At 36.2% G+C, this 72089-nt stretch overlaps 2 protein-coding genes across 2 annotated transcripts in view; both read right to left on the reverse strand.

The window, feature by feature from the left end:
- Nucleotides 1–14192, reverse strand: part of LOC309605860 (caspase-12-like) — a gene marked incomplete at its 5' end in the record, with an annotated part of 24431 nt that extends 10239 nt beyond the window's left edge. The window contains 5 exon segments of the mRNA XM_082342185.1: nucleotides 358–531; nucleotides 925–1016; nucleotides 12539–12616; nucleotides 12786–12853; nucleotides 13954–14192. Of these exon segments, the coding sequence (XP_082198311.1) occupies nucleotides 358–531; nucleotides 925–1016; nucleotides 12539–12616; nucleotides 12786–12853; nucleotides 13954–14192 (651 nt within the window).
- Nucleotides 14193–21085: 6893 nt separating this feature from the next.
- Nucleotides 21086–56632, reverse strand: LOC309605861 (uncharacterized protein). Its single transcript, XM_082342186.1, is given in 20 exon segments — nucleotides 21086–21685; nucleotides 23463–23566; nucleotides 25113–25222; nucleotides 26364–26507; nucleotides 27350–27584; nucleotides 28797–28970; nucleotides 29767–29876; nucleotides 34166–34420; nucleotides 38189–38236; nucleotides 38239–38269; nucleotides 38507–38560; nucleotides 45838–46046; nucleotides 48635–48778; nucleotides 49248–49482; nucleotides 49968–50180; nucleotides 50518–50540; nucleotides 50671–50898; nucleotides 53912–53974; nucleotides 55721–55987; nucleotides 56611–56632. Coding segments are annotated over 19 exon segments (2649 nt in total). The 5' UTR covers nucleotides 56618–56632; the 3' UTR covers nucleotides 21086–21685; nucleotides 23463–23467.
- Between the last annotated feature and the right edge of the window lie 15457 nt (nucleotides 56633–72089).

The raw sequence follows: 72089 nt of genomic DNA on the forward strand, positions 1-72089 counted from the left end.
CTGGTTTTACATTTACACACATGATATTGAAACTGTAAAAGTCTCATAAGCTCTTTCTGTAGATATCAGTAACTTTCAGGGCCCAGAGCTTATGTCTCACCCAGGCTATCAAGTAATAGATTCCTCCCAGGTTGAGAACTTTAGTAAGATCCAACATTTGGGGGAAATACTGCTACATAGAGCTGCTCTAAATATTTTCTATGAGACTGTGCATGGGAGGATGCTGAAATTAAGGGAATCCTATTCTGGAGCAAATATAATTTCTATAACATGAATTTTATTCTTACAGATGCTAAGGAAGAGGTTCAAAACTGTTTAGGAGGGAAGGAAGCTTGTCCCACTCTCCTGGTCCATTACCAGAACTGTGAGATCCTCTTTTACAACCACTGAGTATCCAAGGTTTTCAAGCAAATCTTGCATTCCCAAAAGGTCAACCTCAGAACCATATTGATTAGAAAGATAGTCAAATTCTTTGTTGCAGATGATGAGGGCCAGGCGTGTCCAGCCTTCATTCTCCATCACTGGATATATCTGCAATTAACAGACACAAAATGAGTTGCTCCAGACCTCCTAATTTTGCCTCCAAAGTTCATACAAAACAGGCCCTTACAATTAAACAGTGGATGGCTGGAGAGCTTGGGAATGGAAATATGTTCTCTTGAGGAAAGAGACAATACCTGAAATTGAAAACATATACTAGGTCTGAGTATACACTCTAGGAACTTGGCTTCGGTTGGGTGGTGGATAGGAGTTCAGAATGTGATGGAAGAGACAGGAAATCAGATGTAAGAACCAGATAATTAGATAACATGATTAAATAACATCCTGTGCTTTTGGTCTGATCTTAGGACGTTTGTAACAAGAACTAAAATTGAGTGAGTCCCAGTATCTTGTTTAAATGGAAAATCTTCCAAAACATATCATCTCATCTTCCTTCGTTGTCTTCAGTGTATGGAAATGATCAGGAGGACAAAGTTTTAACTTCCCAGGTTGGGAAGCCTGTGTTTCCTGAGGAGCTAAAAGAGAAAAAATGGCTCATTAAACAGTAACATCCACTGCCATTAAGTCATGCAGATCTTTTGACTGGGCTTTCATTCTCCAGAAATGCTTACTGCCAGCCCACCACAAAGTTTAATATAATAAGAAAATCATTTCATATTTAAAATGACTAAAACACAAATCTTGAATACTCCCCATTTTGCTTTCTGCTTCTTACTGAACTCACCATAAATTTCTGTTTTTGTTAGTGGTCACAACTTTGATTGCTTTCTCAGACCCAACACACTAGACTCACGTAAACATGATATCTAAGATTGGGAAGGAAGCCTAATGTTCATCTTGCCTAATAAGGTCATTATTCAGATATTTGAACTCTGCTGACTATATGCCTACTTTATTATTACCACTCTCTGAAATATCTCCACTAACAGGGTACTTACAACATTCTAAGGCATTTTTAAACAGTTCTGAGCATCATAAAGTGTGAACTTTCCAAACACTGGTATATATTTTCCACATTGGGAACATAGAGAAAAAAAATCTAATTCCTCTTCCTGTAAAGCCCATGAATTCTTCCATGACTTCAATATACCTTTCCCTATGTTTCTATTATTTTATGTAAATGCCCCATATAAATAATTATTTTTATCTTAATTGTGTTTACTGTACTGTAAGCATAATTAAGACAGGGAAGATGACTTTAATCTCTAATCTCTGTATTCCCAGTATCTAGAATGATACCTAGCACAGATTAAAAGTTTATGACTGCTTGTTAATGAATAGTTATCTTCTCATACTTGAAAATAGCTACCAAGTATCCCCTGGTTCACATTTTCCCTTAGGCAACAAACCTTTTATTCCTTCTAATATTTTTGCATAAGAATATCATTGATGGAGATCAAGATGGCTGAGAAGTAGGAGGATGTGGAGCTCATCTCTCCCCACAAATACATCAAGAATACATCTACAAATGGAAAAATTCTCACAGATCACTGGCTGAACACTAGCAGAGGACCTCAGGCACCTAAAAGGACAAGAAAGATCCCTGCATAACTGGGTAGGATGAAGGAAAGGAGAAGGGAAAAAGAAGAGGAGAGGAAGCAGGATGGGAACGGCACCTCTGGGTGGGGTAGCTGAAGGAGAGGAGAGGTTCCTGCATCCAAGGAAGCACACTCACCTGTGGGAAGATCAGTTGCGACAAAAGGGGAGCTTCTGAGGCTGTTGGAAGAGAGTGCAGCAACTGGTCTGTGGCGGGCAGTACAGAGTGAGACCTACACAGACAGTCTGTGCCACAGCCCTGCATGCCCCTGCCTGAGATGCGTGTCCACTGGTGCACACAGGGCCTGGGTGTTGGAACATGGGGTTTGGAGAGCAAACCCGGGGAAAGGACTGCTGTTGGCTGCAAGGAGACAGCTTGAGGGGACAGGAGTGAGGAAATCCACAACCAGGAATGCTTGTGGAGGAAACCTGGACTACCGTAGAAGCAAAGCGCCAAGATTAAGTGACACTTAAAGGGTGGAGAAGCCATTGCAGCCTTTCTCCCCACATGTTGGCTGCTGCCTCCCCAGGCCAGCTCCCTCATGCCCAGGACCACTGGCTTACTGCATGCCCATCACCACCAGGTCTCTTGTGACCCTGGCCTCAGTGCTGCATCCAAGCTCCCTCCCCACCGGGGCAGACTCGTGTGCTCCAGGGAAGACTCAGGAGCAGACCTCTGTGGGTGGCCCACATGCAGAGGTGGGGCTGAAACCACAGCTGAGCCCCAGGGAACATGCAACTAAGGAAGAAAAACTCAAATCTCTCCTCACAGCTGTGTGAAGATTCAATTGACACCCCCGTGACCAGCCTTGTAATCTCAGCACCTACAGAATGTCTGAATGGGCAACAAGTGCTCCCACAGTCAATACGGACCTAGCTTTAGCATCTATAGACTTTGTGGGCACATATACATAGGGGTTGGGCCAGGCTAGAGTCAGAGCTGCCTCCATAGCACCCACAGTAGGTCCAGATCCATGACTACTTGCAATCCTGGGACCTGAATTCAGTGGATCTATGCTGGAGGTCTGGTGAAAAAATCTTCTGAGAGATACCAAGGCCAGTTGCTGGCACACCCACAGTTAAGGTGGGGCTGAAAGCAGTGCCATCGAAAGTGTAACCTGAGAGCTCTCACAATAGGTGAAAGGTGACACAACAGAGCACACCCATAGGTGAACAGCTCCAGAGGAGGAATACTCAGTGGCTTCCTTCCCAGTAGGAGTACTGCAGTCCTGCCTACCTCAAACCACAGATCAGAAACACAGCTAAGAAACAGATCTGGGGCCCTCTCTTCCAACAACTAGGGAGCAGACCCCACCTCTGGCAAGGAAGTAACAATCACAGGGCAAAGGGGAGACCCTGCTCAATATCCATTGCAGGCTCTGGACACTACAACATAAGTCACACCTCCTATAAAGGGAATAACAGCCATTATACAGTGAGGAAAGAGATGGCAGACATCTATACTAAAAACAGCCCTTGCACCAAAAAATATTAAACCCATGCAGGTTACACAGAGAGGTTCCACATAAAATAGCCCTCCAATACAGTCTGAGGGTCTGGCATTGGGTGGAAGAAGCCCCAGAACATTTTAGTCTTGAAAGCCAGCAGGCTTGAGTGCAAGAGCTCCACAGCACTGGGGGAAAAAGAGACTCCACTCTTGGAGAGACACAGAAAGCAGTACCTCCATAGGAATGCAGGCTACAACTACCTAGGGGTCTTAGAGGGTCTCCTGGGAAGGCAGATGTCAACTATCCTTCACTGTGAGGGCAAGGAAACTGGTAGCAGAAGCCCCAGGGAATATTGAATGGAGTGCGATCTCCCAGAGGTCCACATTTCAGCAGCAAGACCTGGTCCCATCCAACAAACTTTAGGCCCAGAGCTGGAAAGTCTCATGCCAAACAACAACCAAGGTAGGAACACAGCCCCACCCATCAGAAGACACGCTGCCTAAAGTTGTACTGAGCTCACAACTGCCTCAAAACACACCCTTAGACATGGCCCTGCCCATCAGAGGGACAAGACACAGGTCCATCTGTGAGAGGGCAGGCACCAGTCCCTTCCACAAGGAGGCCTACACAAGCCCCTGGACCAACCTCACCCACTAGGGAGCAGACTCCAGAAACAAGAGGAACTAAGATCCTGCAGCTTGTAGAAAGGAGACTGTAAACACAGAAAGTTAGACTAAATGAGATGACAGAGAAGTATGTCCCAGATAAAGAAACAAGATAAAACCCCACAAGAACAACTAAATGAAAAGAAGATAGGCAATCTACCTGAAAAAGAATTCAGAGTAATGATAGTAAAGATGATCCAAAATCTCAGAAAAAGAGTTGAGGCATAGATTGAAAAGATACAAGAAATATTTAACAAAGAACTAGTAGATTTAAAGAACAGAGATGAACAATACAATACATGAAATGAAAAATATGTTAGAAGGAATAAAGAGCGGAATAACTTAGGCAGAAGAATGAATAAGTGAGCTGGAAGACAGAGTGGTGGAAATCACTGCCAAGAACAGAATAAAGAAAACAGAATGAAAAGAAATGAGGACAGTCTCAGAGACCTCTGGGACAATATTAAATTCACCAACATTTGCATTATAGGGGTCTCAAAGGAGAAGAAAAAGAGAAAGGGTCTGAGAAAATATTTGAAGAGATTATAGACGAAAACTTCCCTAACATGAGAAAGGAAACACTCACCGAAGTCCAGGAAGTGCAGAGAATCCCATACTGGATAAACCCAAGGAGGAACACAGCAAGACATATATTAATCAAACTGATAAAAATTAAAGACAAACAAAAAATATTAAAAGCAACAAATAATATACAAGGGAATCTCCATAAGGTTATCAGCTGATTTTTCAGCAGAAACTCTGCAGGCCAGAAAGGAGTGACATGATATATTTCAATCAATGAAAGGGAAAAACCTACAACCAAGAATATTCTAACCAGTGGGTCCCTCATTCAGATTCATTGGAGAAATCAAAAGCTTTACAGACAAGCAAAAGCTAAAAGAATTCAGCACTATGAAGGGAGCTTTAAAACAGATGCTAAAGGAACTTCTCTGGGCAAGAAAGAGACCAGCAACTTAGAACAATCTTGTACATATATAGACTACTAAATCAAAACCTCAAGGGAACAACAAACTCCAAAACTACAATAGATATACACATAAAAAAGAAAAATCAACACAAACACAACACTAAAGATGGTCATCAAACCACAAGAGAAGAGAACATAAGAGGAAGGAAAAAAAAAAGACCTACAAAAACAAACCCAAAACAATTAAGAAAATGGCAATAGGAACATATATATCAATAATTACCTTAAATGTAAATGGATTAAATGTTCCATCTGAAAGACATAGACTGGCTGAATGAATATAAAAACAAGACCCATATAAGAGACCCATATAACAAGACCCAGTGTATATATATATACACACTGTCTACAAGACACTCCACTTCACACCTAGTGACACGTAGAGATTGAAAGTAAGGGTATGGAAAAAGGCATTCCACGCAAATGGAAATTAAAAAAAAAGTTGGGGTAGCAATATGTATATCAGACAAAATAGACTTTAAAATAAAGACTCTTACAAAATACAAAGAGGACACTACATAATGATCAAGGGATCAATCCATGAAGAAATTATAACAATTGCAAATATATATGCACCCAACAGAGGAGCACTTCAGTATGTAAGGTAAATGCTAACAGCCATGAAAGGGGAAAATGACAGTAATACAATAATAGTGGGTGACTTTAATACCCCAGTTACACCAAAGGACAGATCTTCCAGACAGAAAATTAGTAAGGAAACACAGACTTAAATGACACATTAGACCAGATAAACTTAACTGATATCTATAGGTAATTCCATCTGAAAGCAGCAGAATACACTTTTGTCTCAAGTGCACATGGAGCATTCCCCACGACAGATCACATCTTGGCCCACAAATCAAGCCTCAGTAAATTTAAGAAAATTGAAATCATATCAAGCATCTTTTCCGAACACAACAGAAATCAATTACATTAAAAAAAAAAACTGTAAAAAACCCAAACACATAGAGCCTAAACAGTATGTTACTAAACAACCAATGAATCACTGAAGAAATCAAAGAGGAAATTAAAAAATAACTAGAGGCAAATGACAACAACAAAAAAAATGATGATCCAAAACCTATTGGACACAGAAAAGCAGTTTTAAGAGAGAAAATTATAGCAATACAATCTTACCTGTGGAAACAAGAAAAATCTTAAGTAAACAACTCAACCCTACACCGAAAGCAACTAGAGAAAGAAGAACAAACGAAACCTAAAGTTAGTAGGAAATAAATCATAAATATCAGAGCAGAAATAAATGAAATAGAGATGAAGACTACAATAGCAAAGATCAATGAAACTAAAATCTGTTTCAATTTTTAACAAAACTGATAGACTTTTAGCCTGACTCATCAAGAAAAAAATGGAGAGAACTCAAATCAATAAAAGTAGAAATGAAAAAGAAGTTACAATGGACACCAGAGAAATACAAAGGATCATATGAGACTACTCAAAGCAACCTTATACCAATAAACGGATAGCCTCGAAGAAATGGGCAAATTCTTAGAAAGATACAAGACTGAACCAGAAAAAAATAGAAAATATGAACAGACCAATCACAAGTATTGAAATTGAAACTGTGATTAAAGAACTTCCAACAAACAAATGTCCAGGACTAGATGGCTTCACAGGTGAATTGTATCAAACATTTAGAGAAGAGTTAATACCTATCCTCTTTAAACTATTCCAAAAAAAATCACAGAGGAAGGAACATTCTCAAGCTCATTCTCCAAGGCCACCATCATCGTGATTCCAAAACCAGCCAAACATATCACAAAAAAAGAAAATTATAGGCCAATATCACTCATGAACATAGATGCAAAAATCCCCAAAGAAACATTAGCAAACTGAATCCAAGAACACATTAAAAGAATCATACACCATGTTCGAGTGGAATTTATCGCAGGGATGCAAGGATTCTTCAACATATGTAAATCAATCAATGTGATACACCACATTAACAAACTGAAGAATAAAAACCATAAGATCATCTCAATAGATGCAGGAAAAGCTTTTGACAATATTCAACACCCACTTATGATAAAAACTCTCCAGAAAGTGGGCATAGAGGGAACCTAACTCAACATAATAAAGGCCGTATACCAGAAACCCACAGCAAACATCATTCCCAATGGTAAAAAACCAAAAGCATTTCCTTTAAGATCAAGAACAAGACAAGGATGTCCACTCTTGCCATTACTATTCAACATATTTTTGGAAGTCCTAGCCACAGCAATCAGAAAAGAAAAAGGAATAAAAGGAATCCAAATTGGAAAAGAGGAAGTAAAACTGTCACTGTTTGCAAATGACATGATTCTATACATAGAAAATCCTAAAGATACTACCAGAAAACTACTAGAGCTCATCAATGAATTTGGTAAAGTTTCAGGATACAAAATTAATACACAGAAATCACTTGCATTCCTATACACTAACAATGAAAGATCAGAAAAAGAAATTAAGGAAACTATCCCATTTACCATTGAATCAAAAATAATAAAATACCTAAGAATAAACATACTTAAGGAAACAAGAGAACTGTACTCAGAAAACTATAAGATACTGATGAAAGAAATCAAAGATGACACAAACAGATGGAGAGATATACCATGTTCTTAGATTGAAAGAATCACTGTTGTGAAAATGACTGTACTACCCAAAGTAATCCACTGATTCGATGTAATCCCTATCAAATTACCAATAGCATTTTTCACAGAATTAGAACAAAAAAATTTACAGTTGGTAGGGAAACATGAAAGATTCCGAATAGCCAAGGCAATCTTGAGAAAAAAAAAAACCGAGCAGGAGGAATCAGGTGCCTGACTTCAGATAATACTACAAAGCTACAGTCAACAAAACAGTATGTTACTGGCACAAAAACAGAAATATAGATCAATGGATGAGTATAGAAAGTCCAGAGGTAAACCCAGGCATCTATGGTCACCTAATCTATGACAAAGGAGGCAAGAATATACAATGGAGAAAAGACAGTCTCTTCAATAAGTGGTGCTTCAAAAACTGGACAGCTACATGTAAAAGAAAGAAATTAGAACATTCTCTAACACCATACACAAAAATACACTCAAAATGGATTAAAGACCTAAATGTAACACCAGACACTATAAAACTCTTAGAGGAAAACATAGGCAGAACACTTTCTGACATAAATTGCAGCAAGATATTTTTTGATCCACCTCCTAGAGTAATGAAGATAAAAACAAAAATAAACAAATGGGATCTAATAAAATTTAAAATCTTTTGTATATCAAAGGAATCCATCAACAGAAGGAAAAGAAAACCCACAGAATGGGAGAAAATATTTGCAAATGAAGCAACTGACAAGGGATTATCTCCAAAATATACAAACAGATCATGCAGCTCAATATCAAAAAACAAAAAAACACAATAAAAAAATGGGCAGAAAATCTAAATAGATATTTCTCCCAAGAAGACATACAGATGGCCAAGAGATACATGAAAAGATGGTCAACATCACTAATTATTAGAGAAATGAAAATCAAAACTATAATGAGGTATCACCTCACACCAGTTAGAATGGCCATCATTAAAGAATCTACAAACAATAAATGCTAGAGAGATTGTGGAGAAAAAGGAACCCTCCTACACGCTTGGCGGGAATGTAAATTGGTACAGCCACTATGGAGAACAGTCTGGAGATTCCTTAAAAAACTGAAAAGAGAGCTACCATATGATCCAGCAATCCCACTCCTGGGCATATATCTGGAGAAAACCATAACTGGAAAGGATACATGCACCCCAGTGTTCATTGTTGCACTGTTTTACTCACACATAAAAAATAATGAATTAATGCCATTTTGAGCAACATGGATGGACCTAGAGATTGTTATACTGAGTGAAATAAGTCAGACAGAGAAAGACAAATATCATATGATATTGCTTATATGTGGAATCTAAAGAAATGGTACAAATGAACCTATTTACAAAGCAGAACTTGAGTCACAGATGTAGAAAACAAACTTGTGGTTACCAGGGTAGAAAGGAGTGGGGAGTGATAAATTGAGAGTTTGGGATTGACATGTACACACTACTATATATAGACTAGATAACTAATAAGAACCTACTGTATAGCACAGGGAACTGTACTCAATAGTCTGTAATGACTTATATAGGAATAGAAACTAAAAAAGAGTGGTTATATGTGTATGTATAACTGACTCACTTTGTTAGTTTCTGACAGTAAAACTAACACAACATTTTAAATCAACTATACTCCAATAAGAAAAGTAAGAATAAATAAATAAATAAATAAATAAATAATAGAAAAATATTTTGGTTACTGGGGGAAGGGTGTGGGAGAGGGATAGTTAGGAGTTTGGGACTGACATGTACACACTGCTATATTTAAAATGGATAACCAACAAGGACCTACTGTATAGCACAGGGAACTCTGCTCAGTATTATTTAACAACATAAATAAGAAAAGAATTTGAAAAATAATAGATATATATTTTAAAATAAATAAATAACATTATTGCATCAAAAAAAGGAACAATTACATCCTTTTAATCAACAAGTTCATCAAATTACCTATATCTCTACCCACCTTCTGTTCTTTCCCTCCTACTAAAAAGAAAGATATGTTCTTCCTCTGATCTAAGCGTGATACCACTCCTTATGAGTCCCTTTCCCTCTCACACACAGGAAGTTTACTCAAGCATTTATTCAGCCATATCTTCTATAGCATCAATTTCTACCTCTCTCCCTTCTGTGCTATCCCCGTTGGCATATTAGAATCTTAATTTATCTTTTAAAAACACATTTCCTTGATTCTGTTTCCCCTCCATCTATTGTCCCATTTCTCTGCTCCACTTCTCAGCACAGTCGTTAAAGGCATTGTCTATTTTCACTATTTTCATGTTTTCAACTCTGATTTTTTTTTCTTGTATGCATAAAATGGCTATTATCCTCACAACTTAAGCAAAATACCTGTTATCAAGGTTACCACTGACTATTTGTTGCTTGCTTAGCATTTAGCATGGTTGAACACATCTTTCTTGAAAAATGCTCTCTAGGCTTCTGTGATCCTGCATTTTCCAGCTACTCTTTCGAAATCTGTCTGTGTTCATTGCTAAATTTTCCTCATCTGCCAAACTCCAAAAGTGGGATTATTCTATATTAGAGTCTCTGTTATTCTCTATCAACATCTCTCCCTAGGTGGCCTCTTCTAGGTGGTACCAACATCTCTGTGAATTCCTCAGTTGTACATCACCTGTTTATTCAACATTTTCTCTTGGATGTAACATGTTTTAAACTAAACTTACAAAGAAGAACTTCTGATACCATCTTCTTCTACAGATAGGTTTCTCCCAAGTTTTCTCTCAACCACAAGTTTTCTCTCTCTCAGGAATTGATATCTTTCACCCAGTTGCTGAGCCCAAAACTTAGAATCATTTGTTTTTTCTATTGTTTTAATTGGGGTATAGTTGCTTTACAATGTTGTGCTGGTTTCTGCTGTACAGTGAAGTGAATCAGCTATATGTATATATATATATCTCCTCTTTTTTGGATTTCCTTCCCATTTAGGTCACCACAGAGCATTGAGTAGAGTTCCCTATGCTATACAGCAGGTTTTCATTAGTTATCTACTTTATACATATTAGTATAAAATACATACAGATTAGTGTATATATGTCAATCCCAATTTCCCAATTCATCCCACCTCCCTCTTTCCCCACCTGGTGTCCATACATTTTTTCTCTACATCTGTGTCTTATTTCTGCTTTGCAAACAGGTTCATCTGTACCATTTTTCTAGATTCCACATATATGCGTTAATATACCATATTTGCTTTTCTCTTTCTGACTTACTTCACTCTGTATGACAGCCTCTAGTTCTATTCATGTCTCTACAAATCCTTTGTCTCTTTCATTAGCCCATATCCAATCCATCTGTAGTTTCTGTTGACTCTATCTCCAAAACAGATCCCAAATATAACCACTTGTTATCATCTCTATTACTGTAACCCAGGCCTAAAAGCTATTATCTCTTAACTGAAACACTTAAATAGCTTACAAGTAGATTTTCTATTCTATGTTTATCACTCCTCTGCTCAAAAACTTCCAAAGGCTTTGTATTGCAAATAAAATCCGAATTGTTTTGCATTCTCTCAGAGGCCCCACATGCTATGGCTGTCCCAGTCTGTCTGACAGCTCCTGCACCCATATCCCCCTCATTTCCTACTCCCCAGCCAGACCAGCCTTCTCTATTACCCTTTTACATGACAAGACCATTCCTGACTCACAGCTCTTGTTCTTGTTTCCTCTTTCCATGGAATGTTTTTGCCTTAAATTTTGGCACAATTCCCTCCCTATTGTTCAGTTATATACTGAAATATAATCTCAAAAGAGTTCTCATAACTGTTCACCCTGACTCATGTGTACCCCTCCCCTCAACAACAATATCGCTTTCTATGGCCTAATCCTCTTTCTTGTGTACATCCCCTGAAATTATACTGTTTATTTTTTGAGAGTTTACTATATATCTGCCCTCACTACACTGTATGAAAGCAGTAACTTTATCTTGCTCACTGCTATAAACACAGTAATTAAAATAGCATACTGTAGATTTTCAATTAGTATATGAATATATAATGTATGAATGGATATAACAATGAATAAAGATGACAAAGTTTTTATTCCTTTTGTAAGTTTTTCTGTACTTTTGAAAATATAGTACTCAGAAGACAATACTATCATTACCCTTTTTCTGGATGCTATGGTTCTTTAATGTGGCCCAATAATTCATCAGATTCTTTGGTGACCACATAGTATGTGTGACTCATGCTGTTTTTTTTAATGTGTTTTTCTTAATCACATCCTTATTCTGTTTTGTGCAGTAGGTAGTTGCCTATATCTTTGATGTCTTATGAATCCTTTCAGAGATGTTATCAACTCCGTTTAAAAATGTGAGTCTCAGAAATGTTGGTTATACCAGCAAATATGGTTAATCAGAGACAGTGATGGGCTCAGTCTTACAGATTTCTTGGGTTTTACTTCAGTTCTCTTTCCACTACACCATAAGGAGTTTCTTTATCTGTCTTTGCTTTAATAATGTCATTATGTGTCCATGATATTACCTATCATAGTTAGAACAGATACCTGGGACAATCTAGCATTCTTCTCAGTTTCATAATCTTCACTTTCAACTTCTACATTCTTAGGAGAATTGAATATCAGGGATGTAAATGCTAACCTTACCTTTAAGGGACTTTGTTAGGTGCAGAGGAGAGAAATAAGCCAGATTTTCTGAGCCTCAGTTCAGTGGTCTTTCCACTATAATGTAGGGACGTTGTACAGCTGCCTTACCCCAAGTAATGAATGAGGGTTCCCATGAGCCACTGGGTTTGGGGCAGTTACCTGTTGGAGGGAGAGCCAATGCCTGGGCTGATTCAACTCTTTCCTCATCTCTACTTTTTTCACTTTCATCTTCAGATTCTGAGGTGGAATGAAAAAATTTAAGGATCAATGTTCTATTCTGAAGGTTATTTCCAAAGATGAGAACTGACTGAGAACATAGAATTTCTAGGTTTTTAAGGAAATACCTTCTAACAGCACTAGGGGTCTAAGAGTATTCACTTGGGATGTGTGATTTGGAGGTAGTTACCTGTCAAAGAAGAAGATGACTCAGTGCTCTCAGATTCATCATTCTCATTTTCCAGATGAGATCCTGAACTAATAGTAAAATAAAATTTGTTAGCAGAACTAAGTTTATAGAACCTATACACTTCAAACTCTTTCCCTTGCACTGACTAGGAAATGACTATGCTCAGCATGGGACTGACTACTCTATGAAGCATGGAGATTTGCCCCATTCTCTAAGTTCCAGGTTTGTTTTAGAAAACTGTAACTTTGTGCCAAGTGAAAGAGGAGGCAGATTTTCTCTGAAACAAAGAAGAACTCATTATTTTCCTCTTCTGTAATTCAAGGAATATTCAAATTCATTAATCAAGGTTTTCTGAAATAGCACTTTTCATTATGAGGAAGAAAAATACATTGTTGTACAAAAGTTAGTCTTTCAACAATAACAAAATAGTCCCAGAGGGTGTTCCAAGAATTGGGGATATACTCATGTATAATTTTACTCTGAACTAGGGGTCAGCAAACTATGGCCCACTGTCCAAATTCAGCCTGACACTTGTTTTTGTAAATAAAGTTTTATTGGAACACATCCACACTTATTTTGTACTTACTTTCTATCGCTGATTCTATACTACAACAGCAGATGTGAGTAATTATTATAGAAACCATATGGTCCGAAAAGCTTGAAATATTTACTCTCTGGCTCATTAAAGAAAAAGTGTGCCAACACATGCTCTAGAGAGAAGGACACATCTATGTTCCTCAAACTTTCAATTTCCCTATGTCTTCCTTTAGCAAGGAGAAATACAGGTTCTCAGAGATTTGTTACTTGGGTAATCCACAGCTAAGAAGAAGATGGTGGATTTTGTTCTACTGATCATTCTATATCTGGGAATGACTCTAAAGGCCACAGTGTATGGCCAGAGTAGCACAGATTAGTTAAAGACTATCATTTAATTTAATACAGCACCAACACCATTTATTCCTTTAACAAATATTTACTCAACACCTAATCTGTGTCAGACTGGGGATGATGGAACAGGGACTGGGTAGATCAGGGCATTTTGTGGCATTAAATAAGATAGACAGGCAAAGAAGGTGCTAGAAATATGAATAGTATATTATTCACTTGCAAAAAGAAATAAGAAGACAAAAACTGCATAAGGATAGTAGATAAAGAACAAGTTACTAGCCCTTTACTGAGATACTCACTTAAACTCAGTTGTTTCTTGGGGTTGAAGAAACGGTCCTTAAATATTTTGCCTGCCATTTGCGTTTTCTCAGTGAGATCATCAACCAGGTCTCCAGTCCTGTTCACAATGTGGTCCACTTCTTCCCCTAATCTTTGTAACTCACCCCTAGTTAACACTTTATTTTCCATCAAATCATCAAAAATGCCATCAAGCACGTTCCTGGCCATTAACTTCACCATGTTGACCGGATCTTCTTTTGGTGGTCTTTTCTCTGTGAGAATGATAGTATTTTAGACACGGAGAGGAGCTTAGATATCTGATTCTAGGCCAGTGGTTCTCGATTTTAAATAATCTCCTGAAAAAGCTTGATAAGCAGAGCTTTTTGTATTCCATTCCCAGAAATTCTTTTTTGATAGATCAGGGTGGAGCCCATGAATTTACATTTCTAACAATTTCTGAGGTGGTGCCAAAGCTGCTAGCCTGAGGACCACACTTAGACTAATACTTATGGATGTTCAATTCTCTAATTTTTTTTTTTTTGGATGGGGAAACTGAGGTCCAGAGAAGTGAAGCAACTTCAGTGTAAGTCAGTGAGAGTTGACTGACTCAGTTTAGTCTTTGTATCACCCATGATGCCTTCACTTCCTGTCATTTTTATCAATACCTAATTTAAAAACACATTATATTCAATATGTATAGCAGTAAAACATATTACACCTGTAAAAGAATGCATTTTTGTTTCCATGGGCAGGGCTGACAGGGTGACTCTCTGTGCAGAGATTGAGAGCACAAACTGTATCTGGTTTGCTCACTGTTATAAACTAAAATTCACACAGAGGGCAGAAATATGTAGGAAACTCAAGTTACTCTGCATTTTTACTGCATGGCCTTTCACTGTGACAAGGTAACACTTGGGTGAGAACTCTGGGTCAAGTCCAGAAGTCCAAAGAAAAGCCTAAAATCAACAAGAAAGTTTTAAGAACATAGGTCCAGATTTTCTAAATTTTCCGTTTTTCCAAGAAGTTGTAATATATTGTCTAAAACACTTTGTTAGCATACTCATTACTGTGCCCCAAGCTTCCATCCCTTACAGTCTCAGAGTAAAATAGTTGTGTCTCGTGTGTGCCCCCTTCATTGCTCCTTCTCCTCTCACCCGTTCCTTCCTCCTGAGCTGTTTCTCCCCACAAAACATAACCATAAACAACAGAAAACCTGGAGCGACTCACCAGCCATTGCTGCTCCAGCTCCCTGGGCAGGAAAAGCGGTGAAAATGAAAGCAGCTTTCTTTCTTTGCTCTCAGTGGACCAGCATTACCTAAAAGGGAAACTGCAGCTTCTCAAATTCTCTCATTCTTTGACAGGATAGAATTTGACTCCTCCTCTGATATGTAGCTTCTCTCTTTTAGAACACAGGAAGTGAATACTGACTTTTCTCCTTACTGTAACAAAGTCACCAGAATGAAATACATACACACACACACACACACACACACACACACACACACACAGGGTCACAAACGTAAGTTTCTATGTTGTTTTCCGGACTATTTTTAACACAGTTAATAAGTCAAATTGACCCTTATTTGTCTCTGTGCCACCCCTTAGCCACTAAATAGTAGGGGTGCCTCACTTGACTGATGTCTCCTCAACCCCGGAAATGAAGTGTGAACTTAGAAGCCTTGGGGGAAGGGGAGCGAGAAATTGACTGAGAACTGCCAAACAGTTTTAAAACCCCAGATAAATGATCTCTTTATTTCTCTCCTCATCTGCTACTTTGTCAATTCTGGGTATTGTTTATCCATGAGATTCATGTGTATATTTTTATCTGTTAAATGCACAAGGAACTCTTAAAGATTTCTTAAAATAATACATAGATGTTTTCCATGAAAATGAAACAATAGAAAATTTTGTGAAACAGAGTAAGATCATCCAGCTTCTTTAATTTCACATTACAAACATACAACACATATATAATGCAATTATATATTTAGCTTGCATCTTTGTGAATCTTTTTCTATGCTTATAAAAAATGCATAATACAATACTGATTTTATTGATGGCCACAATCATTGGCCTACTTGTATCCATTCCCTTTGCTCTGACTACAGACTGACCTTGTAACTTGGTTTTGGCCAACATGATACAGTAGAGGGACATTGTGTAGTTCTGAGCACAGATCTTCAGAAGCATTGTGCACTTCACCCTCTTGGACACCTGAAACTCCATGTGAATAAGCCTGGCCTAGTTTACTAGAGAATAAGAGACATCGCGTAGAGGAAAGCCCAGTTGTCTCAGCCAAGGTCATGCTAGACCAGCTTTTTTTTTTTTTTTTAATAGGGGTATAGTTGTTTTACAATGTTGCATTTGTTTTTACTGTACAGTGAAGTAGAGCTCCCTGTGCTATACAGCAGGTTCTTATTAGTTATCTATTTTATACATATTAGTGTATATATGTCAATCCCAATCTCCCAATTCATCCCCCCTAACTTTCCCCCCTTGGTGTCCATACGTTTGTTCTCTACATCTGTGTCTCTATTTCTGCCTTGCAAACTGGTTCGTCTGTAACATTTTTCTAGATTCCACATATATGCATTAATATATGATATTTGTTTTTCTCTTTCTGACTTACTTCACTCTGTATTTACACTTTCCAAAGCCAGATGCTTTCCAAAAATATAGGCGGTCCCAACAATGTCAGTATAGATGCTTACCCTACATGCAGGTGATCTCAGACACATGAATAATTCCAAATACAAGAGCCACTCAGTGAACTGGTCAACTTGTGAACAATAGTAAATGTTTATTGCTTTAAGCCACTGCAGTTTGGGGTAGTTTGTTACTCAGCAATAGATAACTGACAAACACATATTTACCTATAACTTCTTTCCCATATTATCAATAATTTGCTTTTTAAAAATTTGACAATGTATGACAAACCTCTAAAAAAGTCAACACATTAAGAACTATCTCATTTTTGATGACTATACAGTATTAAAGTGTTGATAGATTATAATTTTAAGATATTTTGTCAAATTATGCCCATTTAAGGCAACTAATCCAGTAGTACAGCAAAGTGTTTAATAAAAACCATATTCTCCAGTATCTCTCCCCATCTTCGATCCCGTATCCTACATGTCACTTCCCTAAATTATTTCTATTTTTATTTTCTGGTGGTAATCTTCAGAATTCTCAATAACTTGCCTATTTTATACCTCTATTTTCTTATATATCAAATACAAGCAATGCCATTGTTCACCTTGAAAAATGAGATGCAGTTCATTTACACCGCCTCATTTACATCCTATTCTACCTAATATTTGATATCACAATTTTTAAATATTAGATAATATATTTAACCCTCATTTCCTCTTCCATCAGTATTGCTCAGTAGCTTACTTTTCTTCTACGTAAATTGAAGATTTTTGCCCTCATACAATCCCCTCCGTCTTTTCTCACCTCCAATTATACCAATATTTTTAACCTATATTTTTATTTTACATTGTCAGCTTATTAAGATTTTCATTCACTTGTGTATCCACAACCAAGCCTTCTGTGCTTGGTCTGTTATAATAACAAAATGTTAAAGAACCAATGAAGAACATTTATATTATTTTTGGCTATGTACATATTGCAATCTCTCTGGAAAAATGATATGTTGGGAATATATTTCCTTCTCTTTGGGCCCAATTTCCCAAACAATTTTATCCCAAAGAATATTTCTAGTCTCAAGATCTACTAACTCACAATTACCTGGTCTCCTATACCTGGCCTTCACTCCTATAATTCTATCTAAGGCCAAGCCATCACTTTCTTCATTCTATTCATTCACTCTCACCTACTCAAGGACATTGTTTAACAATAGTCACATTACTCTCTTACATCATTGATTTTCCCACTTACTCATATCAACACTATAACCACAAAAATACATTATAATACCCCATATTAAAAAACCCTCTCTTGGCGCCACTTCCCCATAACTCCTCAAAATCATTGTCTATCCTTGCTGTCTCCAAATGTTTTTTATTCTGTCTTGAACGAGCTCCAATCACCCTTTTGTCTCTAGCCCCCTACCAAAATGACTCTTGTTAATGTAACCAGTGACTTCCACATTGTCAGACTAAGTATTTAATCCCCAATAGCCTTTTTGACCTATAGAAGCATTTCACAGTGATATTTTCACCTCTTCCTGAAACCCTTCATTCATTTGCCTTCCAAATAACAACCCTGTGTTGATTCTCCTGCTACTTCAGCTGACTGCTTCTTCTAGTAACGCTTGCCAGTTAATTCATATCTTTGGTCTCTGCTCTGTTTTTCCTCACTTATTTAGCAGCCTCATCCAGTATCTTGGTTTTCAATACTGTTTATATATAGGAAGGCACCCAACATTTTAACATTCAGCCTATGCCTGTTCCCTGAATACCATATTCATATAGCCAATGTCAACAGGCATCTATTTGAATGTCTGGTAGATATCTCAATCTTGACATTTCAACCCCCATCTCCCATCTACCTCCTCTGAGAGTGTTTTCCATTTTATTCTTACAGTTATTCAAGCCAATTTCATTGTTCCAGTTATTCAGAGTGGAACACGTAATTCTTTTTTTCTTTCTCAAAACTTTATCCAATCTGTTGGCTTTACTTTCAAAACATGAATTTTGCTCATGACCGCCACTTCTACTCTTATCTATTCTTGCTATCTCACCTTCCAAACAAACAGTATAAACAATCTGTCAAGTTCAAGAAAATACTCTGTTAGATTTTCTATGGGATTCTGTTAGGTTTATAGATTAATTTGGGTAGAAAATTGAAAATTTTACATTTATTTGTCTTATCAACGATGGTGATCTATCCCTCATTCTAGTCAATCTTCTTTTATATCACTCAATGTTTTTAAAAAATATTTTTCCACATATATTTTGCAACTATTTGCTTAGAATTTTCTATAAGTATGTTATATTTGTTACTTTTGCAAAGAGAGGCTTTAAAAAAGCAAGAAGTACTTCCTAATTGATTGTCTTTTGAATATAAGAATGCTATTAAATGTTGTATATTGACTCAATTCTTGCAAATGTGGGGACTATATTATTAATTCTAAGAAATTTTTAATAAATAATGCCATATTTTTCAGGAATAGTGATGGTTTTGCTTCTTGGCTTCCAAATATTTTTACTTTTGTTTTTATTGTCTTGGAAGTCTAGTGTAAAATTGAATTTTTTAAAAATATTATTTTATCTAAAGATAATATTTTAATATTTCTGTATAAGAAAGCTATAGATTTTCTCATGTTAAGTGTTATTCCTCTGTTCCTATTTTCCTGATAGGCTTTTATTAGATACATGCTCTTAGATTAAGGGATTGCTTTTCTCTCTGTTTTTCTTTTTTATTATGAACAAATTCTGAATACTATTGAATGCCTTCTAAACTTCTTAAAATATCACAATTTTCCCTTTAATCTCTTATTTTGAGGAATGCTATCACAACTATTTTTATTATTAAACTATAACTGCGTTCCCAGAATAAATACTAGCTGGTTAAAAAATATTAGTAATGTTTCATATATGGCTGGAATTGCTTTGCTAACATGTTATTTAGAATGTTTACATCAATGTTCCTGAAAAATCAGCCTGTATTTTTCTAACTTTGCTTCTACTTCTCTAGTTTCATATCAGTTTTGTACTAGATCTGTAAAAGAATTGGAGTTTACTTCTCTTTTCATTTTATGTAAGCATTTATGTAAAATTGAGTTTATCAATTTCTTAAACGTTTTGTAAGACATTTGTCTACAATCACCTGGGTCTGTTAATTATTTTTGCAGTAGATATGACAAAAAATACTTATTAATTTAATGTTATTGATCCATTTGGTTTTTCATTTCTTAAATAGTAATCTTGTTAATTCACTTTTTCTAGAATTCCATCTATGTTATGTATTGCATTCTCTTATGGTTTTTTTAATTTATGTTTATCTCTATTTATTGTAACTTTTTATCTCTAAAATTGTCTTAGTGCTAATTCTATTTTTTCATACTCAATCTTGCTGAACGTCTGCTATCTCACCAGTCTTTTTTAAAGGACCAGGTTTTTTTTTTTAAGTGATCTGTTCAATTTTTTGTTTTGTTACCATCTCATTAATTTTTTTCTTTTTAATATTTATTATTTGCTCTCTTCTATTTTCTAAATGGTTCAGTATTTTTCTGACTTCTCAAGTTGAATGCTTAGTTTATACTTTTTTTCTTTCTTCTTTTTATATGTGTTTATGTATATTTCATAATTTATGTTTGTATATGTATATACTATCTGTGTGTGTTTTTATTTCCAACTATGTGGAAATGTGTGGCAGTCTTTATGTTATTAGGTTTCTAATATTATCATGCAGTAGGCAGAGAATGAAGTCTCTCCCTGTATATTTTTGAACCTTTGCGATGTGTCTCATGTATCCACATGGACAAGTGAAGTCCAGAAACCTAAACATCATGAATCTTTGCAGTGTTAGTTAACCTTACAATTCAAACTTCAGTTAAATTGAAGTTTGAATTACAATTCAAACCCATACAATTTCAGTCTCTCCTTGCTTTGGAGATGTAAGGTGGTACAGTGGTTAATAATTCAGATTCCAGAGAGAGCAAGATTGCCTTCAAATCCTGGTGCAGCCACTTACTAACTGTGTGACTTTGGGCACATCATTTAAGCTCTATTTTCTTTTGTTTCTTTACCTGTAAAATGGGAATATTGATAGTGATTACTTTATAGGGCTGTTATGAGGGTTAAAGTAGCTACTTATATAAACAAAATCCCTTATAACAATCAAAATCCTTAAAATAGTCCTGACATACAATAATAAATATCACCTATTATGGTTGTATTTGACATCTAGAGAATCCTTTTATTTTTTTAATGCAGTTCATCATGTACTAAAATATTTATTCAGCATTTTGTGTGTAGGTAACAGAAGTGGTACATCTCCTTACTTAGTAGCTCAGATGACCATGTTGCCAAAATTCTTCTACCAAGATTCACCCTTCCAGAAATTTTAACATTCTCCTCTTCCATTGCTGACACTCTCCACTCTCTTTGCTGTTCTTTATTTAATAATATTTGTCTTTCCATACAAACATACTCAGTTACACAATCTTGAATCAAAAGCCCAATTTATTTTAGACAATAACCAAATGTTTGCTAAATAATAAAATTTTCCTGAAGCTTGGAAATATGCAAAAATCTGGAAAGAAAATAATCAACAAGAAAGTAAATTAACTTATAGATAGGAAGAAAGATACATAGGTGTAATTTGCTAAAATCATAACTTACTGAAGAAAAAAATGTACTCAAGCTATGACATTGGTTGAATAATATATTAGAAAACCTCTTCTGCACAATTCTAGGCCTGGGGTTTGATGAGTGTATAAAGGAGGAGCTGACCAATTTACAGCTCTTGTCTCCAGATGAGCACCATCTCCTTTCACCCTATTGCTGAGGGCAAGTCATGACCAGTTCCCTTTACTCAATGAAGTGCAGATATTATATGCAATAAAACTAGAAAACCCAGTTTGCTTCTTCCACTTCATTTCCATCCATCCACCATTTTAACTGAAAGTCTATTCTCTATTAGAAGACCCAAAACAACCCAGTTCATTTGTTTTCATTTTCATTGAAAGACAAAAGATTAAACATGTGTTCTGTACTGGTAAAAGTGCTTCTTGAAGTTGAAACAGCTGAACTTCCTGTGATTTTCTGAAGAAGAGAAAAAAGAACAGAAGGTTAAGATAGTAATCCCTGGAAGCCTTCAATCCAACCCTTACTGTGATTCTTCTTTGATTTTCTTCCATATGCTTTTGCCATTTCCCTTGGCTTCTATCTGTGACCTTTGTAGTCTATTCATCAAAAAGTACTCAGAGTGATCTTTGCAAAATCTAAGTTAGATTATATCATTTCTCTCTTCAAAAGCTCTTGAAGGGTTTCTTATCTCACTTAGGATAAAATATTTTAAAACATTTACCATGTGATCACCAAGGCCCATGTGATCAAGAGCTTCTCACCATTTTTCTGAATTTTACTCTGCCATTTTTCCCACTCTTATTCTCTAGCCAGCTGCCTTCTTGAAGTACTTTAAACATCTTAAGCACACATCTGCCTCAGGGCATCCGTACTTCCTATTTCTGGTGTTGGGATGCATTTCCCACTAGAAGCATAAGGTTCACTCCCTTACTCTATCCATTCTTTGTTCTGATTTCAAATCATTTCATTACTTCAAAGCAGCCTTTCCTGAGTAATCTATTTATAACAGTACAGTATCCATCTTTTTGTGTCTCTTTAGCCCTTTTTATTTTTTCTTCTTAGCTCTTACCACTCTCTAACACATATTTACTTGCTGGTGTATTTAGAGTCTATCATCTCCACTCACTAGAGTATGAGCTTTCTGAGAGCAAGGACTCTATTTATTTTGTTCACTGGTACATTCCAAGCATCTAGAACAGAACTTGGAACATAGTAAGTGCTTGATAAATATTAGTCAAATAAATAATTCAATCCCCAAATGTGGTTCTATTGGACTAATTAGGCAATAGAAGCTATTCTGCTGAAGTATCTATGCATTTATGTAGCCAGGGTGTCAGAAACCAGGGGTAGAAGATGGTGGGTAAATATTTCAAGAATTGAGATAAAATTTACTATAAAATATAATCTTAATTATGTTTCTGAGAGGGAGATTAATAATATGCTTATAATATAGTGTGATATAAAGCTGTTATGAGTGAGTAAATAATTGTTGGATCTAAACTCAATAAACCCATTCTAAAATAATTTGACCAAAAAATTTTTGTTTAAGTGTTAATATGGGTGATTGAAGGGGTTTCTGAGCAGTAATTAAGAATCTGAGAACTGACTCTGAATGTTCTGTGATCTACACTGTGAGAACAGTCAGAGAAGCAGAGTCTTCATTGACACAAACTTTTCCAGGGTGCATTTTATACTGTATGGTAATGGTACTTCAGTATCAGTAATATGACACCTGCACTCAGAGGACCACAGTCCTGCTTTCTCTACAGTCACCTCTTTTTCTGTTTGTTTGTTTGTTTTTTTAATCTGAGGCAATATTTGGTAACTAATAATGTGTGTGTGTGTGTGTGTGTGTGTCAGAGAGAGAGAGACAGAGAGAGAGAAAGAAAGAGAGAGAGAGAGACATGAATATAAGTAATAATGGAAGAATGGGTACATGTCTATGCTAATAATTGTTAGCTGTGTCTTTCATTGTTTATTACTTTCTGTCTTGATTTGGCTTACCTTCTTGGCTGATTGATTTATTGATTGATGATTGTAGAGATGTAGGGGTGGATCCAGATGCATATAAACAAAGTAAAAATTAGCAACTAATCAACAAACTACATCAACAAGGAATACTAATTTACTAATTTGACCACTAAAGCAACAGGCTGTCATTGGTCATTGGACCTCACTACTAATATCACTGTCCCACTTATTTTGCCTGTCAACAAAAATTCTTGATACTTACTATTTTCAATTGCCAGGAAAGAGGTAGAAATATCTTGTCATGGAGAGTCGTTCAATGGTGGGCATCTGGGCTTTAACATTTGGTTTTTCAAATGATTTTTGTACCTAAAAATAAAAAGAGGTTCTGGCTGATACATACCTCTTATGCATTCTCAAAAATTGCTTTGCACAATGAGCCGAAAAATTCTTGGAATGAAGGGTGCTCCTAGGATTGATGGAACCAAGCCCTTGGACATTCTAATTCCCTGTCACTGCTACCTTACCTCTTAGAAATGACACCTAATGTCAGAATATGCTCTTTATCTCAAAATACACACCTCATGCCTAATTCAAGTCTTTTCAAACTGCATTTTTTTTCTAGTTTATACTTCTGATCTACAGATCTGATGATTAATTAACCCTTGGTGTTCGTTCATGAGAAGTGGACCTCAGAGATCCTCTATCTTCAAACTCTAACAAGGTTAACACCTCAATTCAATAAGGTTAAAATCCCAGGATTTTGTCCTTAAAGACTGAATGATGAGCAATATTCACATTCACCATCAAGCTGAGTTGTGAAGTCTTTTTCCGTAGACTGATCAATGAGATCTTACTTACCTAGATCCACTATTTCTAATCTCTTCTGAGGAATTCCCTTGACAGTATAATGTCTAAATCCTATTCATCCAATAAGACTTAACTTCCTAAGTTCCTATTCACAGAGACTGTGACTCAGGTTACAATGCAATCTTCTCCAATTCACTAAAGGTATATCCTTCTTTTCCCATGGGAGTGCTACTGTTCTCTATGGTTTTAGTTTAAAAATAACCACACTTTCCCATGTTCTTAATACCAATACTTTTCTCCCTAAAAAAGGAGCAGCATTTATTCACTCATTCATACATTTATTTATTCAATGAATATTAATTCCTCCCTTCCAGCATGTTGAGTGTTGAACAAATCCCTGCCTTCATGAGCTTGCATTCAAGTGAGTAAATACAGATAATAAACAAACAAAATATATACTGGGTGGGTGGTAGTAAGAGCTATTGGAGGAAAATAAATTAGGAAGGAAGGGGCAAATAAGGAATGTCCTGAGTTGGGGAAGAAGTATCAAGTCTTCCCTTCTGGGCCACTCTATTCAAAGAATTTTTCTCCTACATTCTCTTTCATGTGTCCTAGGACTTTCTCTTCTGGATCCTATCACAACATGTATCACACATTTTTTATTGTTGTTGTTGGACTACTTATTCAGTATCCATCTCTCTCACAAGAATGTTAGTTCTAGGTAGCCTTATGTCACATATGTCTCATTTACCCCTGTGTCATGAAGATATAACCCATTACCAAGTAGACCACCCAATATATATTTATTTAATAAATGAAGCAGTGAAAATTAATCCAAAATACTTTCCATTCTTTGAATTTTAAGAACTTATAACCCATAACACACAAGCTCACATGTTATAATATTTTGTTCTATTTTGATCTTCTGTTGTGGTGCATTAACATAGTCTTTTTGTAAATCAGATTTTAAACACATGGATTACAGAAACCAGTACCACTCTACTTTTGTTTGCCTGACAAAAATCTGTCATTGTCACTTGAAAGGCAAATAATACTAAAGTCTTCCTGAGCAAATACATGATTAGAAAAGGAGAGAGGAGCTTACCTTCCTAAATACTTCCTCTAGATGACAGCGCCAGGAATATTTTTGGAAGCATGTGATGAGTTGAGTAATGAAGAGAGAACCTTTTGTGATGTCTCTCCAGGACACATTATCTATGACAATAAGGAGTGGTAAGTCTTGGGCTGTGGCCTTCACCATTTTTTTTTTTTTTTTTTTTACATTTTTTGTCTTTTAAAACATAGCTTGGGAATTATCTTGACATGTTTAGGGGAAGAACTTACAACCTTTCATTAACTCATTTTCCATAAAGAAGATGAACTAAAGAAGCAGCTCATCAAAACTGCAGGTCATTGCATAGTGATTACCTTGTATTTTGGGGATTGACTTTCTACTATGGGACTTATGCTTATTCATTTGGCTTTTAAAGGAGGCTTGAGAGATAATTGTAATTATTCCATTTTACAGAGGAAAAATAGAAGCTCAGAAGGATTAAAAAATGTCCCCATGTTCACATAGGTGATTGTTTACAGATTATATACCATGATGTCTTTCACAATATAGTGAGCAAAATAAATGAAAAGATCTAATGAAACTTTTGGAGGGAAGGGAAATGTTTTTGGTATAGATAGTGGTAATAATTTCACAGCTATATACTTATCTCCAAACTCATTAAACTGTATACATTAAATATGTGTGGCTTTTTGTATGTTAATTATACCTCCGTAAAGTGGTAAAAGTACTTAAAAATATGTAAATTAGAAACCTCAGATATAAGGCTTCTCAAGATGATTACCTAGAGTTCAAGGACTAGATACCGTTCCCCTAATAGTAGGCCTACTAAGTCCCATTGTATCATTTTCTTCTTTCTTTAAAAGGGCATCCACCTTCTTGCTGGGATACCACTCTAAATAGTACCAGATGGGAAATATGGAGAAAATGGCTTGGAGTTGATAATTTTTGAGAAATGTCTGTCAGTCCCTAGATCCATAAAAACTCTACTCAAAATGTTAAATAGATTTAATAGAAAACTGAATCAATCATTTGTTTTTAATTAGTGTGATGGTAAAGAGATTTTCTTGTATTAGGTTGTTTTAATGGTTACTGTACCTTTGTCTGTAAAGTGCAACATATAATAAAAGTCAATCTTTAAAAGTGAAGAATAAGTAAAATATATTGACAGCATTCAAAATTTGCATCAAATCATTGCTGCTCAGAGCTTATCTTGATTTTTTAGAATCATTCAGAGGTAGCCTCAGACCCACAAATCCATGTCTGCAACTGAAAGACACATACGTGGGGTTGAGGAGCAGAAAGCAATGAAGTCCTTCTCCACATGGGTCTTGTAAATGGCATCCTCCTCCAGGTTCTCAGGCGACTGTGAAGAGCTGTCTGCCAAGGCTGCTGGAGAGTCACTGACCCACAATTCCCCACGATTTGCTGTAGAGACATCAATTTCCTACACACTGTGTGTCTCTCTCAGTATGACTATTACAATTGCCCACCTCATTCTTTTACAATGTTTATTCTAACCAGTTTCACACACACATGTGCACACACACATACACACATACAGGTGCATCTCCACCTCACATATAACAGTTTGCCTTTTTCTTGTGTTGTTGAGCAACATGCCAATTAATAGTGACAGCATGGTAGAACTGGAAGAACCCACTTGCTGAGAATAACAAAGAAGTTAAAGCCTTATCTGCATAATTTCAGAGCATAGTTATCATTTTATAGCTAAATTATTTTGGCTTTTCATCTTCAAACACTGTTCCAAAAAGCTAAAAGGGAACTGGGAGTCAGGAAAAAAAAGCAAAGAAAAATGTCACTGCAATCCCAGTTTCCCTCATCTCCTTATTCATTTCCCTTTCAATAATATATGAGGGGGAAAAAAAAGATAATGCTATTACATAATAGCCTGACTTTCAAATGAAATTATTCTCAAGCCAGAGAATGTCAAAATGTCTGTAAAACATTTACAAGTAAAGTTGTCATTAAAATGATTTCATTCCAAGGTTGGAATATTTTTGTTTAACTTTGATTTGAGAATTCTGGTGATCTCCTTCACCACTTACCTTGAATCAAATTGAACAGAAATTTCTCAGCTAACAAAACAAAGTCTCATGATACCAGCCCCCTAAATGTAATTTCCTAATAATTCAATTTAGTTTATTTGCATTGGATGGGGTTTAACATTATTTCCCTTAGAAATAAAACATACTACAATCCTCTGCAAACACCTTTATGACTTTTGGATTTTTCATCTCAGAACTCACCACCTCTACAGGCCTGGACAATGATGACCTTAGGTTTGTCCTTTAGACTGAGGCAATTGCGGTTGTTGAATATCCGGAAGATGGTGTCATAAGGTAGCACATCTCGTTTTTCATCACTATGCATAGTCCCACAGATCCCATCCAGGATGCCATGAGACATGAACACCAAGAATGTGCTGTCTGAAGATTTGTGCTCTTCACGGGCAGCAAATCTGCACAGCACTGATTCCATATCCTGAAAAAGACTGCAAAGTCTTACTTTAACAGGACAAGCATTAAAATTAAACTGACCTCCTATTTATCATGATCAGTACAAGAAACATCTGTAACGTTCCAGTCATGGTGGCTTTACATAGTGGTTGCTTGATGATAGTTTTATTTTTATTTCTATAATGGATCAATGGGTTCAACTTTTTGTTCCTTCTGACATTATATAACCTGTCCTCTTAATACATTTTACATTTGCTTATTGTCGCTATATACTTTCATTTTCATCTCTGTATTTTCTCTCGTTACTTAATAAAAACCTTGAATAATAAATGTATCATACCACTTCCTTTCTAAGGCACTCCCCACCATACTTGGAATAAAATAAAACTTCTGACATAAGTATACTTCTCCCTTCTGACATCCTTCCTCCTCCTCTAGGCTCTAGTCACACTGGTCTTTCTGTACTTTTCAAGTGCCAGTTTCATATTAGGTTCAGACTTTTCACTTGTAGTCATGCCTCCTTGGAATATATTTCATTCACATCTTTCCAGAGCTATCTTGTCTCTGATAGTCATGTGTCAGATCCCATATTACCTCCTCAAAATGTCTTTCTTGGCCACCCCATCAAACATTATTACTCCCCACTCACCAATTTGTTCTTATGTTTCCTTTTTCCTTTTCATTTCCTTTTCACTTCTTTTCAATCTTAGAGACACACAGATACATCAAGTCTCTGAAATGTTCTGTTTTGCTTATAGTTTGATCAACCCCCACCAAGTGAACCTAGATCAAGTGAGCTTGGAACCTTCTATCTCATTTACAGACCCATCCCCAATGCCAAAATAGCCCCTGGGACAGTCAGGATTCAGTATTTATATGGTGATCACACTCCTACTAACATTCATTACTCCAGAATTTTCTGGGAAATATTGGGGCTGAATCTCAATCATCCCACTTCAGAATTAAGAATTGTGTGGGTACATATGCCAACCACTTTTTGTACAGTTTTATGGAACTGAGGATATTTGAAGCTCTAAAGAAACATAGATTTCACCTGTCTTAATATTTTTATTTTATAACACACATTCACACACTTAGATACACACACACACACACAACACACACAAATGAGACCTATGGTTGTTAAAGTTATTTGCTTAATATTATAATGTTCATTTGTTAGTAGGAAAATATGTGTTGAATATGTATGTGTTTGGGGTGGGTGAGGGGCCCTTACCCTGGCTGTGAGTTTCTCTTCCACATCCACACTGTAGCCAAGGCCCTCAAGCAGCCCCTTCATTCCCATGATGTCATGGGCAGCCCCATTCCTGAGAGGGAGATGATCAAACTCTGTATTGCATATGATGAGAGCCAGACGAGTGCGGGACTTTATCTCCTTTATTGGATAGACCTGAAGGAAATTGATATGCAGTGAGTTTGATTTACCTAAATCTCTCCTAAACCCTCATACACCAATCACTGTTGCTTTTAAGGGCTTGCATAGCTGTCCTCTCTCTTATCCTGTACCAGAATACACTATCTTCCTCTCTTTTAGTAATGGATTGAATTGACAATAGAAAGAAGTACAAATTGGAAGGGAATTATTTTTCAAAAGCCCAGACAATGATCCAGATCATATTTGTGATGGTTACTCGAGAATCTTCAGGAGACTAGAACAATTCCTACCTTCTCCTTCTCCTCTTTCTTCTCCACCTAGTCAAATCTTTCTTAACAATCAAGGCTCTGATCAAATTTCATAAAAACCAGGAGATATTTGCCATTGACTCCAGCTAAAAATAAATACACCAAAGATCCTTTGCCTTGGGTAACATTATTTTGGTACTATTTTAACTTATAATGTTTTGCAGGTGTTAATAATTTTTAACTGGAATGCAAACAATTACTACTCAGCCATGTTATCTTATAAATATTTTGATTCTATGACTACAGCTAAAATTCTAATAAATCCCAAATATATAGGACAACAAATAAATGAAAAAAGTGAGAGACTTGTATTTTGTCATAGGGTTGAAAGAGAATTAGAATCTGTGTGAAGCCATGTGATTTCCTCCTTCCCAAAGCATCTATGAAAAAGGAATCCACTGTCCCCACCCTGCCACTCTGTAACTAATGCTTTAAGAAATTGTGTCATTAGTGAAAGCAATTGTTTTTCTCTCTTTCTCTCTTTCATGTACAGAGCACAGTACCTCTTCAGCCCTTTCTTTACACAGTTTAAGAAATTCTTCATGAGGGCAAAGCTTGAGGGTATCTGTAGTTTCTGCTGACTCATCTGGTCCAGTCACGATTTCCTCAGGAGCTGCAGGATACATCGCATAATATAAATTGTGATATCTGACTCTGTGACCCAGTTATCACCTAAGAAAACTGACAGAAAAGGGATATCCTGGGAAAAAGATTTTTAACATGTTGGGTTATAGTTGAATCTAACCTGTGTGTGAGGAGACAGATGTATTATGACTGGGAAAGAAGGGAGAAATCCTTGGTAGGAAAAGCAGATCCACTCAAAAATACAATAATAGATTCTGATATTATGAAGGAGACACCTTAATGATTTAAGGTCAAAGTTAGCCTTCCTTTACTCACCAAAACAGTTTGATTTTTCCAGTGGTTTTACTCTAGGGTATTGCTCATCTGTGTGGACTTTCTATTGTCTCTGAGCAAGAGTACATTTAGTAAATATTTATCAGAGTGCTATCTACTAGAAATAAAATTGAGTCACACTCACATTGAGTCACTTTTTTTTTTTTTTTGAGAGTATGCAGCACTTATTACAAAGCCAGGAAATACAAATGTCCCAGGGCAGGAGGAGGATACAGCCACAGCACCTCAGACACAGGACAAGGTGCAAACACAGACAAACCTGTTGGGGGACACCTGACCCCAAACACATAGGTTGTGATAGAGTCTTGCCTCCTCCCTTCATCCCGATCTGATCTATGCACATTGGAGAAAAAACTGGTGGGCAGGAGTCTGTTGGGGTCTGTCCCTCAGGGGGTGGACCACTTGACTTCTTGGGGATGGAGCTGAGGTCAGATCTCACAGGTTCTGCCTTCTTGTGCTTTTAGATGCCTGTTGCTCTTTCCTGACTTGACCTCAGCTGTGGGTGGGGAGGGCACTGCAATTTAAAATTTTCTAATGTCCACATTGAATAAAAATAGACAGAATCAATTAATTTAATAATATATTTTGTTTAACATAATATATCCAAAATAGTATCATTTTAACCTGTTACTAGCCACAATTTATGCACTTAAAAGCCACGTGTGCCCAGTAGCTATCATATTGGGTAATGTTACATCCCAAGTCCACTCCTAATTCACACAACAAACACAGACACATACACACTCAAATACTTAATAGAATCCTACATCCTGTACCATCCAGGTATTATTTTTTCAGCAACCTCAGCGTGAATTCTTAACCTTTCCAGAGGAACTAGGCTTCAATGATTCACCAAGTTGTGAAGTCAGCTATTTAAAGGAGAAATGCTATACATTAATCATAGTATTGAATCCAGTGTCGAAGGGACAATTTTTTTGTCAGAGATTCTACATTACTCTGAATGTCCTTGCCTCCAAAGTGCTGAATAACCAGTCCTAAATTTTCAACCCATGTTTTAAAACGTGAGGAAATAACTTCTCCTTGTTGGAAAAGTTTGTTTCTGACTCATCCTGACCTAATCCCTTGAGAAATGTAATATTTTCTCAAACTGTTTGGCCTCATTTGACTAAGATTGTGCAAGAGACTGGGAAAGTCCAGAGCCCTCCCTTGGAGAGGGAAGGAAGAGATTCCTCATAAACAAAAATCAGAAGAGGTTTGTCAAGACCTAACATAACAAGGTTTTTGTCTATGAAAGTAATAAACTTTTATGTTCATTTACATGAACGAACCAAGACAGTCTCTTATTTTATTTTATTTTAATTAGAAAGGCAATATTATCTTCTGTAAATTTTTCAGTTTTTAAACTTTATAATTTTTTCCATTTCACTTGTTTCCATTAGTTTTTAAATAATATTTTTTTTATAAATGTCTTTCTAAAAAGTGTGCAAAAAATGTAAGCTCTGGAGATGCAGCACATGGTATGTCTTTAAGGCTACCAAACTGTCTTATTTATTTCTGTAGATAAAGTACTGACACATACTCTCCTTTCCTACTCCAGAAGATTCTGCCAATGTGAAGAAGTCCAGGATCCTGGGATAGTCCTTTGTCAGAGGGTATGTTTTGTCATTGAAAGTCTCCTGTTTCCAGGTCATTTAAAGGTTTGGTGTACTCTTGAATTTAATAAATGTCATCTCCTAATGACAATTATATGTCTATATATAGATACGGTATTTACAGATAAAACTGAAAATTAGACTATCTTATGTCTAATAGTAAAATTAGCATGAAAATGAATCATTTCATTACAATGTAATAAATATAGTGTAGCCTGCTGTTCAAAAGGAGTACCCATGGGCCTGACAGCGCAGAAAAAAGAAATACGAAAATTAGCAGTTTAGATAAAAACTTTAATATCTGAGTTTTATCTGTTACCTAATGAAATGCTCAAGAAACCCCTTAAACTGAAACAAAACTAAAGATACTGATATTAGATAAGACAAGTCCTTCTCCCTTGGCAAATAGGAATTTGAGTAATTATCTCTCTGACTAAATAACAATGCTTGGCACATAGTATGCACATATACTGCTAAATAATTGAAACAAATAGCTTAGGTTCTTCCTATCCCCCACTCCATTTCCTCAGTACCTCATTAAGAACCCTCTGAATTATATCCATGCCCAAAAGGCCTGGCTAGGGCTTTTACATATTCTAATAGCCCTACTCACCAAGCTTCCTGGTCTCCTGGGCCAGTATACTCGAGGTGTCCTGAGATTCCTCTGGAGGTTCCATGTACAGTAGAACTCAGGGGGCTACTGGATACTTCATGAAACTATCTATACCTGCCTCCTGCCTGCCACAGACTCTGCTGATGGGATAGGTTATTTCAGTTTAAGGTTCATTCTGGTTCCTGGGGTTGCTAAAATCATTTTGAAGTTCCCCTTATTTCAATTTTGATTCCCATTTGTTGAATTATCTCTGATCTTTTTAAAATTTATTCTATTCTATTCTATTCTATTCTATTCTATTCTATTCTATTCTATTCCTTTATGGCTTATTTTAGGATACTGAATATAGTTTCCTGTGCTATACAGTAGGACCTTGTTGTTTATCCATTATATATGTAATAATTTGCATCTGCTTACCTCAAACTCCCAATCTATCCCTCGCCCACACCCCTCCCCCTTGGCAACCACAAGTCTGTTCTCTGATTTTGTTTTTAAATCCAAATTGTTTTTATCCCATCCCAGGTTTAAGAGAAAGTAATAAACCTGCACAAGGACCAATTTAAATGTTAATGATAACATAGACTAAGCCACAATCTTGGACATCTATTAGACTAGTGTGTACTTCCTGCTGGTGGGAGTGTCCCTTCTCCATAGAGAAGGGATTATTGAAAAAGCTTATTTGCTATAGTGAGGTCTCTACAGTTATGTTGCATTTTGTTTATTATTGCTTATTATTATTGATAAACTCTAGTATTCAGGCTGAAATTTTAGGTTAAACTCTATACCAAATTAAGTCCATCACTGGTGAACTTGGATCTGAGGATATTTAGACTCTAGTAATATTCATAATTCAATTAAAGTGAAGTTTTGAAAGATGTTAATATATTGGACAGTTTATATTGAATAAGTATTCTCCTGATCATATTTTGTAACTCACAGAAATGAGTAAGCACAGTAAACATTTAAATATTATAAGCTAAAGAATAATTCTGATAACTAATATTTATTACATGCATTTTCTTCATTTGCCTATTCATCCTATATTCATTACATGCCTGCTATGTCTCTGGCATGCTAAGAGCTATTATTCATTGGTGAAGAAAACAGTTGTGATCTGGATTAAGAAACTCAGTGGATTATAGTCTTGTCTAATGAGATAGACAGGGGATAGAAGTGTAATAGATTTGATGCGGAGAATAAAGAGTTTCATTTTATATATCTTAGCTTTGTGAAGCCAGTGGAACATTCAAGTGGAAATGTTGAATATGCAGCTAGAGCTAAATATATCTGGAGTTCAGAGGAGTGTTCCAGATGGGAGCTAAAATATTAGGAATTATCAGTCTGTGCCTGCCATTATGTTCCTAGCTTTACAAAGCCTGTGATGAAGAGACTGAAATTGTCCCCACTTCACAGATGCTCATACTGATGCTTAGGGAGGTTAAGAAACTTGAATGAAGTCACATAGTGTCCAAAGTGAGAGAAATGTGAGTTCAGCTCCAGGTATCCCTTACTACAAAGTCTCTGCAATTAGCTATCTCTATGATCAACCTAAACACAAGGACTCAACTTCTAAACTAATTGGAAATTAGATGCCCTCCCACAAATGACAAGGTGGCCTCTAAAAGGACAATGATAGGTTTAGTGAAAATTATACTTTAGTAATAGGAGGATGGGGGACTTAGAGGACAGTGGAGCTGCCTTGGAGGCAAGTAGATCTGAAAAATTTAAGATATCCCTTGAAAACAATTCCAGTCTTACCTTTTATACTGGTGGAATTTTTTTCTATGTTTAGGAAGGTTTGAACAAAGATTTGACCTGCCTCATGGCGTTTCTGTCGCATAGAGTCCACCAAGACCCGCGCCTTGTCTTCAAGCTTGGCATCATAAATTTTTTTCTTCTCCTCTTCCTCCAATTTCAGGACATTTTTTCCCACCAAGTCATCCAAAACGCCAGTAATGAGTTCTTTGCCCACAGATTCCAAAATCTTAAGTGGGTTTTTGTTGCGTGTGTCTTCTGTCAGAAATACAAAGCTTCCTTTGACTTGATCTTGTCTCAATAAAAAATTCAGAATTGAAAATAATCTGATGACTGATCTTTCAATATGGTAGATCAATATGACACCAGGTTAATATATTACTGTCTGGGATAATTAGAATTTTTGTGGGTGAATAAGGAAGTCAAATTAATAAGTATTTTATTGTAATACCACAGGTATTATTTGAATGGATAGTGCATGGAAAGGCAGGGTATCTCATCAATACTTAATTAAATCGACAATGACAGTTATAAAGTCCATCTAGATATAAAGATAGTCTTAACACAAAATGACATATTCTAAAAAAATGCACCAAGACATTGAACAAAAACTTTGCCCCAGAAGCACCAGCCTCATTGTTCATGTTATCTTGAAGTATTCTTTCAATAAATGTTCAATGGGCAACTATTATGAGAAAGAAACATGGACATTACAAGGCATGAATAAAAAGTTACCCAATATCAGTTCATTTAATAATAGCTAACATCTATTATGCATTTAGGATTAAAAAAGAAATACATATAAAGCAATACACAATATTATGATTATTTACAAGACTCTGTACTAAATACTTTATAAATATTAATATGATGGACCCTCACAATAATCCAATGAGATGGTTAATATTTTCCCTATTTTACAGATCATTTAAATAAAATGCCCAGATCACACAAATTAGTATTCAAATTCTGTTCTTATACCATATTCTATAAAGTTAAACATAGCACAGCTTCAGTAATAATAGTTGATTTTCATTGAGGCCCCATTGGTCTCAAGTGCTTCATGTGAATCTTATCAGTTAAAGTTAATAAAAATTCCATGTAACATATATATTAATATTTCTATTATATAGTAAAGGAAACAGACACAGAGAAGTTAGTTAAATATTTGATCCAAATTGTGTGAATAGTACACCATGTTTAGTAAGAGGGTAGGAAGGGATTCAAACTCAGGGGTTCAGAATCTAGTCCCCACTCTTAAATCATCAAACTACTTTACATGATACTTGGTGAAGAGTTACTTAAGAGAATAGAAAGTGATTCAGGGACTCAGAAAAGACTGGGTAAATTTCTGCAGATGAGGTCACAAAATGCTTCTTCTTAGAAAAGGTGGCAGAAACACTGGTCTTACACTAGAGTATACACATGTCAGAACAGAGAGATTGAAGAATTATGAACAACATGCAGGTTAATCTATGAAATATTTACTCTGACTGAATTCTGGGTTTCTATTTTATTCATTTCTTCCTTCAACAAGGTTGAGTGTTGACTGAATAAGTGGTACTGGGAGAAATATGGTAAACAATAAAACCGAAGAGTTTTTACTTTACATCCTCTTATTATCTACACATTCTCATGGCTTCAGTTATTAGCTTTAAATAATAAATAAATTATCCCTGAATTTATAGATTCAGCCCAAAGGTGGATCCCAAAATTGAGGCTCATATATTCATCCCTTCTCTGTATCCCACAAACTCATTAAACTCAACTTTTAAAAGCTGAACTGCTCATTTTTCATCACCTGCTTCCTTCCCTATATGTACTAGTTAATGGTATCTTACAGTCAAGTGCACCAAATCAGTAAAAGCTGGTGATACTGAACCTCTTCTGCTTTCTTTATATCTTATTTTCCATCTCACTTCAAACTGTATTGATTTTATGTGCTAAATATTTGCAGAATCTGACTACTTCTCCCTTTCTAACTGTTTGATACTCTAGTTCAGGCCAACATCCTTTCTTGTTTAATTACTCTAAGAGTCTGATAAATCTACTCTTGTCCCCTTCTAATCTGTTCTTCACAATGAAGCAAAGTCAGTGTTCTAAAAATCTAGACGTAACCATGAAATGTCTCAGCTTAATCTAATCTAGGTCTTCTCATTCAGCCTCATCCTCTGCTACTATACCCACCTTGCTCATTACATTTTAAACACTTTGCCTTTCTTTCAGATTCTACAAAGCCTTGACTTAGGGATCATTATATGTACAGTTTCTCACACCCAACATTCCTTTCTATTTCTCAACTGCTTCCTGTTTATCTTCAGGTCTCAGATGACATGCCATTTTCTTTAGGAAATTCTTCCTGATGCTTAAGGCTAGACTGAGTGTCAGAGCAATATGCTCCCAGAGAAACTTGTTTCTCCCTAAGCTAGCATTTTTTTCCTTATAGTTGTTAATTAGTTAACAATGGCAACCAAACTCATTAGTTTATGTTTATTGAGTCACTTTACTTGTTTTGTCTACTGCTTTTCAGTTTATCATATCTATTATCTAATGATTCCCTGATTCCAATTCAATAACAAGTAAGGTCATCCTGCCTAGCTAAAAAGGAAGCCATGAGTGTGAATTTAACGTACTACTCCCCAGTCAAATGCTGTATGAGCGTCATGAAGAAGATAAGAAAACAGTCAGTCCTTACATTTTAGGAGCTTAAATTAAATGTGTGAGATGAGACAGAAACCCTGGAAAGAATTACACTACAGGGAAAATGAAAGAAATAAAAAAACACAATAGCAAGAAAGTATGAGTGGGGGGAATGCAAGTAAATGTTTGTTAATGAAGCTGAAATCATGCTTTAGAGAGATTAATGGTAAAGTGAATAAATATATTTTGAAAGGTAGGAAAACCTGTCTGACAAGTTCAGACATTTTTTAAAAGGCAATACAGAGCCATTGTATGTTCCTGAGTAAGAAAATTGCATTTGTAAATACCTAGAAGGTAAGAACTGAAAGATAAGGATCTGATCATCTTTCCTAACAATGCTAATCTGCAGACAAACTTAGTCCAGCTACATAAGAATCATTTGTAGATCTTTAAAAGATTATAAATGTTTATGGTCTATCCATGGTTGAGTAATTTGGGGTTATGAAGGGGGAAATAATCTAAGTTTGTTAATGTCTACAGATTATTTACATTTGTTGTAAGGTTTAGAAACCACTGATCTAGTTGAACCTCTTCCTTTTCAAATGAAGAAAATGAAGCCAAAGAAGTGATATATACACTAACATGTATAAAATGGATAACTAATAAGAACCTGCTATATAAAAAAAATAAATTAAATAAAATTCTAAATTCAAAAAGAAGTGATATGATACACCGGAATACTAGCTGCATAAATAGCCAATGATTCCATCTCTTATGCTTTCCAGTTTCTGTGTGTAAGATATGTGACCTGAAAACAGTATGCAGGATGGATAGGAGGGTTAAATCCTGGAGAGAGGGAGACCAGTTAAAAACTGTGATAGCAATCCAAGAAATACTGTGCTAGAGTAGTTAGAAAGGGGGGAAAATGTAGTTACTTTATAAAGACAAAGAGCATAATTCAATATAGGATATAGCAAGGGGGGGGTGGGAATTCAAAGACTCACTTATCTGATTATGGGGACAATTTTATGGAATCAAGAGGAAGCTGAGAAGATTTCAGAGTGCATTTAGGAATTTTCAGAGTTTTCTCACCATAAATAACTTACTATATTTGCCTTTATCCACCCTTCACTTTGATTACCAGGAGCTTCAAAAAAGGAAATAACTTCTTCCTGGCTCTGAGATAATCTGGACACCATACTCTCCTTCAGTGTCTCCAAGGCAGTGCCCCCCAGTTCAAGTTACACAGAGCTAATAAGGAGAATTTAGCTTGCACAGGATTGGCTCATTTCCCTTTTGTATATTTCTTCCTGTCACAAAGCAATTAATAAGTGTTTTCTAAGACCCAGGTTCCTGACCCTCAGCTAGGAAAGGACCCTTACTCACCAGCCATATGTAACAACCGTAGTCCCTTCCTGATACCTCGAGAAGAGCACAGGCTTGAAAATGAAAGTTACTGGACACTTCCTCCATTCAGGGGGCGGGGACTCCTAATCATAGATTGGGAAACTGCTGCTCAGAACTTCTGCGTTCACTGTCAGGAAGTTCCCTGTAGTCAGCAAATGGATTTCCCAATCCTTTGGGAAGAATTATTTCTTCTTTTTGGAAGAAAAAAATTGAATTGACAAAACATTTTCCAACCTATGTTGGAACCTCTGACTGTTTTTTCCCTCCTTTTCTTCTTCTTTCCTCATTACTCCACACCTCGTTCTCTCTGTCCTTCTGCTTCTGATCTCTCAGTATTTCTCCTTTGCTCAGCTAAAAGTGCAAATCATGAAGAAGTTAAAACTAACAAGTTCCCTTTCATTTCCGGATAAGGATTACCCAAATAACTTTAGTTTCCTGTTTTAACTGTGCTGATCATGGCGGTATTATACCTTCTCCATCTCCCTATCATCTTACACTTTTATTGGAAATAAGTTCTGAACCCTTGTCTCCATTCCTTTCATGATTTTCTTTAACTGCCTAAACTTCCCTTAACATTTAATTTTTACTGAGGGTGGCTATTCACCTCCCCTTTTTGTTATATTCTGAACAAAGACTGACCATAGAAGCAGTCTCAGGCTGTAGTAGAATGATTGTGTGATAGTACAAAAGATATATATCCAGAAGAACGGTTAGTGAAAGGAAAAAAAAAAAAAGACTCTGAAATGCTCAACTTGAAGGTCTTGAAAAGGTCAGAAATTCTAGGTCCATCTATGTTGCTGAAAATCATACTAAGTGAAGTAAGTCAGACAAGAAAGAAATATCATATGGTATCACTTATATGTGGAATTGAAAAAAAATGGTACAAATGAACTTATTTACAAAACAGAAATAGTCACAGAAGTAGTAAACAAACTTATGGTTACCAAAGGTGAAGGGGGGTGGGAGGGATAAATTAGGAGATTGAGATTAACATATACACACTACTATATATAAAATAGACAACTAATAAGGACCTACTGTATAGCACAGGGTACTCTAGTCAATATTCTGTAATAACCTAGATGGGAAAAGAATCTAAAATAGAGTGGATATATGTATATGTACACCTGATTCACTTTGCTGTACACCTGACACTAACACAATGTTGTAAATCAACTATGCTCCAAAATATATATATATACTCCAATAAAAAAAAAAAAAGGTGTCTTTTTGACAAGTCCAAAAAAAAAAAAAGAAAAAGGACAGAAATTCACCTTCACTTTTAATGGGTTAGAATTAGAAAAGGCTCATATTTGCAAGTAAAAGAGTAGTTTTTCCAGTTCTTCCTAAGTCTAACCTTGCTAAGTGAAAATTTCACCCCAAACTCATTGTTTGTGCATCACACAGGGACATTGTTTTGCATACAAGTCACCCTAGCATTTATTCATAGGGTGTCATGTACTGTCTGCTGATTGTTTTATGTTTGTTGACTGTCCCATCTTATCAATGAGACTGTAAACTACTATGTACCTAGAGTTGAATCAAATTACTCTGTATATTGAAGAATCCTTGTATCCCTGGGATAAATCTCACTTGATCATGGTGTATGATCCTTGTAATGTGTTGTTAGATTCTGTTTGCTAGTATTTTGTTGAGGATTTTTGCATCTATGTTCATCAGTAATATTGGTCTGTAATTTTCTTTTTAGTGTGATATATTTGTCTGATTTTGGTATCAGGGTGAGGGTGGCCTTGTAGAATGAGTTTGGGAGTATTCCTTCCTCTGCAATTTTTTGGAAGAGTTTGAGAAGGATCGGTGTTAGCTCTTCTCCAAATGTTTGATAGAATTCACCTGTGAATCCAGCTGGTCCTGGACTTCTGTTTCTTGGAAGGTTTTTAACTGCAGTTTCAATTTCATTACTTGTAATCAGTCTCTTTATATTTTGTTTCTTCCTGGTTCAGTCTCTGAAGGTTGTACCTTTCTAAGAATTTGTCCATTTCTTCCAGGTTGTCCATTTTATTGGCTTATTGTTGCTTGTAGTGGTCCCTTATGATCCTTTGTATTTCTGCAGTGTCAGTTGTAATTTCTCCTCTTTCATTTCTAATTTTATTGATTTGAGCCCTCTCCTTTTCTTTTTTTTTTTTCTTGATGAGTCTGGCTAAAGGTTTATCAATTTTGTTTATCTTTTCAAAGAACCAGCTTTTAGTTTCATTGATATTTTCTATTGTGTTCTTTGTTTCTATTTCATTTATTTCTGCTCTGATCTTTATGATTTCTTTTCATCTACTAACTTTGGGTTTTGTTTGTTCTTCTTCTTCTAGTTGCTTCAGGTGTAAAGTTAGGTTGTTTATTTGTGATTTTTCTTTTTCCCTGAGGTAAGATTGTATTGCTATAAACTTCCCTGTTAGAAATGCTTTTGCCACATCCAGTAGGTTTTGGGTGAGTGTGCTTTCATTTTCATTTGTCTCTAGGTATTTTTTTATTTGATTTCCTCTTTGATTTCTTCAGTGATCCTTTGGTTGCTTAGTAACATATTGTTTACCCTCCTTGTGTTTTGTTTCTTAAAGTTTTTTTCTTGTACTGGATTCCTAAGTTCCTTGTGTTTTGGTCATAAAAGATGCTTGATACTCTTTTAATTTTCTTAAATATACTGAGGCTCACTTTGCAGCCCAGCATGTGATCAGTCCTGGAGAATGTTCCATGAGCATTTCAGAAGAATGTGTATTCTGTTGCTTTTGGATGGAATGTCCTATAAATATCAATTAATCCTATCTGCTCTACTGTGTCATTAAAAGTTTTTGTTTCCTTATTTATTTTCTGTCTGCATGATCAATCCATTGGTGTAAGTCAGGTGTTAGAGACCCCCACTAGTATTGTGTTACTGTAGATTTCCCCTTTTATGGCTCTTAACATTTGCCTTATGTATTGAAGTGCTCCTATGTTGGGTGCATAAATATTTATAATTCTTATGTCTTCTTCTTGGATTGATCCTTTGATCATTATGTAGTGTCCTTCCTTGTCTCTTATAACAGTCTTTATTTTAAAGTCTAGTTTATCTGATATGAGTATTGCTACTCCAGCTTTCTTTTGATTTCCATTTTCATGGAATATCTTTTTCCATCCCCTCACTTTCAGTCTGTATGTGTCTCTGGGTCCAAAGTGGGATTCTTGTACACAGCATATATATGGGTATTATTTTGGTATCCATTCATCCAGTCTGTGCCTTTTGGTTGGAGCATTTAAGGTATTATTGATATGTATGCTCCCATTACCATTTGTTTTTTGCTGTGGGGTTTTTGTTTTTATAGGTCTTTTTCTTCTTCTTCTCTTGTGTTTCCAGCCTAGAGAAGTTTCTTTAGCATTTGTTTTAAAGCTGGTTTGGTGGTGCTGAATTTTCTTAGCTTTTGCTTGTCTGCAAAGCTTTTGATTTCTCTGTCAAATCTGAGTGACAGCCTAGCTGGGTAGAGTAATCTTGGTTGTAGGATTTTCTCTTTCATCACTTTAAGTATATCTTGTCACTTCCTTCTGGACTGCAGAGTGTCTGCTGAAAAATCAGCTGATAATCTTATGGGGATTCCTTTATATGTTGTTTTTTGTTTTTTCCTTGCTGCTTTTAATATTTTTTTCTTTGAATTTTATTTTTGTTATTTTGATTAATGTGTGTCTCAGCATGTTTCTCCTTGGGTTTATCCTGCATTGGACTCTGCACTTGCTGAACTTGGGTGGCTATTTCCTTTCCCATATTAGGGAAGTTTTGTACTATAATCTCTTTAAATATTTTCTCAGACTGTTTCTTTTTCTCTTCTTCTTCTGGGACCACTATAATTCGAATGTCGGTGCATTTAGTGTTGTCATAGATGTCTCTGAGACTGTCCTTATTTCTTTTCATTCTTTTTGTTCTTTATTCTGTGCCTTGGCAGTTATTTACATTGTATGTTCCACCTCACTTATTCATTCTTCTGTCTCAAATCAATCAATGTGATACACCATATTGACAAATTAAAGAAGAAAAACCATACAGTCATCTTAATAGATGCAGAAAAAGCTTTTGACAGAATTCAACACCCATAATAAAAACTCTTCAGAAAGTGGGCATAGAGGGAACCTACCTTAACATAATAAAGACCATAGACAACAAACCCATAGCAAACATCATTCTCAATGGTGAAACACTGAAAGCATTTCCTCTAAGATCAGGAAAAAGACAAGGATGTCCTCTCTCACCACTCTTATTCAAGATAATTTTGGAAGTCCTAGCCATGGCAATCAGAGAAGAAAAAGAAATAAAAGGAATCCAAATTGGAAAAGGAGAAGTAAAACTGTCATTGTTTGCAGATGACATGGCATTATTCATAGAAAATCCTAAAGATGCCACCAGAAAACTACTAGAGCTAATCAATGAATTTGGAAGTTTCAGGATACAAAATTAATGCACAGAAATATCTTGCATTCTTATACACTAACAATGAAAAATCAGAAAGAGAAGTTAAGGAAACAATCTCATTTACCATTGCAACGAAAACAATAAAATACCAAGGAATAAAGCTGACTATGTAAGTAAAAGACCAGTATGCAGAAAACTATAAGACATTGATGAAAGAAATCAAAGATAACACAAACAGATGGAGAGATATACCATGTTCTTTGATTGGAAGAATCAATATTGTGAAAATGATTATACTACCCAAAACAACCTACAGATTCAATGCAATCCCTATCAAACCACCAATGGCATTTTTCACAGAACTAGAATAAAAATTTTCACAATTTGTATGGAAACACAAAGACCCTGAATAGCCAAAGCAATGTTGAGAAAGAAAAAGAGAGCTGGAGGAATGAGGTTCCCTGTCTTCAGACTGTACTACAAAGCTACAGTAATCAAGAGAGTATGGCACTGGAAGAGAAACAGAAATACAGATCAGTGTAACAGGATAGAAAGCCCAGAGACAAACCCACACACCTATGGCCACCTAATCCACAGCAAAGTAGGCAAGAATATACAATAGAGAAAAGACAGTCTCTTCAATAAGTGGTGCCTGGAAAACTGGACAGCTACATGTAAAAGAATGAACTTAGAACACTCCCTAACACCATACACAAAAATAAACTCAAAATGGATTATAGACCTAAATGTAAGATGGGAAACTATAAAACTCTTAGAGGAAAACATAGGAAGAACACTCTTTGACATAAATCACAGCAAGATCATTTTTGACTCATCTCCTAGAGTAATGAAAATAAAAACACACAAAAAAACAACAAATGGGACCCAATAAAACTTAAAGCTTTTGCACAGCAAAGAAAACAATAAACGAGACAAAAAGGCAACCCTCAGAATAGGAGAAAATATTTGCAAACAAAGCAACTGACAAGGGATTAATCTTCAAAATATACAAAAAGCTCATGCAGCTCAATATCAAAAAAAGCACATGAAAAGATGCTCAACATCACAAATTATTAGAGAAATGCAGATCAAAACTACAATGAGATATCACCTCACACTGGTCAGAATGACCATCATCAAAATATCTACAAACAATAAATGATGGAGAAGGTGTGGAGAAAAGGGAACCCTCTTACACTGTTGATGGGGATGTAAATTGATGCAGCCGCTTTGGAGAATAGTATGGAGGTTCCTTAAAAAACCGAAAAATATAACTACCGTATGACTCAGTAGTCCCACTACTGAGCATATACCATGAGAAACCCATAATTTAAAAAGACACCTGCACCCCAATGTTCATTGCAGCACTATTTACAATAGCCAGGACATGGAAGCAACCTAAATGTCCATCGGCAGATGAATGGATAAAGAAGATGTGGTACATATACACAATGGCATATCACTCAGCCATAAAAAGGAACAGAATTCGGTCATTTTTAGAGATGTGGATGTACCTAGAGACTGTCATACAGAGTGAAGTAAGTCCGAAAGAGAAAAATAAATATCATATATTAACGCATATATGTGGAATCTAGAAAAGTGGTACAGATGAACCTATTTGCAGGTCAAAAATAAAAGAATAAGGATGCAGACATAGAGAACGGACATGTGGACATGGTGAGGAGAGGGGACGTGGGATGAATTTGGAGATTGGGATTGATGTACGTGCACTGCCATGTGCAAAACAGATAGCTAGTGGAAACCTGCTATACAGTGCAGGGAGCTCCTGTGCTGCGGTGACCTAGATGGGTGGGGGGGGGTGGGAGGGAGATCCAAGAGGGAGGGAATATATGTATACATATAGCTGATTCACTTCTTTGTACAGCAGAATCTAACACAACATTTTAAAGCGACTATACCCAAATTAAAAAAAGGAAAAAATTACTTTGCATTCCTGAAATTCCTTAAGGAAGGGTTAGAATTATGTAAACTGTAGTCATGACTTTTTCATCCCAAATTCTGGGATTTTGGATAAGTTACTTATTACATTACCTTCTCTTAATCTCTCTTGTTGAGCTCTAAATTCTTTGAAATCAGGTACCTACTGTAATTTTTTCTGTATTCCTAAAGCAGAAAGTCTAGCAAAATTGTTTCTAGAAGGAAAGACTGGTGTTAGCCAGTTCAGTTCTTATGAAGTCTAAAGACTCCAAATCCATTACTTGCTCCAAATTCCATCCCCTGCCTTCTAGGAGTGGTGAAGAAAAAAAATGACAGACTTTCATTTTTATTTCAGATTTATTGGAATGTTTAAAGAAATGTCTCTTTTCTGCTGACAGGATCCCAAAACATGTATAGAGTGGCAGAACTCCTGGCTTCCTACAGAAAAGGAAGAGGAAATAAAAGAAAAAAATGAATTCTGCTAAAAGAAATTCAAGTTATAAAATCACTCTACCAAGGTGTCACACAGACTCATAAGAGGGAAGAGTCCATGTTATGTCTAAATATTGCCCTGCTGAGGTGGAGGGGAGGAACATCTAAAACTGAGCTTTCATCATCTCTGGTCACTTCTCAATCTATATCAGCTAACCTTGAGAAAGGGCCATCTATCTCTGCAGAACTTTGAGAGGAGTGCAGTGTGCTCTGCACTAAACAACAGAAAAGCATCCTTTCATTATCCACCGTTTATTATATTAGACCTTGAGATCTTGACCAGGATGTAGTTCAGCACTCTTCCCCCAACCTCACCCCACTCCTACCACACACACACATCTGTCCCTACAACTTACTTTTTTAATATCCTGGAAAGAGGTAGAAACATCTTGTCAAAGTCACTCTTTCAGCGGTGGGCATCTGTGCCTTACCATCTGGCAGCTCAAATGAAAATCTAACCTAAAAGTAAAAGAAGGTCTGTAGATTTTTTTTTTTTTTTCCTGAGTAGAAGGATTTTCACTTATGCTGGAAAAATTGCAAAAAGTATAGCAAAATAAGTGATAAAAACAAAAAGTTTGTGCCTCTGTACAAATCAGCAATATATATATCTAAGGATGGAATGACCATGCTTTTAAAATCTACTGAATCTAATAGATATGGACACAAGCAAATTAAAGTCCACTCATTTGTCTATTCAGAAAAGAGGGGAGTTAAAATAATTGATTGTTTTCTAGGGGGTTTCTAGGTTATAAAACTTGGAACTGGCTTCCAGGTTGGCTGACTCACCAAAGACCCTCAAAACTCATTTGAAATGGAGAGCAGTTTTTAGTAGAAAAACATGTCCAGAGTTGCTCCCTAGGTTTCCAATTAGAACAAACAGGGAAGTAGAGTGTAAGGAGTATCTAGCACCTACCTTTCGGAAAATTTCTTCCAGGTCACAAAGCCAGGCATATTCTTGAAATTTTTCAATGAGTTTAATAATAAAAAGAGAACCCAATATGGGATGTCGCCAAGAAACATTATCTGTGAAAAAAGCACATTCCAAATTTCATGCAAGGTCTTGCCTGGCCACAAAAATGGAGTCCTAGGATTTCTATTCCAGCTGAGGCAGGCTGTTGAGTTTATGTTGTTTCCTACAGACTGTATGTCATTTTTAAGTGAATATATTCATCATTTAGTGTGTATATTTTCACTGATACTTGACAATTGTTAAAGTCATATGAAGTATGCTATATACGGTACAGATGTTAGGGCAGCACAGTCTCTGAGTTCAAGGAAACACAAGTCTAGTAGACAAGGAGAGAAAGGCAGAATGGGGTGGAGGGGAGTGACTGGGCTTTGAGAAAGAAATACCTGAGTGTGGATCCCAGGAGTACAACTTAGTGACTTGATAGTTAATTATATGTTCTGAAATGCAATGGCTTTGACTGCAATGGGTAGGGTAATAATTTCTGCCACAAAGATATATTTTCATATTAGACGTAATGTATCACAAGGATCTGGGAGAATATAGGATATGTAATACCCAGTCTATACAAGGTAATCATATTAATAATATTTCAGTTTATCTACTTTATAACTTAATTAAAATCAAATGATACTGATCATAAGGTATTTAGACAAAGAAAATATTAACTAAATATGAAAATGGTACCAGCAGAAAAGAAGTACATACCTAGAAAAAATTTAAGAGGGAAAGATCATATTCTATTGGAGGAAAAAACAGTCTTATGGAAAAGACATTGAAAAAGAATAATTATACAAAATAGTAGGGACATAGAAGTTATGAAGCCATTTTAAAATTATGCTAAGTAATATATAAGAAAAGTATCAATAGCTGTGCATTTAACATGGATACATGCTTTAAAAACCTTTTTGCCAATAAACATGGTAATAAAATGTAAAACAGTAATGGATTAATATCCTATCTAAAACTACAACTGTCTTACTAAGCTGGTTCCAGTTAAAGGAAGTAGGTGGGAGAGAGTTGCAGGCTGGTATCTCTGTAAGTTCTTTGTGAAATTAGGTAGGGGACGGTCACTTTTCTTCAGAAGAGCACTATGTACAATGTAATTGGGATTAATACCAGAGAATGTGAAGCTAGGTTTACTTGTGGAAACTGGAGACAACTGAACTGGAGTTTCTATGAATCATCTGGAAAGGAAGGTGAGGAAAGTGAATGAAAAGGAGACAGAAATCACCAAGATGGATGACAAGAAGACAGGGGGCTACAAAGCCTGTAATTGCCAGAGGTAAATCGCTTGTGGAAGGCTGGGATCAAAGGATTTTAAAAAAATAGTTATGTCTAATATTAAGTCTGCTAAATATACTCAAACTGTAAATGTGTGGAGGTTTTGCCTAGTGTCATTGTTTTCAATTGTTGAAAAAAATTGATTTCTACATCAAGATATAGTCAACACACGAAGTGAGAGAGTGGCCTGGACATATATACACTACCAAATGTAGAATAGATAGCTAGTGGGAAGCAGCCGCATGGCACAGGGAGATCAGCTCCGTGCTTTGTGCCCACCTAGAGGCATGGGATAGGGAGGGTGGGAGGGAGACGCAAGAGGGAGGAGATATGGGGCTATATGTACATGTACAGCTGATTCACTTTGTTATAAAGCAGAAACGAACACACCATTGTAAAGCAATTATACTCCAATAAAGATTTAAAAAAAAAAAAAGTTATGATCAACACAATGCAAAAGCAGGCTATCTCCTGAGAGATGGCACCTTTTTATAGAAAATAATCTGGAAATTAAACTATTTGATCAGAGGCAAGTCTTTAAGGTTGGAAGTAATCAAGAGAATGTTAATGTCCAAGAAATTCCAAAACATAGTGGATGACTTTTATTTAAACCTTTATATGGAAAGTAACTCAAGGTAAAACCTTGAATTAAGTTACAACATAGAAACATCTTTAATAGTAGCCATCAATTAATGTGTACTTTACTCTGTCATGCTCAATATTTCATATTTATTATCTCATTTAATCCTTACAACAATATTTGTATTCACATATATTAGCGAGTAATTCAAAGAAAGCCCAGAGAAGCTACATACAGAGTACTAAATGACAGAGTGAAAATATAATTGGCAGTACTCTTAATCTAAAACCTAGACTTAGAATCATTCAGGTTGTTTCTGTTTCATAAACTCCATATTTCTGGTTGAAACAACTTTAACTTAGGGACTCAATATGCTTTGTCTGCTTTTCTCCTTCTCCCTACCCCTTTTATAAATACCACAGTTTTATAATACTTGTCTAGGCAAATTGAACTGTTGAGTGATCCCAACATGTAGACCTTTTTGTATGTGGAGTCAGATTCTAATTTATTTCAGTGTAGATAAGTTTCTTTTTATTTCTCAGAGTCCAGGAAAATATTTTGCACCATGGGAGTTTACTAGTTACTAATTTAGTAAAAATATATGTATATGTGTTTGGTCTCCATGGATAAGGGGAATTGAAGGTGTAACTGAGAGGAAGGCTTGAGTTAATCTTCAAGAGTCTCATGAAAATTCAACACAGATATCCACACTCTAATGGATGGTTGTGAGTTTCTGCATTGATAATGTCCACAAACGTGTCTTACACAGATACCCATTACCTGGTGTTGAAGAGCAGAAAGCAATAAAATCCTTCTCTACGTGGGCTTTCTTAATGGCATCATCCTCAAAATCTTCTGGAGCCAATAAGGAACAGTTTCCAGAAGCTTCTACTGAATCTTTTAGCCATACCACCCCTTGATTCTCTGGAAAGACAAGATTTGGTCCCTTGTTACTATCAGTAGTCAAGAGACCTTTCTCCCCTAAACATCTGTTCAACCATATTTACTAATTTATTTGTCATTAGCTTTAATTCACATGCAGATACACACATACCTTTCAAAAACTATCTTTTCAACAACTCTTATCTTAAGAGGCTTATCTTATCTCTCCTAACCCTCAAATGAATATATCCCATCCAAGTATCTCAACCAAGTATCAAAGTCTTAAGATTAAAAGTGGTATCTCAGTTGAAAATGGAACAAATATCTTCCAACCAGTCATACAATTCATAGAAGCTACAATCTTGTTTGTAACGTCAAAGAACATCTACTGTCACCAAACAAGATTGTAGCCTTTTTTGAGTAGACTCAAAGGAACTGAAAAATACTGGATACATACAGATGATGAGATCTAAACCTCAGCGTCTGTGTTCTAACAGACATCAGTACTCACCACCACGGCAGGCCTGGATAATGATCACCTTGGGTTTGTCTTTCAAACTTGGGCAATTCCAGGTGTTCAAAATTTGAAAGATGGTGTTGACTTTTAATACATCTGGGACTTCTTCAGAGTATTTCTTCCCACAAACGCCAGTCCGGATTCCATGAGACATGAGCACCAGAAAAGTACTATCAGAGGTCCGGTGCTCTGGGCGAGCAGCAAATGACTTCAGCTCTATAGTCATGTCCTGGAAGAGACATACCACTGATTTTGAACTATGTGATTGGTTATCATGGCTCCTCGGAATCCAATAAAGAGACATTAAGGATTTCCTGGATGATATGAAAATCAATGAAATACAAAAAGAAAATTTAAGTTTCAATTCACAGAAAGGTGAAGAAAGTGTTATGGGATGCCATTCAGAGATTTCTAGTAGAATGTAAGGGACTTTATTTATTTATTTATTTATTTATTTATTTATTTATTTATTTATTTATTTATTTATTTATTTGGCTGTGGACATTATTGAATTAATAGAAAACTTCCCAGTTAAAAGTTTTACCAGATTCTTGCTAAAAGACTCTAAGTTAGAAGCATGAAGTACCCTACAAGAACAAATTTAGATTTTAGACTGTCAAGAGATTAAGTTTCTGGTTCTACAACCAATCTTTCTAACATTATTTAGGAATATAAAGGGCATGACCATTGTCTCTACATTACGACAGACTTTACCGAAGCAGTGAGATTTTCTTTCACATCCACACTGTACCCCAGACCTTCTAGTAGCATCTTCATGTTTCTGATATCAACATCAGCTCCATCTCTCCTGGGAAGATTTTCAAACTCTGTGTTGCAGATAATGAGGGCAATACGTGTGCGGATTGACCTTTCCATTATTGGGTAAATCTGTAAGAAATGCAGGTTGGGTGAACAGTCTTGTTCTCTCTAATTAAATATTCATCTTGGGGGTATAAGACAGCTTCTCCTCCCTTAGTCCTACCTAGAAACCTAATCTCTTGAACCATAGATAAAAACAGGGAGGGAGAATGAGTCCTACCATAGAAGTGGAATGAAATTTGCAAATGCTCATATGGCAGCTGAGCACTTGATTTAATTACTTTTGAGAGGTAGGGCTGTGTGAGATGAACTGGCTTGGAGTCATAATGACTCAATTTTAAAATTTATTCCTTGACTTACTGGTTTAGCCAAAATAGTTAACAATCCATGTCTCGGTTTCCTGATCTCTAAAATGGGTTATTTTGAGGGTTCAAGGTGTTATTACTTTCAACTTCCTTAGAACAGTGTCTGATTCATATTAAGCATTAAATAGATACTATTGTTGTTATTATTAAAATTATTTACTCAGGGGATTGGACCAAACTTGGAAATCTCTACATAAACCTAGGAATAGGAATCCTTTATGTAAGGGAAGAGCAGAATGGTTTTCCAGAACCTCTCAAGGAAATTAGCTCTAAGGCAGAACACTGCAGTTTAGAATGGTCTCCAGTGTATATTTCACCCGGATCCTTATGTTCTGAGCACAGCACCTCTGCTGACTTTTCTTTCCATATCCTTTGGGCTGTTTCTAGGGGGCAAAGCTTGAGGTTCCCTCCTGGCCCTGAAGATGCAAGCTTAACTGGGTTGTCCTGCATTGCCTGAGGAGCTGCAAGAGACAAGAAACATTATGAATAATGGCATTCCTGAATGTTCCATTTGGTGCTCCTCCTAGAATCATCTGTGTGTGAAGCCACAGAGGAGGAAATTAATCTTTAGGAAGACAATCCTGGACTAGTCCTTAGCATCATTAAATGCATCTCTGCTAAAGGAATATATTCCAAGCCAGAGATTTCCAGTGGTGTGATACAGTTATCATATCCCTTCATCTCTTAGAATCAGCATTTCACAAATTTTTTTCATTAAAATAATTGAAAGGGAGTTTTTTAAGGCCATGCATGATAAAATTCTCAGAAAACAATATGTTAGATAAAATAGTTAAGATATAAATGTATTTCAAATAATTGAAAGCTTAGGATAACGGAGGTAGACCTTAATGAATCTATTTCAATGATTTTTAAAAAAAATATATGTTTATGTATCTATTTATTTAGTTATTTATTTGCTTAACAGGCATGATAGTAGGCATTAGAGATTTGAAAGAAAGAAAGAAAGAAAGAAAGAGAGAAAAAAAGTAAGAAAGAAAGAAAGTGAGCTTTTGTCCTAACCTTTACGATCTCTCTACTGTGTGTACATATAGTGAGAAGGAGAAGATATTGAATACGTGAACTAGAATGAATATGAAATAGAGTGATAAATACTAAAATCTAGGTGTACTCTTAGAGAGATTTATAGCACTAAGCATTGATTGCACAAATATATGAGGAAGAGTTTTCACAGTGGTTCATGTGAAAAAAGCCTTGGGGGTTTCTTTGATCACAAGTTCAACATCATCGAATAATGTGATGTATTTTCTAAAGAAATTAACATAATCTTTGTTTCAAAATAGAAATAAGTTTTCTTGATATTTGGAAGATTCTTTAGAAACTAAACTATTCAAACAAGAAACATATTCAATTTTGAAGAGGAATTTGAAGAAACTGTTGTATATTCAGGTAAGCCAAGGTAGCATGAAGTGTGTTGACTGTGGAGAAAGCAAGAGATAATTAGAATGGCTATATCTGAGAAAACTATAGGAATCATTATTATGTGGAAGAAATGTATTCCTTCATAAAGGAGTCTGAAGAACAATAGACAAAGTTAAAGATAAATATTTGGATTTTATTAGAACTAATTTTTCTTATGGCATTTGGTTATATAGTGAGTGTCCCATCCCATGAAATAACTAAGAAAATATGCACCCTTATCTTATTCACTAGAATAATTTCTAAGCTTGCTGAAATATTTGCTTCTGTGACCTCTAAATTTCTTCCAAATTAAGAGTATTTTTATTTTAAGAGAAAAGGGTCACTTTGTGATGAAATCTGCCCACAACTGTGGATGAAATACTGTTCCAGAACAAGTAAAGCAGTGATTATTTGGTAAGCAAGAGGCTGGATTCAGACAAATATAAGGTTTGCTAATAAGAAATCTAATGCATATTGACCTTGATTCAATAAAGCTGAGACCAACATTTTCAGGGTAGAGAAATGAAATATTTTTAAGAACTTCTTTGTGATTTGGGACCTAGGTATTTCTTGTGCTACCTTCAATATTGTGTAGAATGAAAAGTTTTTCATTTAAATTTTGTGGCAGAGACTGACTAGCTGTTCAACAAGACACTTTATTCTTTTTTTCCCTGACACATAGCTGATCTATATTGCCAACCAATCCAGTGACTTGGTGTGACCATATAACTAAGTTCTAGACAATGGGATGCAAGCTGAAATACTGTGTAATTCATCCAGGTCAAGCCTAGCAAAATCTCTCACAAATGATCCCACATACTCTTTCCAATGTCATTAACTTAACTGTTATTACCACAGTTATTCTGACATCATATGTTGCAGATATCAGAGCCATATGATGGAAGAGGCCTAGGTATCTGAATTAGCACTTGGAGGAAAGCTGCCTTCTGATGAAAATTGCCCATTTTAGAATTTTTGTGATTTGGGAAAAAAATTTCTATCATATCTGAACAATTATAAATATATGTCTGTGTTATAACATTCCATATCATCTTAACTGATACAGATATGTGTATTGTCATTTCCATCCCTAAATTTATGACTGGCTTTAATTTGATGGTGGAGCTTCTTAAATGCCTATTCATTCACTATTCATATACTCATATAAGTTCAATAAAAGCAAGACCCTTGCTTGTTTCATTCATTACTCTCTAAATAGTTTATAGAATAGGGTCTGTAACACAGTTGGCACGTGCTAAATATTTTCTAATGGCATAGCAAATAGTAGTGACTCTGGCCACATTATTCAGTGAAATAGTCCTAACAAATATATGTTCATACACATTACAGGCCAACTTCTATTAGATGGTATCTATAAATAAATCAGATATGTTCAATTTCCTCATTAAGCTTAAAGTCCTGTGAGGGAAAAGGATGCATTTACTAAAAAAAAATTACAAGAAAAATATATTGAGAGTTATGACTGGAGAATTATGGAACACTGTAGCAATTGGGGCTCTGAAATCTAATTGTAGAAATAGAAATGCAAGGACAGATCTGAATTTGAGAGAGGAATCAATAAAATCTGGCTGCTGCTTGAATGTTGGAAGTGAGGAAGAAGAAAGAGTCTAAGATAATTTCAGGTTTCTGGTTTGAATAACTGGGTGTTGGTGGCACCACTAATCAAGATAGAGGAAAGTGGAAGGGAAGCAAGGTGGGGGAAGGATGGCAGGCTATCTCTGGGCCCATGTAGATTAAATGTGTCTGCAGGAGATATGAGTGCATATGTTCAGTAGACACTTAGTGAAGTGTGGCACTCAAGTGGTTAGTCAGGATTTGAGATCCAGATTCAGAATTTTTTGGTATAAACATGATAGTGAAGCTGTAGGAACAGCTCCTGCTAAAGCAGAATAGATTAAGAAGAGAAAAGGGTATAGAATAAATCTGTGAGAATTACTCATAACCCCCCTCACCCTGGATTCATCCCATTAATCTGTAGTAAATGTCAGGGAAAATGGGCTTCAAAGAATGTCATTGCCTTGAAAATACCATTACCTGGGAAAGGAGGAACCACTGCTTGGGATTCTTGTGTATTAAGATAATTTCCAGATTGTGAACCTGAGGAAAGATGAAGGACATTAAAATAGTCACAGTCTCTGAAGATTCTTACCCCAATGTGTTAGACACTCAGCCTCTGTAATCTGCATTTGCCTTACTCACTCAAATCTATTCATATCTACTCTGGGGTCACTATGCATTGTGATTGTCAATTTCAAGGACAAGAATTGAAATTAAATTTATTTAAGGTTTTATAAGGATCTCAATGTAGCAACACACACCTGAGAAACTTATTCCAGAAACTTAAGAATTGGCATGAGCCAACAAATGAAAAATACTCCAAGTTTTTCTCTCATAGTACCTACTGAAGACAAGATTTCCATAGGCAAAATATGGTTCATGTCTCTGTTGTGAATGGAGGAGAGCCATAGGACATCCCACAAAACTTCAAGTCCAAGGCAGCAGGCTGCAGTTTCCCATGTAGACTGCTGGACTAAATTAACCATCAATAAATTCAAGAACATTTTCTGGAGGAGGCCTTGTTATTGCAGTATTGTGTCTGCTAAGAAGTTTTTTTATATCTCTCCCTTTACAGTACATTTAAATATTACATCCAATTATCATATACTAGCGCCCTGAAACAACTGGCAAATAGATGAGGAGGAAACAAGTTATGACAACCCTGACAGAGAAGGCATCATCTGACAACTAGGGAGGCAGACTCCAGGAATTAGTTATCACGAGTTGTATAAGTACCTCTAGGGTTCAAGGACTATGAGTTGAAAGAAATATGACAAGGAAGAAGACACTTTGGCTATTGTACAAATATTCTAGACCCTTACTGTTATTGATTGATTGTCTTTAATTCTTGAGGCAGGGGTTAATGTGAAAGATATATCAAAAAAAAAACACACACAAAGAAATTCAACACAGAAAACATTTGCTGTGTCACTCAGAGGGACACAGGCTTCTCTCAATCCCTAGGAAAAAAATGGTTTCTTGCTTTCAAATAACATCTTCTTCCCCTGAATGACCCCCAGAAGCACAAAAGAAACCAGTAACTGTAAGTGCATCAGAGCTACTGTCTTTTTTTTTTATGGAGGAACTAGGGAACTACAGAAGTGGCAGCTCAGATGGCTGAACCTGTATTGGGCTCTCAGGAGACTAGAGTAGGGGGGCTGGGCCTCTGAGAATGGTCCCCAGCAGAGTGCCATGCTAGTGCACAATCTTATTCAAAAGAAAATGCAAGGGGGCAACTAAAAGAGTCTGCTTAAAATCCTTACTTTTCTGTAAAAGTTGAAATTATTCTCTGAGTGTTCCACTATCCCCGAAATATATTTTATTCCACCTGGAGAGCAAAATTTTGGAGAGAAGTTGGACAAAGTATTTGATTACAGACCTTAAACCTTTGTGTCTGATGACTACATAAGTTCCTAGGGACCTCTAGGCTTAAACTAACTATTTTAACTAACTAACTAGATAAATCAATAGTGCCTTGCTAGGAGGACTAGAGGATACAGTATGAAGCTTTTCAAGACTGTTCTCATGACCTTCAACAAATGAGCTATGACATACTCAGGATAGGAAATGAGCTTTAATCAAAAGAAGGCCACTAAGGCCAAAAGAACAGGAACAAAGAAGAAAAGAGACAGAGGGGATGCAAAATGACCACTGATATAGAAATGGGGCCCTGAGGCCAGAGGTAGGGAAGTTGTTTGCAAACTAACACGACCAATGAAGAAATCAGATGTTAGGCATAAAGAAACATGGCCTACATGAACTTCAGTCTGAGTCATTGACCCTTACCTGAGGAGAGCCCCAGTGTTCCTGCAAGGAGGGAGTCATCTTCTCTAATATGACTGATGCAAATTTGGCATGCCTGGGACCCTTTCGGAATAACAGAGTCTATCAAAGCTCGGGCCTTGTCCATAACTGTAGCATTTTCATCTCTTACTTTCTCCATCTCCGCCTGGTTCAGCACTCTTTTCTCTAATAGTTCATCCAGCAAGCCATTTATTGTACCCATGCCCACTGAATGGACAAACAGATTTCTCTTCTCCTTCAGGACCTTGTCTGTTGGAAACACAAGGATGCCTCAAGTCACAGAAACAGCCTCATTTTCCTTTCATATCAGCAACGGAGAATAGCCTCCTTTAGATTTAATCAATAAAATGTCCCTCCCCATACAGTGTGGTAATCCTGAGGACACCCATATCTCTTATTCTTCCCTCAGTATTACCCATATATGCTCACTGAGTGGCTTGAAGACTGAGATTTGCTACCTCCAAGTTAGTACCTGAAAACCAGGGATCATCATAACATGCCTCATGTTTATTCAACTGTACATAATAAAATAATGAAATAGTGATTGTCCATTTCCTTTGGGGACTACAACTGCTGGTACCCATTCAATGCCAATTCTGCATCCTCTGTCAGACTATGACATTTAAGAATTCAGTTAAGATTGCAAAATGACAGAAGGATACCAGCCAGTAAAGCCCAGTTCCTTTCTGAACCTTGTCTTCCCTTTTTAAAGACTGTGGGGTCTCTGGGCCCCTTCTCTCCTTCCCTTTGCCCCCACCGCTCCCTCTCTTTGCACTCCCTCTGTTCTGCTCACCTAACATTCACAGAACTTAATTATGACTTCTGCAAAAGCCAGCCCCTTCCAAAACTATTCTCTCAAGAAAGAAACTCACCGGCCATGGCTTTTCTCTCTTAGCCTTGGTGTGTGGTATGAAACTGAAAGCATGTTCCACCTTCCTTTTCAGCAGGGCGTGTACACATTGCAAAATACCCACGGCACATGCATATATACGCATTTTTTGTTGTTGTTCCAAAGAAATTATCAGATTGCTGAAACTTAGACCACATCAGGGAGTGTATCCTTCACCAGAACTTGACTCAGGTCAGGGTAGGAAAGGAATGGGGCTTACAGAATAAGAAAAGAGTGAGAAAGTATATATACAATTAAGCTCACATAATAATGAAGTGTGATCTGTAAGAGCAACTCATTCTTTGGTATCTTCATTCATTCAGGCTGCTCTAACAAAATACCACAGACTGTATAAACAAGAGAAATGTATTCCTCTCAGTTCCAGAGGCTGGGGTCTAAGATCAGGGTGCCAGCATGGTTGAGTTGTGGTGAAGTTCCTTTTATGAGTTGCAGACTGCCAACCTCTCACCATTGTCCTCACATGGCAGAAAGGACAAGGTATCTCTCTGGGAATCTCTGTTATAAGGGTTCTGCCCTCATGATCAATTCAACACCCAAAGGTCCCACCTCCTAATACCATCACCTTGGGCATTAGGTTTTGAACATGTGAATCTGGCACAGACATTCAATCTACAGTACTGGGAGAAGCTGAACCACTGTGATCCATGGTCCCACCCCATGACTCTGGGCTGTGTGTCCCTGTGAAGCTTTTAGGAAGGGAACTTCCTACAAGTTCTACTGAAAGAACTTCCTACATTTTCTATTTTTAGGAAGGAAACATTTCTCACCAGAATCAAATCTAACACTCTTCTATTTCAAGTGGCTCTGTTTTGAGGGGCAATGCAGAGATAAAAGCACAGGCTCCAGACTCAGACTGTTGGACTTAACACTTTAACTATCTGTTCTTGGGCAAGGTATAGAACTTTTCTATGCTTCGCTTCCTCTATCTGTAAAATGCTTTCATTAATAGTACATACATACACAGTTTTGAACATTAAGTAGGTGAAAATGCGGAAACTGCATAGAACATTTCTTGACACATGATAAACACACAATAAGTGGTGTTATTATTTATAATATAAATATTTTACACTAGAAAAATAGGCAAGGTTAATTATCTGCAGATTTTCCTTTTATCTTTTGAACATCTCATTTATTCATTCATTTAGCAAATATATATGGATAACCTACTCCATACCAGACACAGTACTAGGTGCCAGGGTTTAGCCAAAACAAACAATGGTTCCCTACCCCCCATGGCCTCACATTCAAAACGAAAAGACAAACATGAAACCCAATATGTGTAACTAGGATATTCAGAATATTAGATGTGGTAAGTGCTATGGAGGAGAAATTAATTAGGGAAGCAGGTTATGAATGTTGGAAGACTCATTAATACTGAAAATAGAGGAGTCCGGGAAGGCACAAGAAGTCATTGCTTTTTGTAAACACATGTACAATTAATTATCCTAGAAATAAACTCAATGTGGCCAATTTATTTTACATATATTTGATATATTTGATGAAAAATGGGCTAGTAAAAAAATGCAGATATTAGGCCTTCATGCTTATCAATTTACTTACTGAAAATACCTTTGGGGAATGTAAATTGGTACAACCAGTATGGAGAACAGTATGGGGGTTACTTAAAAAACTAAAAAAAGAACTACCATATGATCCAGCAATCCCACTCCTGGACATATATCTGGAAAAGACCATAATTTGAAAAGATACATGCACCTCAGAGTTCATTACAGCACTATTTACAACAGCCAAGGCATGGACGCAACCTCTATGTCCATCAACAGAGGAATGGATAAAGAAGATATGGTACATACATAGAATGGAATATTACTCAGCCATGTGAAAGAATGAAATAATGCCATTTGCAGCAACATGGATGGACCTAGATATTATCATACTAAGTTAAGTAAATCAGACAAAGACAAATATCATATGATATCACTTATATGTGGAATCTAAAAAAATGATAAAATGAACTTATTTCCAAAACACAGACTCACAGACTTTGAAAACAAACTTATGGTTACCAAAGGGAGGTATAAATTAGGAGTTTGGGATTAACATATACATACTACTATATATAAAATAGATAATCAGCAAGGACTTACTGTCCATGGGAAACTCTACTCAGTATTCTGTAATAACCTATATGGGAAAAGAAGCTGAAAAAGAATGGATATATGTATATGTATAACTGAATCACTTTGCTGTACACCTGAATCTAACAGAACATTGTAAATCAACTATACTCCAATATAAAATAAAAATTAAATTAACAATTTCTTAAAAATAAAACAAAAAATAAAACACTTTGGGCATTATTACCTTATTATCTTAAGACAATAAGGATCCAGAGTTACTAAAATGTTCTGTATGTGTGTGTGTGCGTGTGTGTGTGTGTACATTCACACATGCATGAACTATCTAAATTAAATATTGATAGCTCTATTACTATTGTTTTAAAACTCTGTACAATTACAAATAAACTTGCTTTTGCATGTGGGCACCGGTTTTGCTCCCTGCACTCTAGGCTAAGTGTTAAATTTATTTTAATTAAAAAATTCACTGTGTAGATTTTAATCTAAGGGTTTTCTCAGGGTATTTTTTTAATCTTTACTACTTTGCTTAATTATCCAATCAAGTTTGCAGCACAATCCTGTGCTCCTTGCCACAGGGAGACTTGTTGCAGGGAAGAAAGCAGAAATTACATGTACGTTTTTTTCCTTTCCATTTTTATAATTATTTGTTTAGTTTGTTATTTCCCAAGTACCTTAAAGATTTCACATGAGGGTTTCTCCACCAGCCAGGGCCACATAGCACTGAGCTGAAGCATGCTGACGTGGCATCCAAGCCACAGAAGGATGGCTAGGCAGTATACTTGGGGATGTAGAACTCTAAGGACATGATCAATTGATTATCCCATTGATCCCTGGAAGCTAAACAGAGAGGCACTGCATAGCATGGGTCCACTGTTTCCACAAAAATGAAGATGCTAAAAACTGGAAACATCCCAAATGCCTATTATAGGTGCTGGAGTAAACAAACTGTATTATATGCATGCACTGGCATACAACAATAAAAAAGTAACAAATTACTGATACATGCAGAAACACGGATGAAAATATTATGCTTTTATTATAACCAAAAGAACCCATATACAATAGATACATACCTTATGATTTCAATTATATGAAGTTCTAAAATAGGAAAAACAAATGTATTGTGATAGAAATCAAATCACTAATTGCCTGAGGGGAAGGTGGAAGGAAATTGAGTGCAAAGGGCACAAGGCAACATTCTGGGGTGATGGATGGAAATGTTCTGCATCTTAATTGGGGTGATGTTATACTACAGTATACATTTGTCAATAATAATCAAATTGTACACTTAAAAGAGATCCACTTTATTTTTATGTAAATTATACCACAATAATATTGAATTTTAAAAACTAAAATCAATTGTTGTAATGATAGACTGGAAAGGATTTTCTTTTCTTGTTTTTCTGGACATTCTCGATCAAGCTCCACAAATCAGTCAAAACTCTGTTAAAAGGAAGAGGTTCCTATAGTGACTGAAATGGAATTATCTACAGTTGGATGGGGATTTGTAGACAGAATGAAAATAATTTATAGAGATGATCAGTTTATCAAATAAGATATGTTCCTAGAAAGTAGTAATACATAGATAGAATGTTACATACATAAAATTGTTGTAAAATAAATTAAGTAGCAGTCCAATTGTAAGTAGTGTTTTAAAGGAAGCATAATGATTTAAAAATCCTCCTGTCAGAATTGCCTGTGATAGTCTGCTTGTGCAAAAGTATCATCTTTTAATAAAGGTAGGTAATATGAGAAGCTTTTACACAGAAGACAGAAGATCCTGTGCTTGTGTTCTGGTTGTGCCATTTTCATCCCTTAGAAATCCACTTAACCTCTAAGTTTATCTATCTCTTATTTTTCTTTATATTTTTAGGACATTGTGATTAATACATCTTAGTAAGACCACTAACATGTTATTTTATCTTTTTCTTTGTCTAAAACCTTCCCTTCTGTACAGCTTATCAAGATGGATTTTGAGATTCAATAGCCTTGGCATCAACTTCCATTTATTAGCTCTCGATCTTGGATATTTATTTAATGTCTCTAAGCTTCTGTTTTCTCATCTGTATGGGGAGGCTCATAATTATTCTTATTTGTAGGATGGCATAGTATGTATAAAGACCATGCCACAATGCCTCCCATCTATAGTAGTCATGAGCTATATTCCAAAAGCAAGGTAATGTCAAAATATATTTTGTAAAGTACTTCTAAATTTTTCATATGCCTTATTTTATGGCCTGTCATAACAACTGTATAAGTTAGGTTAAATAACCACTAATTCTATCCTATGAAGAAGAAAACCAGGTAAACAGTTGATTCAAAGGCTTGGCAAGAACAAGTTGCAGAACTTGGGTGAGAAGCTACCTTTCCTCCCCACCCAATACTTGCTCTATGTGATGTGCTATGCTTCAGCCTGGACTCCTCAGGAAACATGGAGTGTAAAAACAGAGGATAGAACTATGCACTTGTTCTTATGGAACTGAAGATAATTTGGGGAGATAAAATATAAGCACTGATAAGAATTATAGTGATGATAAGTGAGGGCATCGGATATATCAGAAAAGGATCAATTAAATATGACCTATGACCTGGAACAATCAGGGAAGAGTACACATGCTGGCAGGAGGGATAGTTTTCAGATTGGTAATGGAGGAGAGAGAATGTAACTAATTTATTGAGATATTTCTGTGTTCTAGGTACTGAGATAAGTCCTTTCACCCACTCAACAATACTGGCAAATTATTACTAGTATCCTAATTTTAAAGATCAGAAATTGAGGTGAGTGGATACATCTCTTTGTCAATAGCAGAGTCCATGAGTACAAAATGTAATTTGATTGCTTAACTCTAAAGTCCATGATTTAAAAAACAAAAACAAAAACAAAAACAAAAACAAAAAACTACAGAGAGTAGAAATGTGAGACCAGAGCAATCTGATGGGGAGAATAATATAAATAAAATTTCAAGGCCAAAATCAAGGAAGGAGGGAATTTTTTTTTTTTAATTTTGTTTGAATCAAACGGCATTTGTTTGAGATCAGTCAGAGGTGTGTTTTGAGAGATAGACTGGATCTAGATTATGATGATTTACAACAATCAGCCTCAGTGAGGAATTTAAACTGATGTGACAGGCAATAGGGAGCCAATGTAGCTTCTTGAGTAGGAGAGTCACATGAACATGACTCTAAAGTAGCTATTTTGTATTGAGGGTTTAAGGAGAAATAGACATTGGAATGAGTACTTAATCTATATTGTACTCATTACAGAACACAGACACACAGACGGAAGGCAGCAATATTATACTGAAAGCAAAGATTAGAGTTATGCACCTGTAAACCAAGGAACACCAAGGATTGTCAGAAACAACCAGAAGCTGTCAGAGAGATAATGGCCCTGCTGAAACCTTTATTTCAGACTTCTAGGCTCCAGAAGTGTAAGAGAATACATTTCAGTTTTGAGTCTCCCTGTTTATGATACTTTGTTATAGTAGCCCTAGGAAATGAATACAGACATTGCTGATTCCATTTTGCAGATGAGAAAACAGTCTCAGAGAGATGAACTACTTGGTCACATAAGTGAGGGGTGATATCAGCCACAAGGATTTATAATCTAGTGGTAGAGCAGAGACCACATGAGTTACAACAGAAGTCAAAAATTGGTAGCCCTCACAGATGGCATCAGGAGCATCATGTGTTTTTTTGACACTCACAGATGTAATTTTATGGCATTGATTATTTAACAGAAGTTAAAAGTTATGAGATTTCAAACAAAATTTTGGACTATAGTGGTCTCTTGCCTGAATTTCCACATGACAATAATTAGCTGGAACCAAGTCCATAGAGCTACATTTATAGTCTCTATTTTCCCTGTTCCCACCTAACCAGATTATCTCAATTTCTGTTTCTTGCCAAGCCCATGGTATTGTTTACATTTGTGACCTCTGATTCAGGGATTACAGGCTAGATTTTGGACTTAGCCCTCTGATTCAGGGATTAAAGGCTAGATTTTGGACTTAGCCATTCTTTTTTTTTTCCTGTCATATTTTTATTTTTACTTAACTAATTTTTTTGAATTTTTGAATTTTATTTTATTTATTTTTTTATACAGCAAATTCATATTAGTTATCAATTTTAGACATATTAGTGTATATATATCAATCTCAATCTCCCAATTCATCACACCACTGCTACCACCCCCGCCCCTTCCCCTGCTTGGTGTCCATACATTTGTTCTCTACATCTGTGTCTCAATTTCTGCCCTGCAAACCCGTTCATCTGTACCATTTTTCTAGGTTCCACATATATGCAGTAATATACGATATTTGTTTTTCTCTTTCTAACTTACTTCACTCTGTATGACAGTCTCTAGATTGATCCACATCTCTACAGATGACCCAATTTCGTTCCTTTTTATGGCTGAGTAATATTCCATTTTATATATGTACCACAACTTCTATATCCATTCGTCTGTCGATGGGCATTTAGGTTGCTTCCATGACCTGGCTATTGTATATAGTGCTGCAATGAACATTGGGGTGCATGTGTCTTTTTGAATTATGGTTTTCTCTGGGTATACGCCCAGCAGTGGGATTGCTGGGTCATATGGTAATTCTATATTTAGTTTTTTAAGGAACCTGCATACTGTTCTCCATAGTGGCTGTATCAATTTACATTCCCACAAACAGTGCAAGAGGGTTCCCTTTTCTCCACACCCTCTCCAGCATTTGTTGTTTGTAGATTTTCTGATGATGCCCATTCTAACTGGTGTGAGGTGATACCTCATTGTAGTTTTGATCTGCATTTCTCTAATAATTAGTGATGTTGAGCAGCTTTTCATGTGCTTCTTGGTCATCTGTATGTCTTCTTTGGAGAAATGTCTATTTAGGTCTTCTGCCCATTTTTGGATTGGGCTGTTTGTTTTTTTAATACTGAGCTGCATGAGCTGTTTAGATATTTTGGAGATGAATCCTTTGTCTGTTGATTCGTTTGCAAATATTTTCTCCATTCTGAGGGTTGTCTTTTCGTCTTGTTTGTAGTTTCCTTTGCTTTTCAAAAGCATTTAAGTTTCAGTAAGTCCCATTCATTTATTTTTGTTTTTATTTCCATTACTCTAGGAGGTGGGTCAAAAAAGATCTTGCTGTGATTTATGTCAAAGAGCGGTTTTCCTATGTTCTCCTCTAAGAGTTTTAAAGTGTCCAGGATTACCTTTAGGTCTTTAATCCATTTTGAGTTTATTTTTGTGTTTTGTGTTAGGGAGTGTTCTAATTTCATTCTTTTACATGTAGCTGTCCAGTTTTCCCAGCACCACTTATTGAAGAGACTGTCTTTTCTCCATTGTATATCTTTGCCTCCTTTGTCATAGATTAGTTGACCATCAGTGCATGGGTTTATCTTGGGGCTTTCTATCCTGTACCATTGCTCTATATTTCTGTTTTTGTGCCAGTACCATATTGTTATGATTACTGTAGCTTTGTAGTATATATAGTCTGAAGTCAGGGAGTCTGATTCCTCCAGCTCTGTTTTTTTTTTTTCCCTCAAGACTGCGTTGGCCATTCGGGATCTTTTGTGTCTCCATACAAATTTTAAGATTTTTTGTTCTAGTTCTGTAAAAAATGCCATTGGTAATTTGATAGGGATTGCATTGAATCTGTAGATTGCTTTGGGTATTATAGTCATTTTCACAATATTGATTCTTCCAATCCAAGAACATGGTATATCTCTCCATCTGTTGGTGTCATCTTTAATTTCTTTCATCAGTGCCTTACAGTTTTCTGCATACAGGTCTTTTGTCTCCCTAGGTAGGTTTATTTCTAGGTATTTTATTCTTTTTGTTGCAGTGGTAAATGGGAGTGTTTCCATAATTTCTCTTTCAGATTTTTCATCATTAGTGTATAGGAATGCAAGAGATTTCTGTGCATTAATTTTGTATCCTGCAACTTTACCAAATTCATTGATTAGCTCTAGTAGTTTTCTGGTGGCATCTTTAGGATTCTCTATGTATAGTATCATGTCATCTTCAAAGAGTGACAGTTTTACTTCTTCTTTTCCAATTTGTATTCCTTTTATTTCTTTTTCTTCTCTGATTGCCATGGCTAGGACTTCCAAAACTATGTTGAATAATAGTGGTGAGAGTGGACATCCTTGTCTTGTTCCTGATCTTAGAGGAAATGTTTTCAGTTTTTCACCATTGAGAATGATGTTTGCTGTGGGTTTGCCATATATGGCCTTTATTATGTTGAGGTAAGTTCCCTCTATGTCCACTTTCTGGAGAGTTTTTATCATAAATGGGTGTTGAATTTTGTCAAAAGCTTTTTCTGCATCTATTGAGATGATCATATGGTTTTTATTCTTCAATTTGTTAATATTGTGTATCACATTGATTGATTTGCGTATACTGAAGAATCCTTGCATCCTTGGGATAAATCCCACTTGATCATGGTGTATGATCCTTTTAATGTGTTTTTGGATTCTGTTTGCTAATATTTTGTTGAGGATTTTTGCATCTATATTCATCAGTGATATTGGTCTGTAATTTTCATTTTTTGTACTATCTTTGTCTGGTTTTGGTAACAGGGTGATGGTGGCCCCATAGAATGAGTTTTCTCATTCTATGCAAGGAGTGTTCCTTTCTCTGCAATTTTTTGGAAGACTGTGAGAAGGATGGGTGTTAGCTCTTCTCTAAATGTTTGATAGAGTTCACCTGTGAAGCCATCTGGTCCTGGACTTTTGTTTGTTGGAAGATTTGTAATCACAGTTACAATTTCATTACTTGTGATTGGTCTGTTCATATTTTCTATTTCTTTCTGGTTCATTTTTGGAAGGTTATACCTTTTTAAGAATTTGTCCATTTCTTCCAGGTTGTCCATTTTATTGGCATAGAGTTCCTTGTAGTAGTCTCTTAGGATGCTTTGCATTTCTGCAGTGTCTGTTGTAACTTCTCCTTTTTCATTTCTAATATTATTGATTTAAATCCTCTCCCTCTCTTTCTTGATGAGTGTGGCTAATGGTTTATCAATTTTGTTTATCTTCTCAAAGAACCAGCTTTTAGTTTTATTGATCTCTGCTATTCTTTTTTTTTTTTTGTTTCTATTTCATTTATTTCTGCTCTGATCTTTATGATTTCTTTCCTTCTTCTAACTTTGGGTTTTGTTTGTTCTTCATTCTCTAGTTCCTTTAGGCATAAGGTTAGATTGTTTATTTGAGATTTTTCTTGTTTCTTGGGGTAGGCTTGTATTGCTATAAATTTTCCACTTAGATCTGTTTTTGCTGCATCCCATACGTTTTGGATAGTCGTGTTTTCACTGTCATTTGTCTCTAGGTATTTTTTGATTTCCTCTTTGATTTCCTCAGTGAGCTCTTGGTTATTTAGTAACGTATTATTTAGCCTCCATGTGTTTGAGTTTTTTACGTTATTTTCCTTGTAATTGGTTTGCAATCTCATAACATTGTGGTCAGGAAAGATGCTTGATATGATTTCAATTTTCATAAATTTACTGAGGTTTGATTTGTGACCCAAGATGTGATCTATCTTGGTGAATGTTCCGTGCGCACTTGAGAAGAAAGTGTAATCTGCTGTTTTTGGATATAATGTCCTATAAATATCAATTAAATCTATCTGTCCTATAAATATCAATTAAATCTATCTGTGTCTTTAAAGCTTGTATTTCCTTATTAATTTTCTGTCTGGATTATCTGTCCATTGGTGTAAGTGAGGTGTTAAAGTCCCCCACTATTATTGTGTTACTGTCAATTTCCTCTTTTATAGCTGTTAGCAGTTGCCTTATGTATTGAGGTGCTCCTATGTTGGGTGCATATATATTTATAATTGTTATATCTTCTTCTTGGATTGATTCCTTGACCATTATGTAATGCCCTTCCTTGTCTCTTGTAACATTCTTTATTTTAAAGTCTATTTTATCTGATATGAGTCTTGATACTCCAGCTTTCTTTCAATTTCCATTTGCATGGAATATCTTTTTCCATCCCCTCACTTTCAGTCTGTATGTGTCCCTAGGTCTGAAGTGGGTGTCTTGTAGACAGCATATATATGAGTCTTGTTTTGTATCCATTCAACGAGCCTGTGTCTTTTGGTTGGAGTATTTAATCTATTCACTTTTAAGGTAATTATCGATATGTATGTTCCTATTACCATTTTCTTAATTGTTTTGGGTTTGTTTTTGTAGGTCCTTTTCTCCTCTTGTGTTTCCCACTTAGAGAAGTTCCTTTAGCATTTGCTGTAGAGCTGGTTTGGTGGTGCTGAATTCTCTTAGCTGAATGAGATCCTTGCCAGGTAGAGTAATCTTGGTTGCAGGTTCTTCCCTTTCATCACTTTAAATATGTCATGCCACTCCCTTCTGGCTTGTAGAGTTTCTGCTGCGAAATCAGCTGTTAACCTTATGGGAGTTCCCTTGTATATTATTTGTTGTTTTTCCCTTGCTGCTTTCAATAATTTTTCTTTGTCTTTAATTTTTGCAAATTTGATTACTATGTGTCTTGGCGTGTTTCTCCTTGGGCTTATCCTGTATGGGACTGTCTGTGCTGCCTGGACTTGGGTGGCTATTTCCTTTCCCATGTTAGGGAAGTTTTCGACTATAATCACTTCAAATACTTTCTTGGGTCTTTTCTCTCTTTCTCCTTCTGGGACGCCTGTAATGTGATGTTGGTGCATTTAATGTTGTCCCAGAGGTCTCTTAGGCTGTCTTCATTTCTTTTCATTCTTTTTTCCTTTTTCTGTTTTGCAGCAGTGAATTCCACCATTCTGTCTTCCAGGTCATTTATCCGTTCTTCTGCCTCAGTTATTCTGCTATTGAGTCCTTCTAGTGTATTTTTCATTTCAGTTATTGTATTGTTCATCTCTGTTTGTTTGTTCTTTAATTCTTCTAGGTCTTTTTTAAACATTTCTTGCATCTTCTCAATCTTTGCCTCCATTCTTTTTCCACGGTCCTGGATCATCTTCACTATCATTATTCTGAATTCTTTTTCTGGAAGGTTGTCCATCTCCACTACATTTAGTTATTTTTATGGGGTTTTATCTTGTTTCATCATCTCGTACATAACCCTCTGCCTTTTCATCTTGTCTCTCTTTCTGTGAATGTAGTGTTTTTCCACAGGCTGCAAGATTGTATTTCTTCTTGCTTCTGCTGTCTGTCCTCTGGTGGATGAGGCTATCTAAGAGGCTTGTACAAGTTTCCTGATGGGAGAGACTGGTGGTGGGTAGAGCTGGCTGTTGCTCTGGTGGGTAGAGCTCAGTAAAAATTTAATCCACTTGTCTGCTGATAGGTGGGGCTGGGTTCCCTCCCTGTTGGTTGTTTGGCCTGAGGTGACCCAACACTGGAGCCTACCTGGGTTCTTTGTTGGGGCTAATGGCAGACTCTGGGAGGGCTCACTCCAAGGAGTACTTCCCAAAACATCTGCTGCCGGTGTTCTTGTCCTCACAGTGAGAGACAGCCACCCCCCGCCTCTGCAGGACACCCTCCAACACTAGCATGTAGGTCTGGTTCTGTCTCCTATGGGGTCACTGCTCCTTCCCCTGGGTCCTATGTACACACTACTTTGTGTCTGCTCTCCAAGAGTGGAGTCTCTGTTTCCTGCAGTCCTGTCAAAGTCCTGCAATCAAATCCTGCTAGCCTTCAAAGTCTGATTCTTAAGAATTGCTCCTCCCATTTCCAAACCCCCTGGTTGGGAAGCCTGACATGGGGCTCAGAACCTTCACTCCAGTGGGTGAACTTATGTGGTATAAATATTCTCCAGTTTGTGAGTCACCCACCCAGCAGGTATGGTATTTGATTTTACTGTAATTGCACCCCTCCTATCATCTCACTGTGGCTTCTCCTTTGTCTTTGGATTTGGGGTATCTTTTTTGGTGAGTTCCATGTCTTCCTGTCGATGATTGTTCAGCAGTTAGTTGTGATTCCGGTGCTCCCACAAGAGGGAGTGAGAGCACGTCCCTCTCTTAGCCATTCTTAATAATAGGAACACTTCACATTGGTGTAATGATTGGTGTGATAATTACTCAAGTCTCAATTTCCCTGCCTGTAAAATGTCTGCCTTGAAGAAGTTATTGGATTAAATTTAATGCTTGAAAACCAATATCACTTGTTGAATAGTGAACATCCATTAGTGTAATTATTGCCTTTACATAATTCTTCAAGTATCTGTAATGCTAGTAGAAAATGAGAAGTACCCTAAGACAAAGGTTTTTGTAAGAGAAAAACAGTATATTTCTGCAAGGAGTTCAAAAGAGTGAAAAATTGCATCTGTTTCAAGGGTGGAGGAGGGCGGTATAAAGAGACTTGGAGATTATATTGATTAAAACAAAAAAATATTTAAGGCATAAATAGTATTACATAAGTTTCATAAGCAATGTGGTATGCAATACTAATTTGCACTATGAATTTGAGGAGATAATTATCATCACATGTCATAGCCTTTTAACCCACCTGATTTGAATGCTTTTATGGTGGAGATTTCCTTGCATGTGGCTAGTGTCCCACATCAAGCCACTGTGCATCAGGTTTTTTCTGTTTTGCTGTCTGGAGAGTTTCACCAAAGTACTGAGGGTTGCTCAGCTGTGAGCATGCACACCCAGAAATTTAGGTGTAAGTAAAGGCATGCCCCCGGCAAACTTCAACTTATGGAGAGCAATAGTCAGTTGATAAATATGTCCAATTTCCCATGTTCTCAGAAGGTAGATTCTACAGGATCCCAGAGGATCCCCAAGGAATATTGAAATCCGGTTGCTCAGGATAGTTATGAATTCATTAATGCAACTTTTTTCAGGTGATTTTCTCCCTTTCATCTCCCTTTCCACTCTGCTTCTAGGGGCATCCAAATTGAGAAAATATCTTTATCACCATCACCATCATCATCATCATCATTATCATCACCCTTGTTGTTGTTAACATTGTCTTAACTGAGCACTTTCTGTGTGGAAAACACCATGCTTAATTTCCTACATATTCATCTAATGTAATTTTTACTACACGGATATTGGTAGTATTATCTCTCCTCTTGGATAAAAATCTGTAGCTAAGGTTAATTGCACATATAATCACACATCTTACAACAAGTTAGATTTGAATGCATATCTAAATTATTTTAACTCCCTGAAACCAGTCTAAACAGAGTACTAGGTTGATTTATTTTCAATAGCCTGTGCATCAATCTTTTTACCTTAGCTTTTAAAGTCTGAAACTATGTTCCTGATGTGTCTTACCAGACTTATTCCCCACTGTTCTCCATGATATGTCTTCACTAACTTTAGGCAAAGCAAGCCACTAAACAATCCCTCAAGTATTTGTCTTGTCAGCTTGGTCAGACTACAAGATTTCTGTTTTTTGAGTTTTGTTTTGTTTTTGTCTGAGGGAGGTCTACATATCCCTCAGTTATTCTTTCACTACTCCATGAAGAGATCATTAAATGACAGGTAAAGTACATGTGGCAGGAATGTATAGACTTATTTTCCATGGATAAGTGGAACTGGAGATAACACAGAGAGGAATACATAAAACAATATGGAAAAATCACTGTAAAAATTAAGACGTATTTCAGCTGTCTAAATTTCTTCACTTAGGCCTGCATATTGCATGGCCACCTACTCTTTCCATTTTTTGATTTTTTGAAGTCTGGGAATTGGTGACCTCAACTCATAAAAACTGTTTAGAAAACTATGTCCTTGAGATTGAAGGGTAGAAAGCAAGAAAAATCTTCCTCTCATGGGCTTTGTTAGTGGAATCATCTGGGTCCAGTAAAGAAGTAATCCCAGGTATTCTAGTGATTTCTTCACCCATGCATGTTATTTCACAGAGTGAATTGCATTTATTGCTAGTAGTCACTGAAGAAAAACAAGAAAATGTCATTCTAACATATTTTTTAATCTTATAGCCTCCTTTCCTCTCCATCATTATACCCCACCTCTCCCTCTCTCTCTCACACACACACATACAAAACACACACTTATTCATTCACAACACACTGCCCCCACCTTCCCACAAATAATGAAATCTATATTTTGCTTCTTCTTAAAAAAAAACAATTTAGCCCAAAAGGCTTTGAAAACAGATATAAAAAGAAACCTCTTTTTTTCAGCAATAAAATATTGTATTAAACATTCATCTCCAAGTTGCTCAGTCACTTAATAGCAAGATAAAAGCAGTAAGAATGTAAGGTCCCAAGAGGCACTGAACACATTTTTTGACTTTTGCCAGGCTGTTAAGTACCATTGAGTCAAGTGAAAAACACTGGATGACAACAAGAAATTTGAAATTCTACGTCCCTTGTGCTAGCACTCACTCAACAGTAGGCCTAGATGATGATCTTCAGTTTGTCCTTAAAATTAGGAACAGTTCCAGTTGTCCCATAATTGTAAGACAGTAATGCAGCAATATTGGAATATTCACTAGACCCCTAATAGTTAAAGTCTGTGCTTATTCCAGAAATACTAGAATTACCTGTAGATCATAAGAAATGCAGAATCTCAGTCCTATGCAGACTTGCTGAATTTGAGTTTGCATTGTAATAAGATCACCAGGTAACCACCTTAAATGTATTCAAGTTTGGAAACACTGCTCTAAATGTTTCTTCCCACTGAAACTCTCTGAGCTACTACAAGATATAAACACAAAAGAAGTTACCAGAAGCAATCCAAGGTTCTGAGCAGGCAGCAAAAAATTTAAACTGAAATCATATCTTGAAAAGATTTCAAAGCCACTGAATTTGGATTCAGTTGAAGTACAGCTTACTCATTAAAGAAAATTAATAGTAAATGAATCTTAAATGAACAAAGTCTTTGCTTTACTCTCAAAGTAAGTTCCACTTACCTACTTTCTCATTGACAATCAAGTGTATTTCCCATTAACAAACTCAAAAAACAAAGAGTTAATTATTTTTAGAATTTATTGGGATACAAGAAGAAATAAAAAACGTGGAGGACTGACAAATTTTCTTTTAGTCCAGAAGGCTAGACTGTCTGACATTTTCTACAGGAAAAAGAAAAAAGAGAGAAGAACAGTTTGGCAAATGCTACCTTAAGCCATTTCCTGAAATAATAGTAGCCTTATCATGTCTACTCTTAGTCTCCAATCACCAAGTGTGTCTTTATTTGATCAAGAACGATAAGAAACTGCAAAGAGACATTGGTAGTGGTGTGCAGCAACATTACTCTCAAATGACTAGTAATGGTCAAAAAATTTGACGTAAGTGATAATGCATGTTCTGCTAGACTGATAATTTATGTGACTGAGTGACTGATGACAGGTACTAAGAGTCAAATATTAGGTGGCTTAGTAATTGTGATACTGAGTTAATTTCATAACAAATTTTAAGAGTGTTGGTAATTCAAAGT

Source organism: Balaenoptera borealis, assembly GCF_965194805.1.
Source record: "Balaenoptera borealis genome assembly, chromosome: 11".
NCBI classification, from domain to species: Eukaryota; Metazoa; Chordata; class Mammalia; order Artiodactyla; family Balaenopteridae; genus Balaenoptera; species Balaenoptera borealis.